The 63,058-nt window shown below is 37.8% G+C and overlaps 3 protein-coding genes across 3 annotated transcripts; all 3 read left to right on the plus strand.

Annotated features, from left to right (window-relative positions):
* Positions 1-44,254: 44,254 nt before the first annotated feature.
* Positions 44,255-45,334, plus strand: LOC145822095 (uncharacterized). Its single transcript, XM_082918684.1, has 2 exons — positions 44,255-44,960; positions 45,027-45,334. Exons 1-2 carry the CDS (start codon positions 44,255-44,257, stop codon positions 45,332-45,334), a joined length of 1,014 nt encoding a protein of 337 aa, XP_082774810.1.
* LOC145822096 (uncharacterized) lies at positions 45,335-46,070 on the plus strand. The gene is made up of 2 exons (XM_082918685.1): positions 45,335-45,743; positions 45,871-46,070. The coding sequence occupies exons 1-2, from the start codon at positions 45,335-45,337 to the stop codon at positions 46,068-46,070; spliced, it is 609 nt and encodes a 202-aa protein (XP_082774811.1).
* Positions 46,071-52,456: 6,386 nt separating this feature from the next.
* On the plus strand, positions 52,457-60,692 carry LOC114301489 (uncharacterized). The gene is made up of 8 exons (XM_082921636.1): positions 52,457-52,584; positions 52,701-52,841; positions 53,925-54,280; positions 54,421-54,474; positions 54,561-54,629; positions 58,933-58,997; positions 59,849-59,907; positions 60,045-60,692. The coding sequence occupies exons 2-8, from the start codon at positions 52,751-52,753 to the stop codon at positions 60,401-60,403; spliced, it is 1,053 nt and encodes a 350-aa protein (XP_082777762.1). The 5' UTR covers positions 52,457-52,584; positions 52,701-52,750; the 3' UTR covers positions 60,404-60,692.
* Positions 60,693-63,058: the final 2,366 nt, after the last annotated feature.

Raw genomic sequence — 63,058 nt, forward strand, 5'->3', positions numbered from 1 at the left:
GCATGCAACCTAAGCATGCAATATGAGCATGTGAACAAGCATGCAAACATGCAAGTATGTAACAAGTAAGCAAGCTAACAAGCATGCAAGATGCAATTTAAACAAGCAAACATGCAAGACATGTAGCAACATGTTAAGCAACTTAATCAAAGATGCATGCCAAATGCAATATCACTTAAACATGCAACAACATGTTAATAGTCCTATCATCTAGACGTACAAACATACGTAGCATGCAACAACATGCAAAGGGGCCAAGTATGTGACAACATGCAAGGCAAGCATGTAACAACATGCAAATGATGGTCTTAAACCAAAATGGAAAGCTCTCTAATAGGTCCAAAACAGTGGCCAATATGCTAAGGGATAAGGGACAAAGTCACCTACAAACATGCATGTATAATGGTCCAACACTTAAGCATAAAAGGGCAACTTTTAAGGACACTTAAAAGGGACAAACATGGACATATGGCAAGCATTTCAATGCTCTGAAAACATGCAAAAGATGATGCCAAATTAACCTAATAATACAAACAAGTCATGCACAAAAAGCTTGAAACTAGCCCCAAGGCTCAAACCATGATCATGTGACACATGAAGCAAATGACCAAAGTGGACCAAAACAGTTCCAAATCATGCCAAAGTAAGCCTAAAACATGCAATGGCCAAAGCTAAAACAAGCTAAAACAAAAGGGGCAAGGCATGAGGCATACAAGGCCACCAAAGAGGTGTTACACTACACCTAAGACAACCAAACATGGCATGATTTAGGTGACTAAAATCAGAGATATGACATGCTAAAATGAACCCCAAAACGCACTTAAATGGCATCCCAAATGCCTAGACATGATGGCATACACAATGACACATCCATGAGGCATACAACCCTAACTCTTTAAAGCATTAAAGGAGTTATAAATGCAAGCATACAAGCATAACATATGGACTGAAATAGCATTATAAGTGGTGCCAAACCACTGAAATGATCCAAATGGAGCATGCTAGAGGATTCAACACTCGAAGCTAACAAGCAAGATTACATGGTAGCTATACAAAGCAAGTCATGGACGACCAAAACAACCAAAATCAGATCTTTAGCATGTTAAAACAAAGCTAGAAGCTTCATGAGATTGAGCCAAAATCATGCTAAAAACACATGTTACAACATGATGCATGTTAAGGCTAAAACATGGGATTACAAGACAATTGTATGAACCATACATGGCATGTCTAAACCAACTTTAAACAGAGGTATAACATGGCAAAACAAAGCCTAATACCTATTGAAATGAAGCTAAAGCAAGCTAGGCATACAAGCTACAACACAAGCCATTTGTGCAAGCATCAAAGACAACAAGGAAAGGGGATGACCCTCTCCTATTTAGGACACCAAAACCACCTCTCCACCACTGAAAATTCTCTGGATTTCAATGGTAAAGAGGTCATGTAAAGCTAAGAACAATGGCCAAAAGGTATGGCCTAAAACAAGGCCTAACAAGGCCTTGGAGGGGGGGGACAACCCCAAACCTCAAAGTGACCTTAAGGAAAGTTCTAAAGCACACAAAATCAGAACTTTTATCAGTTATAGTCGAAGCTTAAAACAATAAGCAAGATAGGCTAAAAACTTGTGCAAAAATGGGGAAACTAAAGCAAGAACACTCACCCTTGTAGACCTTCTTCAAGAACAATGGTCCAGCAGGTTTTTTGAGTCCAAATCAACCCAAGAACACAAAAATCAACCTCCAAGGACCTCAGCTCCAAGAGGATGGTGTAATGCTAGGTGTTTGTGTGTAAAAGTATGAACAAAACAACCTTATACACACACAAATATGTAAAGAGAGAGAGATATAGAGATAGATAGATGGATAGATACAACTATTTCTAACCCTAATTTCAGACCCCTGGAACCTCTGAGGAGGGAGGAGGGCCTACCCTCTTATAGAGGTTCAATTCTAAAGCTTCTAAGAGAAGCTAACCCAAGAGGCAAATCCCTCCATACACATATGGAGGAGGTGAATTGTGCGTGCCAGCTATGGCCGGTAGTAGGAAAACTAGGTCGGTGGCCTCAAGCCAAGGCCGGTGAAGCGTGGGGATGGCCAACAAGCCATTCTCTGCCCTCAGAAGCAAAAACACAAGTGTTTGGTATACAACCAAGCACAAAACAAACAAGTCGAGAGGTCTTGAGGCAAGGCGCGCGACCGAAACCTCCGAGAACTTAAGACGAACACGAACATGGATGATCACCTAGTGTTTAAACGGTAACGTCCAAGTCTTGAGGACAGTCAAAAATGGGGTGTCTACAGTTGCCCCTCTTTGACAGAACTCGAAAGTCATAACATTGACGGGAGTGAATGTCAAAGCCCAGAGACGACCCATTTTTGACAAGGCCGAAGACTTAGACAAGCATGCAAGATAGCAAGATATGTGCCCGTAGGCAGGGGCTAGATGCAAGAACAATGCACAAAGCTGAATATAACTTATGATCATGCAAAAAAAGCTGTAACGAAGCAAATACATACAATAAAAGCAACAGTTTTAAGCAAGCCAAAAACCAAACTACATTACAATGTAGAAAGGATGTAAGAGAATTATGTAATTCTCGCTACGTTTGACGCGGAGAATACAATACCTGTGCGGTTCGTCTGATCGTGCCAGCTTCAAATGAACCGTACATACAATATCGTTCCTGTCCGGTTCGTCTAGTCGTGCCAGCCTCAAATGAATCGTACATACAATATCGTGCCTGAAAAAGAAAGAGAACTTAGCAGGTACAATATCGTTAGATACATGCATAGCAACGCAAGTGAAAAGTGTGTGACAACGCGAGTGAGAGGGCGCATGACAATGCGGGTAGAAGGGGTGCATAACAACGCAACCCGAGTATGTGCATAACAATGCGATTTGAAACATGCATAACAATGCTATGAAGGCACAAACACATATAAGTAAAGTACACGCGACGTGTACAATGTGTGAAGGTGAGGAAAAGTATACCCATGTAAGTAAAGCACATGCGACAACATGTACAATGTGTAAAGCGAAGAATAAAATGTACACATGTAAGTAAAGCACATGCGACAACATGTACAATGTGTGAGGCAATTGTGAAGATAAGTATGAACACATGTAAGTAAAGTATGCGCGACAACGCATGCAATGTGTAAAGTAAGGAATAAAATGTACACATGTAAGTAAAACACATGCGACAACATGTACAATGTGTAAAAATAAAGGAACTTGACCACATATAAGTAAAGTAATAGGCGACAAAGCAAGCAATGCGTAACCTCCTGAAAATATGCATGAACACATGTAAGTAAAGCACACGCGGAAACGTGTACAATGTGTAAAGCAAGCAAGGTATGAACACATGTAAATAAAGTACACGCGAAAACGTGTACAATGTGTAAAAATAAACGAACTTGAACACATATAAGTAAAGCAATACGCGACAATGCAAGCAATGCGTAACCTCCTGAAAATATGCATGAACACATGTAAGTAAAACACACGTAGAAACGTGTACAATGTGTAAAGCAAGCAAGGTATGAACACATGTAAGTAAAGTACACGTGAAAATGTGTACAATGTGTAACCACCTAGGGGGATGCATAAACACATATAAGTAAAGCACACGCGAAAACGCATGCAATGTGTAAAGCAAGCAAGGTATGAAAACATGTAAGTAAAGTACACGCGAAAACGCGTACAATGTGTAACCACCTGGGGGGATGCATAAACACAGATAAGTAAAGCACACGCGAAAACGCATGCAATGTGTAAAGCAAGCAAGGTATGAACACATGTAAGTAAAGTACAAGTGAAAACGTGTACAATGTGTAACCACCTGGGGGGATGCATAAACACATATCAGTAAAGCACACACGGAAACGCATGCAATGTGTAAAGCAAGCAAGGTATGAACACAAGTAAGTAAAGTATACGCAAAAACGTGTACAATATGTAACCACCTAGGGGGATGCATAAACACATATAAGTAAAGCACACGCAGAAACGCATGCAATGTGTAAAACAACCTAAATATACATATGTAAGTAAAGCACGCGTGAAAACGCATGCAATGTGTATAGCAGAAACAATGCAAATGAAACGTGTATGACAATACGAGGTAGGAAAATGCATGACAATGCATATACTGAAATGCATGACAATGCAAAATAGGGAAATGCATGACAATGCATGATATGGAAATGCATGAAAATGCAAATGCGGTGTGCATAACAATGCACGATAAGAGAAATGCATGACAATGCAAAGTAAGGAAATGTATGACAATGCAAAATGAGACACGCATGGCAATGCATGAACGAGAATGCATGACAATGCATGGAATTGAAATGCATGACAATGCATGTAATTGAAATGCATAACAATGCGCGATATGGAGATGCATGACAATGCAAATGAGGTGCACATGACAATGCGTGATAAGGAACATGCAGGACAATGCATGAGAGGTGCGCATGACGATGCGTGATAAGGAACATGCAGGACAATGCATGAGAGGTGCGCATGACGATGCGTAATAAGGAACATGCAGGACAATGCATGAGAGGAAATGCATGACAATGCATGTACGGAAACACATGACAATGCGCAATATGGAGATGTATGACAATGCGAAATGAGACACGCGTGACAATGCATGAACGAGAATGCATGATAATGCATGAACTGAAATGTAGATGAAAGATGCATGACAATGCGTGTAATTGAAGTGTATGACAATGCATGACTTATTGAAATGCATGACAATGCATACTATTGGGATGCACGACAATGCAAATGAATTCAAAATGCATGACGACGCACGTCTCTTGAAATGCATGACAATGCAAATGAACTCAAATGCGTGACAACGCACGTCTTTTTTTTGAAAGGCATGACAATGTAAATGAACAGTGCATAACAATGCAAGTTGTGCGTGTTGCAACGCGCGTAGATGTGCATAACAATGCAACCTATGAATGTTTATCATAAACGAGACAACACATGTAATGCAACGCATTTAAAGTGGTTATTGAACCTTACAAGATACCCAAGGATACGAAAATGATACACCTTGCGCGTATTGAGAATCGCATACGGGAAACACGGCTCGAGGTCAAAACGAAAGCCGATCAAGGTTCAAAAGTGCATTTCCTTGTATTGCCTTGATAAATGAAGGTTTCAAACCACATCAATGACCCAAACAAGGGTGTAGGGGGTTCACCGGCCACCGAGGAAGACCACAGGCCATCTATCGGCCACTAAATAAGGTCACCGGCCAAATAGTTGGCCGATTGGCTAACAATGTGGCCAACGGGGCAAAAATTGCTGTGTCGGGGCAGTTTTGTCAATTGGCCACGGGTCTTTAAATATAGGGCTTCAAGCCCTATATTTCCACTTCCTCCTTGGTCAAAAATCTCTCCCCTCTCTCTCTAAGCGAGTTTCCTTCCTTCGATCCGAGTTTTTGCCGTATTTTAGAGCCGTTTTCGTAATTCGATTCGCGAAAACCTCCTCGTTTCGCACGTTTTGAACCGAACAAATCTTAGTTTCGATGTACTTTTCTCGATTTCCACCACTTGGGATTTGTTTCCCCCGAGTTTACCTCAGTCTTTGTGCCTTTTTTGGACTTCGACCTTTTTGTCCATTTTTCATCCTCTCGGGGCTGACTTTTGGGTTGACTTTTCACATTCTTGCCCTGTTTTCGCACTTTCGGCCATTTTCACACTATTCTTGAGATGGCAGATGACATTCCAGGCGGTGGGGCTCCCCCAGAGTTGGACGTGGACTCTGAGGCTAAGCTCCTGCCTCTTCACATCCGACCGTTCGATCCAGCGGCCTACAGGCCGGCGATACACGTGCTTCCTCCTGACAGCCTCCATCACTTCAGGAGCTATGACCGACGCGTGCCATTATAGCTTCTGCTGCGCGAGCCAGAGTCACATCTGTCCTATAGCGCTTCTGAGGTACACTCTTCCCTATTTCATTTTCTGCAAAGTAGAATACATGACTGCAATAGTTGATTATGTTCTTTAAATGTTTGGCCCGGATACACCGATACATCGCATGCTGTAGTTCACTGCGAGCACACCCATACCTGATATCTGTTTGAATCTGAACACGTGTACACACGCTGTAGTTTCCACTAAACCACGCAAACACACTAATACATCACATGCTGTAGTTCACTGCGAGCACACCCGCACCCGATGTCTGTTTGAATCTGAACACGTGTACACACGCTGTACTTTCCACTGAACCACTTAAATGCACTGATACATCACATGCTGTAGTTCACTGCGAGCACACCCGCACCCGATATCTGTTTGAATCTGAACACGCACACACACGCTGTATTTTCATCAATTCTAAGTGCTTTCAACACTGTATTTGTAACACTGCTTCGCAAATGTTTGTTTTGACCACAGGGGGATTCCCATGCCTTCAGGGGGTATGGGAATGCCGCCGCCAGAGGTTGGTACATGGAGCTACCTGATGCGGTTCGTTGCCTTGTTGACAAAGCTAGATTTGGGACCTTCTGCATGGGACTCTCGTGCCTTACTGCGAACAGGCCCCTTCTTGCTGCTCTGGTGGAGAGGTGGTGGGACGCCACCAACTTTCTCCACCTTTCTGCCACCGGGGAGATGACAATGACTCCCTTCGACTTCTCTATGATCACAGGCATCAGAGTGTGGGGTGATTCGATCCCCTTTGATACAGACATGGACGAGTGGGACACCGCTCAGATGTACTTGCTCGGCGCTCAGCCACCTCTCGCTCGGGCAGGGTTTGTGCGATACTCATGGTTTGAGGATCATTTTCGGATCCAAGCACCTACTACCCAGGAGGAGGAGGAGCAGTACGCTCGCAATTTTATCATGTTTCTGCTAGGGACCACGCTTTTCGCCGACCGGGCGAACACTGTCGCCCTCTATTTGCTAAGCGCGCTTGTGGACGAGACACAGATCCGCCGCTATGACTGGGGTGGCGCCGGCTTGGCCACTCTCTACGGGTATATGAGCTCATCTTCCTGCCTCAGCGGTCAGTTACTCGGAGGCTACTGGCGAGCCTGGGAGGTACATGTTCTCTTTTCTGTCTTTTCAGTTCTGTTTTACATTATCTGCACTCTATACATACTACGCACACGCAATCTGTTCTACATTGATTGTACATTGCACACACTGCACAACACACCGCACACATTGCACAATACACTGTACACTGTTTTCTAATTTTCACTTTTATTTGTTTCCTGCTTTATCTGATAAGCTTGTTGGTGTTTGCTCTGTTTCGTTCTGTAGTTGTGGGTGTATGCCTACTTTCTGAGGCTTGCCCTAGTACCAGACGAGGAGATGCCCCCTATAGTCCCATTTTCTCACCGCTTCGACGTGAGGTGCGAGCGGAGGCTGTGGGACCCCTTCATATTCTTCCGCCGCTACTTTGACACTATCACCACAGCTGAGGTATGTCAAACATTTCAATTTATTGGCTTTTCTTTGCAATGTACCTTAAATATCAGATAACAAACTGTATTTACTGCTATTTGTAGATCACTTGGCAGCCATGGGCCTCATTGCCCGTTACAGTTCGGGAGCGGTATGCCGGCACTCAGGAGACCACCAGATTCAAAGTCTTGTTAAAGGGCCTGATTTGCCGTGCCTGGTACTTTGGGAAGCGCTTCTTGCGGCAGACCTTGGGCGTGCCAGAGCAGCCGGTCCCAGCACCTCCTCCTACCCATGCAAGGGACACTGAGAAGTATACCTTAGCGGAGATGATGAGTTACACCATTGGCTGGAGCCATGAGAGCTATGTAGACGAGGGCGACTACGCGGAGTTCATCCAGACCTATATCATGTGGCCTCTGGCCGGTACCGGCCGAGTTGAGAGAGAGAGACCAGCGGCGCCAACTGCGAAAGCAGGAGCATCGCGGGCACCTCGGACCCAAGGTAGGAGTGGGCCCTGGAGAGGGTAGGGAGGTGGGTGGCCCGAGCTGCCTACCATGATGACATGCCGATGGCAGGGTGGAGAGACTTACCAGATCCCCATCGCTCCTCCTCCGCTTGATCACGAGCTAGTCGGATTCTACAGCTTGCCTCTGGTATGTACTACTGTATTTTAGATCTTGTATAGCCATTTCATTTCATTTCTCTTGATTTTCCGCAGAATATTGATGTTTCTAACACTCTTGCAGGCTTCTGCCGAGTACACTCACCAGTCTTTGGATTTGACTTCTTCCATGATGGGGATGCTACAGCGGAGCCTCGACCTACTGGCTATCTACAGTATCCCGGTAAGCTCCTTCAACCACAATCTCAAACTGTGCATATTCTGTTTCACACATAATCTGATGCATCGCACTGTCAACACTGCACTTGATACGCAGCCCTCACGACATTTGATACACCGTAACCTACAGACTGCTCATAGCATTGCTCACGACATTCATACACTGCACTCAGTCACTGCATTTTGTTCTGACACACTATTCATAGCATTCATTCACGGCATTCTGCACTAATATACTGCTCATAACATTCATACACTGTACTCATACGTTGCATTCTGTATTCATACTCTGCTTTACGTAGCATAACTGATGTATTTACCATTTGTCCCCATTCCAGATACCGGCTGTAGAGGGTGCTCCAGCAGGACCATTCGTGTCTGCCCGAGGAGGAGGGAGAGTAGGACGAGGGATCACAGTACCCCCCCGCACCAAAGCGGGGTGCACTCATGTTGGGAGTAGCTCGCGGGCACCGATTCCAGATGATGATAAGTCCGAGACAGAGGCAGAGTCGTCTGAGGATGAGACTGGAGATGACTCGAGCTCAGGCTCAGATAGTGGGGACAGCGACGATGCTCCTGGACCTTCGTCCAGGAAGAGGACGAGGACAGACTCTCATACCTGAGACCAGTTGACATTGATCTAGACTTTTGCTGTTTTTCTTTCTTTTTGCTTTATTTTCTTTTTAGCTAATAGTTTGAGCACTTTGTACTGCTTGAGGCAGGTTTTATTTTCCCAAAACTATGTATTTGAAAGGATGATGGAATGAAACAAGCTTTTTTGCTGAAAAAGTGTTACATTTGTACATCGCATCGCATCGCATCGCATCGTATCATACCATATCAAATAACAATGTAATCGGATGGAATTTGAACATGCATGTACTGCCGGGTTAGGTAGACCAACGTAACAAATTAACTCAATAAGCAAAAATGAGACCTTAACAAGTTTACAACTCGATAAGCAGAGAGCAACAACTCGATAAGCAAAATTGTGACAACTTGGTAATCAAATGAGTAACCACTCAATAAGCAAATGAGTAACAACTTGATAAGTAAATGAGCGACAACTCGATAAGCAAAATGGGTAACAACTCAATAAGTAAATGAGCAACAACTCGATAAGCAAATGAGCAACAACTCGATAAACAAAATGAGTAACTACTCGATAAGCAAATGAGCAACAACTTGATAAGCAAATGAGCAACAACTTGATAAGCAAATTGAAGTAATACAGGTGTGACTTTGCAAAATCAACATCGGAAGGCACTGGAAATGGAACTAATCATAAGTTCTCAATATGTTTAACATATAGAGTGTTCGTTTTGAACACACCGCTCGCAACACAGTACTCTGTTCATTTTGGTCATACGGCTCATGCAGGACACTGCTGATTCTGAATACACAGCTCATTCTGAATATTGCTCATTCTGAACTCATAGCCCATAACACAGCATTCGGTTTATTCGGCATATAGCTAATTCTGAACAAACAGTTCGATCTGAACAGACGGGATGCAAAGATGGAATTGGCAGAAGTTGAAACATACTCAGATGCTCCAAATGTGGAAGAACAAACGTGGAGAATGGCACAGCACTCTGAGCACAAAGCGATTCATTTTGAAAATCGAGAAATGAGTTCTCAATCGGGTATTGAGCCTACGACTGAACACAGCGAAAAACGACTCAACAACAGAAAACAAAAGGTATACAACCTAAAGACAAACACAGACACCTAAAACGACTCAAGACAAGAATAGAGACAAACAAAAGACATAACATTCGGACGTGTTACAAAAGTGAGAGGCCAGTTTCTCCGGGTATTGTTTTCCACCATTTCTCATTTGTGATTCTCACATCACTCTGGCACTCAATCTCTATTTTTTTTTTCTGAAAAAGCCCTTTTTTCACTTTTCCTCTCAACGCACATCTCTCTATTCTTCCATCTCTCATTTTTTATCCCTCCCTTGGGTGGTTTGATGGATAAACAAAAGTTGTGGGTTCATGCCCAACATTATTAGCTCGCGGCTATCTCCTCCGGTGACATTTAGTCGAGGCCCTAGAAGAGGGAATGGAGTAACTTGATCCATTCGAGTTCGTGCTTCGCACTTGGCTTAATACCTCGTTGCTCGGAGGATGTTGAGAGCTTTCGGCCCTTTGTTGTTAGCTTCAGCTGTGTGCTTTTCTGGCAAATACGGTGCCTTCTCCGGTAAGTATGGTGCCCTTTTCTGGCAAATGCATGGATAATGGGAAAAAAACAGGAAGCCTGACTCAACTGCGCCCCTAGTGTATCATTTTGACCCTTTTTTTTTTGTTTTGGCTTTTCTAACTGAAACAATTTTGATCAATATGAAAGTTTGATTAACATGCTTGTTCAATTTTCTGATTTGAAATCATGCAAGTTAGTTTGTGAGTACTGAAAATTTCCCTTTTTAGGTCTAAGAAAATGGTCTGATTTTTGGAAAAATTGGAATAATCTTCGAGAAAATTAGTCAACCTCAGTAAAAATTCTCAAAAACTATTTTTGCAAACGGCCACTGCTCTACGAGCACAAAACCTACTCTTGAGATGTACGACCTCAGATCCAAAACAATGGAAAATTGCCCCTTGTCTGAACGGCATCGCAGCACACTGAATGGCAACGGAAAGTTGCCCCTTGTTTAAATGGTATTGCGGTGCATTGTATGGCAACGGAAAGTTGCCCCTTGCTTGGATAGCACTGCTGTGCATTGTAATCAGCCTTCAGAGTGACGATCACAACCAAACTCTCGGATACGGAGAAAATAAAGATGAGCAAAACCATTACATGGAGACAATCCATTTGGGAGTGTTTGTGGCTGGACTTCAGGATGAAGTTGCCTACGTATCCCAAACATGGGAATCAAGCCTTACGTAGTTCCAGTTAAGGGACACTCGGGTATTAACCTCTCCTTTCACGCTCTAACTTTTGCCAAGGCCGCCCTTCTGGGTTTTCAACCTTGTGAGCTTTGTTCTTCTTTTCTTTTCATTTCTTTTCATCTCTCTTTTTTTTTTCTTTTTCATTCTTTGCATTTTTTTTTTCTTTCTTTTTGTTCTTTTTCTTCTTCTTTTTTTTGCTCTAACTTTTGCCTGGGTCGCCCTTCCGGGTTTTTGGCCCAACGAGCCTCTCAAGGGTAAAAGTGTAGCTTTGTCCATGTCAAATGGTTTTGAGATCTCGAAGCCATCTGAATCCAGAAGAGTGGCTGTTATTTGCTGATGATGCAGGAGTCCATCCAATGGGGGCTAAATTTGCCCCTAGTGTTGTGGATAGGAACTCAGTTGTTCTCCGGTAGTACTTTCTTCTTTCCTCCTTTCTAGGATTTGGCATTCTTGCCGATCTTCGTCTTGGACTCTTCGAGTGCATTATCTGACGTCTTTTGCCCCTTGTTTGAGAGGTGCTTCTGATCTGGCCATACAAGCCTCACATCGTGGTTGACCGTTTGAACATTCTGAACGCAAGTTCAACTGTTTGAAAGCAAAAGGGGGTCAAGTCTCGAGGCTGAGAGCGATCCTAAGCTACACAATCTCAAGAGCGATTCCACACAGGTCTTCGCAGGACCGCGCAAAATATTTTTTGAAAAATTTTAAGAAAGCGACTAATCGCTCGCGCTGAAGACAGTGCAGAACCAATCTGGATCAAGCCAGGGTCCTTCTCAGTACTCATACCAACAAGCATGATTCCATTCATTAAGGACTTAGCATGCCTTTTTTTCTCTCAATTTGATCAAATTTTGTAAAACCCGAGGAATTCCTTCCTCTTCATTTTCATCACAATGTTCAAAAAGTTTTAAAAAACTTAGGTCAATGCAACGATTTGAAGGCACAGAAGAGCACGTGAAATGCACTGCCGTTTCATTCAAGATTCTGGCACAACTGGCACAAGGTAGAAGCAAACACGAGAGTGCAAAAATTACTACCGTTTCATTCAGATCTTCTGGTGTAACTGGCTTCAAGATAGAAACAGACTCAAAAGAAAGGACGAACACAAAACAAAATAGTGATATCCAAAGCAACAACCCCAGAATCACCCAACTTCTATACAACAGGACTGACTCGATACAACAAGACAGACCCTTAACAAAAAGACTGACTCAAAACAACGAGACAGACTCAAAACAAAATCCCAAAAACTGACTCAACATCCAAGTCAGAAACTACAAAAGCTAGCATTCGCAAACGCTTAAAACAGTGCGTGCCATACGCCACATCTGATTTAAACCGAGCACCGCTCGTAGGTGGGCCAACCCCTGATTACATACTTGTATTATCTTCGAAGTCCACAAAATCAGTAGTGACGGACTTTGTTAAGCTAGGTGGGAGGATGACCTCATCATCGATCAAGTCTTGCACTTCGTGGTGAAGACGAAAGCAATTGTCGATGGTGTGACCAGCCTGTTGATGGTACACACAGTACTGGGTGGCATCATGTGAGAGAGGGAGATTACTCGGGAGAGGCCGAGGCTCAAGAGGTTTGAGATAACCTTTTTCCGTGAGTATTCGAAGAGCCTTGGACAAAGGCATGTAGAGGGCATGAAAGCCCTGCGCCCTTAGGGCAGATACTTCAAAGTCTGTGGACCTTTGCTGGACGCACTAGCAAAAGGATCGGCAGGTGCTGCCTTGGCTCTCTGATCTTTTCCAGTTGCAGGATTAAAGTTGGGGGGAACGGTTCTGGTACAATGATCCCTATCTCGATTTTCCCCTTGGCTTGAACTGCTCTCGGTCTGAGTGGGGAAGATGTCATCCACAGTCTTAGCCAAAACCGTGAGTACTTGTTGCTTGTTCAACCCCCCGGCTTTTAGAGCCTCAACAGCTTGCTGGAGTTGTGCATAGGGATCTGTATCTGCCTTTATCTTGTTCTTTCCACTAGCATCAACTTGGTAGAAGGTTTGGGCTGCTACTTCAGTGCAAGGCCCCGTCGTCGTCGACATGTCATTGCCAAAGTTTGAGGCAGCTTTAGGCTGGCTGAGCTCAATTACAATTCGCCCCAGTAGCAGGGGCTCTTGCGGCATGAAGTTCCTAGCATACGATACAGTTGGTGGCGGGGCTGACATTCCATAGGCCAGATCAGCCATAGATCTCTGGAGGTCACCAATCATTCCTATTAACTCAAACGTGGTGGGTTAACGAGCTTGGAACAACTGGGGTTCCCAGATCTAGCACACAGCAGGCGACTTGGGTTTAATGCAATTGCCATAACCACAATTTTCTCTGAATTTTGTGCCATCATAAGTCCGCTGAACTGAACAGAGGTGATGTGACCGGTGATTGACGGATTAGATGTCTGCCTTGCTTCGGTGAAGAAGAACACTGGCTATTCTGAACTAAATCTCTGAAATTCCCCTCCCTGAAAGAGAAAACAGGCAGCATTTCAGCCCAATTTTACCCAAATAATCAGGAGCACAACTGAATAACTGTATTCGATCACTGATCACTGTTCCCAAATTACTTAGTGGAAAAATGAATCTGATACCCGTAGATATAACTGATTCTCAAAACACTAATGCCCGCAGGCCTGATACCCAGACTTGCAAACTGATATGTGCATTCCTGTAGAGGTCAACTCAAAAAGCACATAACAAGCAAGTAAGAGCCAAAACACCCCTATGTTGGGGTAGGGTTTCCCTGTCCTATTGTCAGGAGCTAAGGTTTTCACTACGCATACAGCGGTTTCAAACAACCTATAATCGGGTAAGCAACCTGTCCTAGTTTGGAATGGTCACCATGGATTCTGAATATGCACTAGGTCGAATAGTCAAAAGGGGTGCCCTGGTAAAAACCGGGGTTTGTATTCCCATCGTGGCAGAGCCCGTAACCGGTCAGCCTTATGGCACGCTTCTCGAAGCGAGCCTTCGGCAAACCGTTCAGGAATAGCAGACGGCAAACACTGTGACTTAGGCACACAACAATGCAAATGCAATGCAAAGAAACATATAAGTGTAGTCAAAACAAGATATCATGAGTTTGAGTCAAGTTCTCTAAATCCCCAGCAGAGTCGCCAGAAACTGTGGACGCGCCCTCGGGGCCTATGCTTTTCCACTGTTCGGACTCATTTGTCATAGTTCTTAATCTGATCCCACAATGTGCGATGTGAGATTGATAAATCACCAAAGAGTCCAAATCTGGAAAATCGTTTTGGAAAATAGATTTTTAAGAAAGAAGTGCCAAACATGGACTGCTTTGCCAGATACAGAGTCACCACCTAAATATTTTATTTTGGAAAATTTAGGAAATCCTGACTCATTGCCTAAGGCCACGTGTCCGTCATCACCAAAGTTGCCTCGGCTCGAGAACTTGGGTATGATTGGGGAAGGTCATCTATGAGCACCCCCGCTCGCCCGATCCGAAGATCGGCTTGTACTAAGCATGATATCGAGTTTTGAAAACATATGTGTTCTTATTCCGGTTAATTAGTTAGAATTTACTATGTGATGCGCACAACACACAAGTATAGACTAGATCACCTAATTTGGAACAAGGCATTGCATATCCGTTTTGTTTGGAAAATAGTTTGAGGTTTGCTACTCTCGAGTAGGCTAAAACACGGATTTCAATGAATTGATTCAATTCAAGTAATCCAACCTTCACCCACAGGCATTCAGGCAGTTATATCACATAAGCAAATGGCCTCATGGTAAGCATGATGTCATGTTAACACTTACGCACATGCAAGATGCTAAAGCATAAATACTCACAGTGTACTCCGAGCCAAAACAAGGAACATGTTAGTAATCAAATGTATGATCCAAGTCCATGTTAAGATGGCTAATGCATCGCATACAAAATGCAACTAGAATAGGCTCGGCTAATCTAAGGATGGCATGTGAAATGCAATAACTCGATGCGCGTATTCAACTTGGAATTTGAAATACTATGCAGTTAGTATGATGCGCCGAGCCCGGTGCATGCAATACTGATGAATGATGCAAACATGCATAGCATATGGATGCTAATTGAAACATGCCCTAGCACTAACCACCGTAAGCGATTAAGTAAAAGGGAGAAAGAAGTGGAGGTTGGAAGACATGCATCACGCACACGCACACGCACGCTTATTACACAATTGCGCCCTCTCGAGAGACCGAAAGAATAATACAAACCAAATAAATAATTAACTACTCTAGCTAATTAATTATTACAGACCACTTAACTAGTTAAGCAAATTAACTAAGCTAATAAAGCGGTAAAGAAACCTTTGGAAGAGGGATAAATGCACGCATGCTCGGCTCTGCCCGGAAATCCATCGTCATACTCATGCTGTCTTTGTTTACACTACTTTGCACTCCTGAAAACTGCACAAGTCTCCAGGATGTTTCTGAACCACTCCCTGATTACTGTGGGATGTCACGGCCAAAAGGAATGGTCACCGACCATGGAAAAGTGGCCATCGACCAGTTGTGTGGCTCTCGGCCAACAATTCACGGCCGGCCGGCACTGAATGTGGTCGGTCGGCCATCTCTTCCTGCAGAAACCTGTTTTGCTACAGCAGAGGGCGGACAAGGCATGGCAATGCATTTTCAAAGCAATATGTGCACAACCATCCTCCCTATCATGTTTAAGACTCAAGGGAGTATGGTACTCAACCCTCGGGCCATCAATCACGCGTTTCGATGCATGATGGCCAAGGAGGCCAAGTGTGCAATTTGATATCAAATGAAATGCACACAAAACATACAAAGGGTCCCTCCAATCTCTATCATTTTTTATCAAGAGGGATGGGATGCATGCACAATACTATGCAACCTAAGCATGCAAGCTAAGCATGCAATATGATGATGTGAACAAGCATGCAAACATGCAAGTATGTAACAAGTATGTAAGCTAACAAGCATGCAAGATGCAATTTAAACATGCAAACATGCAAGACATGTAGCAACATGTTAAGCAACTTAATCAAAGACGTATGCCAAATGCAATATCACTTAAACATGCAACAACATGTTAATAGTCCGATCATCTAGACGTACAAACATACATAGCATGCAACAACATGCAAAGGGGCCAAGTATGCGACAACATGCACGGCAAGCATGTAACAACATGCAAAGGATGGTCTTAAACCAAAATGGGCAGCTCTCTAATAGGTCCAAAACAGTGGCCAATATGCTAAGGGATAAGGGACAAAGTCACATACAAACATGGACATATGGCAAGCATTTTAATGCTCTGAAAACATGCAAAGGATGATGCCAAATCAACCTAATAATGCAACCAAGTCATGCACAAAAAGCTTGAAACTAGCCCAAAGGCTCAAACCATGATCATGTGACACATGAAGCAAATGACCAAAGTGGACCAAAACAGTTCCAAATCATGCCAAAGTAAGCCTAAAACATGCAATGGCCAAAGCTAAAACAAGCTAAAACAAAAGGGGCAAGGCATGAGGCATACAAGGCCACCGAAGAGGTGTTACACTACACCTAAGACAACTAAACATGGCATGATTTAGGCGACCAAAATCAGAGATATGACATGCTAAAATGAGCCCAAAAACCCACTTAGATGGCATCCCAAATGCCTAGACATGATGGCATACACAATGACACATCAATGAGGCATACAACCCTAACTCTTTAAAACATTAAAGGAGTTATAAATGCAAGCATACAAGCATAACATATGGACTGAAATAGCATTTTAAGTGGTGCCAAACCACTGAAATGATCCAAATTGAGCATGCTAGAGGATTCAACACTCGAAGCTAACAAGTAAGATTACATGGCAGCTATACAAAGCAAGTCATGGGTGACCAAAACAACCAAAATCAAAGCTTTAGCATGTTAAAAAAAATCTAGAAGCTTCATGAGATTGAGCCAAAATCATGCTAAAAACACATGTTACAACATGATGCATGTTAAGGCTAAAACATGGGATTACAAGACAAGTGTATGAAGCATACATGGCACGTCTAAACCAACTTGAAACAGAGGTATAACAAACAAAGCCTAATACCTACTGAAATGAAGCTAAAGCAAGCTAGGCATACAAGCTACAACACAAGCCATTTGTGCAAGCATCAAAGACAACAAGGAGAGGGGATGACCCTCTCCTATTTAGGACACCAAAACCACCTCTCCACCACTGAAAATCCTCTGGATTTCAGTGGTAGAGAGGTCATGCAAAGCTAAGAACAATGGTCAAAAGGTATGGCCTAAAACAAGGCCTAACAAGGCCTTGGAGGGGGGGGGGACAACCCCAAACCTCAAAGTGACCTTAAGCAAAGTTCTAAAGCACACAAAATCAGAACTTTTATCAGTTATAGTCGAAGCTTAAAACAATAAGAAAGATAGGCTAAAAGCTTGTGGAAAAATAGGGAAACTAAAGCAAGAACACTCACCCTTGTAGACCTTCTTCAAGAACAATGGTCCAGCAGGTTTTTTGAGTCCAAAGCAACCCAAGAACACCAAAATCAACCTCCAAGGACCTCAGCTCCAAGAGGATGGTGTAATGCTAGGTGTTTGTGTGCAAAAGTATGAACAAAACAACCTTATACACACACAAATATGTAAAGAGATGGAGATATAGAGATAGATAGATATAACTATTTCTAATCCTAATTTCAGACCCCTGGAACCTCTGAGGAGGGAGGAGGGCCTCCCCTCTTATAGAGGTTCAATTCTAAAGCTTCTAAGAGAAGCTAACCCAAGAGGCAAATCCCTCCATACACGTGTATGAAGGGGGTGAATTATGCGTGCCAGCATAAAATATCTGCCAAAAGCAGATGGAAAGGGGTTGGCTGGAAAATATGGCCGATTGACCAACAAAAATGGCCGGCCGACCAAAAACATTGCCGACTGACCAAAATATTTGGCCGGTAGCAAGAAACCTAGGCCGGTGGCCTCAAGCCAAGGCCGGTGAGGCGTGGGGATGGCCAACAAGCCATTCTCTGCCCTCAGAAGCAAAAACACAAGTGTTTAGTATACAACCAAGCACAAAACAAACAAGTCGAGAGGTCTTGAGGCAAGGCGCGCAACCGAAACCTCCGAGAACTCAAGACGAACACGAACATGGTTGATCACCTAGTGTTCAAACGGTGATGTCCAAGTCTTGAGGACGGTCAAAAATGGGGTGTCTACACCAGCTTTCATTTTTTTTTGTGGTTATAGCTATGTCGGGTTTTGATGTGATTTTGGGTATGGACTGGTTATCGTCATACCGGGCTGTTATTGATTGCTACCGCCAGAGGGTTACCGTGTGTACCTTGAGCGGGGACTGTTTTCATTTCTTGGGGGATCGGGTCGGTAGTGTTTTGCCACCAGTGTATGATCTGCGAGGGCGGAGTGAGCATAGTGGTCTTCTCGCTAGCTTTATGAGTAGTGAGTATGATGAGATTCAGATTGAGTTACCCAGAGTAGTTTATGAGTACTCGGACGTCTTTCTTGAGGATTTTGTTAGTTTACCACCTCATTGAGAGATCGAGTTTTTTATTGACTTAGTGCCTGGCATGACACCGATTTCCATGGCACCGTACCGTTTGCCCCAGCCGAGTTGAGTGAGTTGAAGATTCAACTCCAAGAGTTTCTAGATAAGCGCTTCATTCGCCCTAGTACTTCACCGTGGGGAGCACCGGCCCTCTTTGCTAAAAAGAAAGATGGGGCCTTAAGACTTTGTATTGATTACAAGAAATTGAATCGGGCTACGGTTAAGAATAAGTACCTTATGCCTCGTATTGATGATTTGTTAGACCAGTTGAAAGGGTTCCGTCGTTTCTCTAAGATAGACTTGAGATTGGGTTACCACCAGTTGAGGGTCAAGGAGGGAAAAATCTCGAAGACGGCATTTCGTACGCGGTATGGCCATTACGAGTTTCTGGTGATGCCTTTTGGGCTCACCAATGCACCGGCAGTGTTTATGGACTTGATGAACCGGATATTTCGGGAGTTCTTAGATCGTTTTGTGGTTGTCTTCGTAGAAAACATTCTGATTTATTCACCTTCCGAAGAGGAGCACGGGGAACACTTGAGAGTGGTGCTGGAGTTGCTTAAAGCCCATATGCTATATGCTAAGTTCGGGAAGTGTGAGTTTTGGCTAAGAGAGGTTAAATTCTTAGGCCATGTGGTCTCCGGGGAAGAGGCGTCTGTTGATACATCCAAGATAGAGGCAGTGCAGGATTGGGCACAGCCTAAGAGTATTTTTGAGATTCGCAGTTTTTTGAGATTAGCTGGGTATTATCGTCGGTTTGTGAAAATTTCTCCAAGCTAGCTTCGCCGTTGACTAGATTGACGTGGAAAGGAGTCAAGTTTGTTTGGAGTGAGACTTGTGAAAAGTCGTTCCAAGAGTTGAAAGTTAGACTTTCCACCACTCCGATTTTGATTATTCCGGAGAGAGGCTTAGGTTATGCAGTTTATTGTGATGCTTCACGAGAGGGTTTGGGTCGTGTGTTGATGCAAGAAGAGAAAGTGGTAGCCTATGGCTCGCGGTAATTGAAAATACACGAGAGGAATTACCCTACATATGACCTAGAGTTAGTAGCTGTGATTTTTGCCGTAAAGATTTGGAGGCACTACCTTTATGGTGAGAGATTCAAGGTGTTCTCGGATCATAAGAGTCTGAAATATCTGTTTACACAGAAAGACTTGAATTTGAGGCAGAAGAGGTGGATCGAGTTTATTGAGGATTACGACTTCGAGTTGCATTATCATCCAGGGAAGGCCAATGTTGTGGCCGATGCCCTTAGCAGGAAATCCATTAGCGATGTAGCTTGTATAGCCATCCGGGAGTAGGAGATGTTGGGTGCACTTGGCGAGTTTGATTTACTTTTGAGTGAATCCGTTGAGGCTGCGGCCTTATTTTTTGTAGTTGCGCAGCCCACACTTGTGAATCGAGTGTTAGAGGCACAGGGAGGTGACCTTGAGGTAGAATCCCTCCGGGAGAAGATCTCCAATGGGAAGGCTGAGAAAGGTTTGACTGTGTATTCTGACCTCAGTGTGAGGTACCGAGACCGTTTGTTTGTGCCGGAGTCTTGCCGAGAGGAGGTACTCCGAGAGTTTCACCATTCACGCCTTACGGTGCATCTGGAGACACTAAGATGTATCGTGATTTGGATCGCCAGTTTTGGTGGCGGGGTATGAAGAGAGATGTGGCAGTTTTTGTATCGAAGTGTCTTACTTGTCAGCAAGTGAAGGCTGAACATCAGAGGCCAGCAGGTTTGTTACAACCCTTGCCTATTGCTGAGTGGAAGTGGGAGCATGTCACGATGGACTTCGTTGTAGGTCTTCCGAGGACTCAGCGGGTTAGTGATGCTATTTGGGTGGTTGTAGACCGATTGACTAAGTCAATGCACTTTATCCCTATGCGCGTGAGAGATTCGGTAGATCATCTTGCCGACTTGTATGTTCGGGACATAGTGAGGTTGCACGGGTCCTAGTGTCGATCATCTCAGATAGAGATCCATGTTTTACTGCTAGGTTGTGGCAGAGTTTGCAGAATGCCTTGGGTACTAGATTGACCTTTAGCACGGCTTATCATCCTCAGACTGACGGGCAGTCTGAGCGTACTATTCAGATCCTTAAGGATATGTTTCGAGGTTGTGTCCTTGACTTTAGTGGGTCATAGGAGAGGCACTTGCCCCTGGTGGAGTTTGCCTACAACAACAGTTTCCAGTCGAGTATCGGTATGGCACCGTTCGAGGCCTTGTATGGCCGACCGTGTAGGTCTCCAGTTTGTTAGGCCGAGATGGGTGATGCACCTTTATTGGGCCCGAAGTTGGTTCAGGAAACGACGGAGAAGGTTGAACTTATCCGTAGGAGGCTTGTTACAGCCCAGAGTCGCCAAAAGAGTTATGCCGACCGTAAGAGGAGGCCTTTAGCATTTGAAGTGGGTGATCATGTTTTTCTAAAAATATCACCTAGGCGGAGTTTTATGAGGTTTGGAAAGAGTGGGAAGTTGTCCCCTCGGTTTATTAGCCCTTTTGAGATCCTTGAGAGGATTGGCGAAGTTGCCTACTGTTTAGCTTTGCCGCCGCAATTGTCCGAGGTTCATGATGTGTTTCATGTTAGTATGCTTCGGAAGTACGAGCCAGATCCATCGCATGTATTGGATTGGACTGACTTAGAGATAGATGAGGATGCCTCATATGAGGAGAGACCGCTTCGGGTCTTGGATAGATGGGATCCAGTCTTGTGAGGCAAGACGATACCCTTGGTAAAGGTTTTGTGGAAACATCACGGGGTTGAGGAAACCACTTAGGAGCATGAATTGGAGGTCCGAAAGAAGTATCCGGATCTATTTATTGATGTTTAAGCATATGTTGAATATTTTGTTGTAATAATGAACTTTAAGAACATTGAATATGTCTTAAATTGTAAAACATTGAGTATGTTTTGGTTAATGGAATATTGTGAAGGTTGAGTATGCCTTGAGAATAGAAGTTTATTTTAACATTTTATATGTTAATTCTGTTTTAGAAATGCAAATATATTGTTGGGATTGAATATGTAATTGAATTATGGAATATGTGTTGAAATTGGTAAATTTCATAGAAAATCATGTTGTTAATACATATTGAATCATATTATAAGTTGCCTCTTGAATAGAGATCGAATGACCGGTAATGGGTCAGGATGTGGAATATTGAATTGTAATGTTGTTGAGAATTCAGAAGTCATACTTTTGAAAAACTTGTAACTGATTTCGGGGACGAAATTCTTTAAGGGGAGGAGGTTGTAGCGATCCCGGGGCTTTCCCTTTATGTATAGTATTCCATACTTAGGTTCCGTGGTGTTGGTTGTTGTATATATATTGTTTCCGTCCTTCAATTCCTTGTATATGAGTTTTAGGATGTTTTGGGCAGATTTGTTACAGGTTGGGTGTGATTGGAAGCAAATGGTTGCTGTCTAGTTTTTAATCTCTTCGCTCGAGCCAGGACTTTGTCGCTCGAGCGAGCCTTATGTTGTTACTTCTTCGCTCGAGCGAGAGTTTGTATGCTCGAGCGAGTTTTGTGTGTCTTCAGGTTTTGTTCAGATGCAGCCTTGGCTCGAGCAAGCTTCTCTTCGCTTGAGCGAGCGAGGACTATGTTTTGGGTTTCTTCGCTCGAGCGAGCTTTTCTTCGCTCGAGCGTGCTTCTAGGTTACAGACCTGAAGCTTTGAATTGTTGGCTCGAGCAAGGCTTTCTACGCTTGAGCGAGGTTTCTTTGCGTCTGGTCGCTCGAGCGACCAATCCTTCGCTTGAGCGAGCCTAGGATATATCAGTTGGCAGCAGCGGGATTACACTCGACATTTTCATCTCCTTCTTTATACAAACCCTAGCCGCGGCAGTCTCTCTCTCTACACACGCTCTCTCTCTCTAAGATTTCATCTACTTCTAGTGGTCTCCAATCCTAGTTCCTTTGTATAAAGTGTAGGGCTTGGTTTGGGCAACATTTTGATCCGAAAATCTCTTGGTTTGGAGCATCTTGAGTTCTCTCTATCTTCTCCTTTGAGCTCCGAAAATTAAGGTAGGGATAACCTACTCTAATATATGAGTTTTAACATAAGTTTTAGTCATTTTGATTATATGGTGTTGTTGGGTAATTTTGGAAAAAGTTAGGGTTTGATTCGTAATTATAAAAGAGGGGTTTTGTGTTTTGAAGCTCCATGTGTATATAGGGCTTGGGGAATATGAGTTTGTGAGTCAAATTGGTGGAATTTGGTCTTAGGATCAATATTTGAGAAAGAGGAAAAATGTCCTAACTGTGTTGGATAAATTAATTTGAATAATTAATTTGTGGAAATATGAAATTAAGTTGGAAAATTTGAAATTGGAGAATTATAAAGTTGAATGGTGGAGTTGGATAAATTAATCACTCACCTATAAAAATGTTGAGATTATATCTGTTTGATGCATTTATTATCTGTTTAAAAATAACTGCTTTAGGCTATCGGTGGAGGATAGTCTTGATTGTTGTAGACACTGTATGTTGATTAGAGAAAACTGAAACTAATCAAACGTGTTATGTCATTGAATATGATGGTTGGAATAATACATCAAATATGTGTATTGAATGATCCTTGTATATGATGAGTGTTTATATACCTGGAATATGTGTATTGTGTGGGAGGAGATAGGGGATGTACTCCATGGTTTGAGGGAAGATAGGGGATGGAATCTCAAACTTGTTTGGGAGGAGATAGGGGATGAACTCCATTAATACAGCAAATATGTGTATTAAATTGAAGTATTGATGCAGCAAATGTGTGTATCATTTGAAATATGGAAGTGTTTTTAATGTGAATTATAGTCTCATTGAACTGTTTGGCCAGGTTTTGAGCCATGTTTATGAAATGATTTGAATAAGTAAAGGAAAGTGGAATGTAACATGGACATAATTGCCATGGAACTGTATTGTGATTTAAATCGGTTTATAAGTGTTAACCATCTATCAAATGCTATTGTTTTAGTCATTACTCATATTTGGTTTAGTATATTTCTACTGGGCTGTGGCTCACCCTTTATGGGACATCATTTTCAGGTTCAGGTGATATGCCACCTCCAAGGACTTAGCTTGGGAGGCTAGTAGGCTGAAGGATCTTTTGTTGTTATTTTGTTGTATTACATGTAAAACAAGCCAAGGGCTTATTTTGTATAAAGAGTTAGAACTCTTCTTTTGTTGAACCCAAGTGTTGACTTGGAAAGTTGTAAGCCTATAGGGCATTTACTTTTGATGTCAACATGTAATACTTTTGTAATGAATACTCTGAATTATAAAAATATGTTTTATTCTCTTATGTCTATGCAACTCAAGAATGTGGGGTTTTATGTATTATTTTGAGGGCATTACAATGACTGAGTGTAACATGCCTGGGGGGTACTCATCCGCGTTAAATAGTTCAGACCCTCAATTTCTTCAATATAGTTTCACGAATGCAATGTGAAACATAAATGAGAGTCCAGATTTGACAATTTTATAAAAATTCCATTTTATTACAAAATTATTTGCCAGAAATGGACTGCGTCGTTAGATCTCAGAATCGCCACCTAATATTTTGAAAAATTAGGAAACCCATGACTCGTACCAAGGCCACTGTTCATCGTAACCAAAGTGGTCTCGATTCGGAATCTTAGGTATGAGAGAGAAATGTCATCAATTGAGTACCCCTGCTCACCCAATCAAAAGATCAGCCTTTACTAAACCATGATTTGAATTTTATTTATTTTATATGTTCATATTTCGATTATTTAATAAATCCTAAAAATTACTGTGTGAAGCATATAAGTATAGACTATGTCATTTATTTTAGAATAATTTAATTTTATGTATTTTGGAAGAATTTTGAAGATGTACAACCCAAATAAATTGAGTTTACAAACATAAAAAATCAACATTATTCCAAATTAAGGGACATAACCTCCATCCATTGGCATTCATACAGTTATATCAAGTAAGTAAGTAGTCACATGGTAGGATGCTTAAACATAATAAGAAAAACACACATAAACAAGATATTAAAGTATCAAAACTTACATATTTACCGACGTCTCGCGAACAATTACAAAACAAAGTTAGTAAAACATACATGATCTTATATACAAAATCCTAATGCAATTCACTCATGAGATGCAACTAAAGATTCGGCTTCTAATATATGACATGTGAATCATCTCAAGAACATGAGGTAGCGCACATAATCACATAGGAATTGATTAAATCTACAAATGCAAACTTAGCAGAATCAAGATACATAAAACATGAATACAAAACATAGATACAACGAAATAAAATAAAATAAACATGATGCATATCCACAAATAAGGAAAGCAAGTGAAAGAACGGGATAGAAAGAAGTGGGGTGGAAAATTATTACAACACTTTGAATAAACTATTACAAACCAAATGAGAAAGAAATGAGGGAATTTTACAATAAAATAAAACATAACCTCACAAAACATTCAAAATAAAAAGAAACAAAATAAAAGCTTCATGTTCCTTAGAACCATCGACGAAGATTGGTCAACATTGGGAGATTATGCTATCTTGTCCAAAAGAAGCTAACTGGCCGGCCAACTAGGCCGAGCAAAACCTGTCTTGTTGCAAAATCAAGAAAAGGAACAAATAAGAAATATGTAAGTGGCTCAACTAACCACTACCAGTTAGCTTACAACACAACTAATATGAAACAAGAGCAAGGAAATAAGTAATAATAATAATAATAATAATAATAATAATAATAATAATAATAATAATAATAATAATAATAATAATGGGAAAAACAAACCACTTAAATTATAACAACACACTATGAAATATAAAGCAAGAAAATAAATATGAGATAAACAAACCACTTGAATTATAACAAAACACTATGAAATAAGAAATAAGAAAATAAATATGAGTTGGATTATGACAAAATACTATGAAATATAAAGTAAGAAAATAAATATAATAAAAACAAACCACTTGGATTATAACAAAACACTATGAAATATAAAGTAAGAAAATAAGTATGAGATAAACAAACCACTTGGATTATAACAAAACACTATAAAATAAAAAACAAGAAAATAAATATGAGATAAGCAAACCACTTAGATTATAACAAAACACTATGAAATAAGAAACAAGAAAATAAATATGAAATAGAAAATATAAGAAAATGAAAGACTAAAAATTCACCTTCCAAAGAAAGATTGAACTTCTTGATTTCCAAATTTCTTTTTGATCACCCTCAAGTTTAGGAAGTGTGTTCTCAATCCTCAATTCGAAACTATAATGGAGCTCTGGGTATGTGTGGTAGAAAAGTAGCTAACTCTCTTATTTTTCCTCACTTTTAATTACACTCACTCTTTCCTTTGATCAATCACTATTGAAATTTAGCTATTTCAAAATTTTTGGAGTTGTTTTGGATGTATAAAAGGTGGAATTTTAGTGTGTATAAGCCACGGAAGGTGTATATGGAAGATGGAAGTGTTTTTGGCTCAAAACTTGAATTTTCTCTCTTTTTCTCACTCTTTTCTCTTCAATTTCATGGTCCTCTTTTTCTCTTACCATCTGATCATTCTATATAGGCAATGAGGGAGAGTTGAGGTCAAAAATAAGGTGGGAGACAAGAATGTGACCTATGAATTTTCAAGGTGGTTGCATGGGATACTCCTTTATGGATGCAAACAAAACCTCTTTTTAACAATGGGGGATGATTAGGTATGTATTTGGTGATATATGGGTCGGCTAATGGGGTAGGGGAGTGTCCCATACACACATAAAAAATGTAAAAGAAAACCTTCTCAGCTTGCTGGTTTAGAATGGTCAAATATTATTTGAGGGGAAATATAACACAAGGCAAAGCTTTGGTAGAGTGGTTAAGGTGTTGGGTGCTGAGTAGTAAGTTCGGTGTTCAAACTCCCTTCCAACTATTCCTTAAATTCATTTTTTTGGGCAAAGACATGTTAGCGCCACATCATCAACAAGGACCAATCCAGTCATGCCACGTTAGCAAAACTACCATGTCAGCATTAACGGAATATTCTGCATATGGACAAAATTTTCTCCGACCTTAACAGAATATTCCTTCACATAACAGAATATTCCCTGAGTTTTGAAAATTACAATTTGGCCCAAAAGTTTCAAATATTTGTGCTGCAACCCGAATTTCGGGAGAATTTTTCAGTGAAGCCTCCGGAAGTGCAGCGGAGGTTGATCCTAACTAAACAAACCATTCTAGACACAACCGTGAGGTTAGAATATTCCCTTGGAAAGGTAATTTGTGACTATGTAGGGTTAGAAACAGGGCTCAAATTCTAAGTTTTCTTATTAAGGATTCTATGAGAAACACCTCTTATTTTGTCATCATAGGGTAATCAAAAGATAGCGCCCAAGTTTTAGGGCTGGTCAAAATGGGTTGTCTACAGTTGCCCCTCTTTGACAGAGCTCGAAGTCATTTCATGATATGAGTGAATGTCAAAGCTCGAAGACGACCCTTTTGACAAGGCCGTAAGACTTAGGCAAACAAACAAGATGCAGATGCAGATGCAATTGGTTGAACCCCAAAGGTTGCCTACGTATCCCTTTGCAAGGAATCAAACCAGCGTAGTTCAAAGGCAGAATGCAAATGATATGCTCGAAATGCCACTTGAAAGTTGGACTTACACGTTTCACGTAGCGGATTTTTTTGAAAATTCATGATTATGTAATGGGATGCATTGTCATGGAGTGATGATAAAGGTATGAAGATAGTAACATATAAGACAAGCCTCGTGCGAATGATATAAAGCATAATAGAGGGTATAACGCATATAAATGTGCCACAATACAAATAATAAAGAGAGTGCATCGCATACAAATATGTCATATCATTGCATTAAATGTGCCATAACTCAGTTGATAGAAGAAAGGTGAACTCAAAATCCAAACACGTCTCACATGAGAGGAAAAATAGTGAACCTGAGATCCAAATGCATTTCATGTGAGAACAGAAAATAAAGAACTCAAAATCCAAACACGTTTCACGCGGGAAAAGGTATAGTGGTGCAGCCAACAGGCGTTCCTACCCATATTTCATACGAAGAGGGGGAAGGTTTTAGCCGGATAAACATTAAATCCTAATACGTTTCACATGAAAGAAAAAATATGGTGTAACCAACAAGAAAATCTAACCGTATCTCATACAGAAAACAGGAAGGTTTTAACTAGGTAAATATCTAATCCTAACACGTTTCACGTGAAAGGAGCAAAGGTTGTATAACCAACATGCATACTTAACCATATCTCATACGGAGAGGAAGAAGGTTTTAACCGGTAAACTTCTAATCCTAACACGTTTTACGTGAAATGAGCAAAAGTGATGTAACCCACAAGCATACCTAACTGTATCTCATATAGAAAGGAGGAAGGTTTTCACCAAGTACACTTGAAAATCCTAACGCATTTCACGCGAAAGGAGGAAAGGTAGTATAACCAACAGGCATACCTAACTGTATTTTATACGGAGATGTAGAAAGTTTTAACTGGGTAAACTTGAAAATCCTAATGCGTTTCACGCAAAAGGAGGAAATATGGCATAACCAATAGGCGTACCTAACCATATCTCATGCAGAGAGGAAAAAGGTTACATATACACATGAATGATATACAAAATACGTATACATATATACACAGGCAAACTATATACGTATACGGATACACACATATACATATACGGACAAAATATCCATAATAACATGTACACAGACATATATGTACATGAATATACACATACATACATACATATATATATACATATACAGATACAAATACAGATACATATCTCTCTCTCTTCTCATGTTTTTGTCTCTCTCTCTCTTCATTCATCTTCTTCAAACGTCGTGTCTGGCGCGCGATTTCAACAATCGCAACGCCTGATCGACAGGCTACCCCGATCTTTAACGATGCCTCGAGCCTTCTCTCCCACCTTGTCTTTTTCTTCTTCATTCTTTTCTTAAGCCGAAGCCTGTGAGAGAGGCAGGGCAAAAGCTTGCAAACCTTCTCTATCACCACTCTACAACCCCTTTCTTTTGCACTACTCTCCTCTGCCATGGCCTCTTCGACAGTTCTCTCACTCTTTTTCCAAACCTTGACAAGTCCACGATAGAGATGACCGATTCCGACTACCCTGAACCTCAACCGCGTGCTCCTCCTCATTTCCCTATTTTAAACTTTCCAGTGATGTCAGTTCAGCAAATAATGGTAGCACAGTCTAACATCGAAGCTAACTCGTATACACTGAGGTCATATGTAAAGACCGTTACTGTGGTCTCCAACTTGTCTCGTCAACTGCAGAACAGGACTTTTGATGTACATCAGTTAAATGCACAACTCTCCCTGCTCCAACGTATGTACAAAGACTCTCGAGTAGAAATTAGTGCACTGAAAAAGCAGAACAAAGAACTGAAACGACAGGCCACTTCTGCGGCCTAATTCGGAGTTCCTTCACACAACCAATTTGATAGCCGGCGAGGAGTAATTTCTTTTGGAAGCTCTACCAAGGCCGAGGCAAAGTCTTCAAGAGCTTTGAAGGAGTGAAGATGAAGAAAGGCAACTGACGGTGGAGTCAAGTGACGAAGTTGTCTTTGTAATCTCTACTGCCGGATTGCTGTCAGAAAGTATATAAAAAAATTTTTAAAAAAAAGTTACCTCATATGTTTTTCCTTTTTCGTTTTCTCTTTTTGTTTTTGTTTTTGTTTTTGTTTTTGTTTTTGTTTTTGTTTTTGTTTTTGTTTTTGTTTTGTTATTTTTTTTACCCTTTTTTGTACAACTTTGATCAGGGCTGATCCTTGGTATTAATAAAACGAGTTTGTTTTGCAAATTCGGATGGCATAAATGGCACAACACTTAGCATAAAAATCACTTTGTTTTGAATTTTGAACTTGAAAATGGCTGCATTTTAGTGAATTCTGAACTAAATATTGAGCCTATCACTGACCAAGACACCAAACACAACTTAATGAAATAAAAATGAAGCAAAAACCATCGCAAAACACACCCCTTTGCGCTTGTCGGAGCAAAAGGAACGCAAAACAGAGAAACACTGGTCGACTGCCCAATGGAAAAGCATCGTTGGCGACAACTACTGCGCATTTTCCAGCGATTGCAAAGTTAGTTGATCTTATTTAACAAAATTGTGAACTCATCACACTATGTAGCCACGAAGGAGGTAAAATTTTTTGGTGAAATATTTAGTTAATATATAACTACCCTCATAAAGCATTATTGAACTAATTCACTTCATTTATTTGTTAGTTTTTTTTTTTTTTTTTTTTTTTGGGTAAACTAGAACTAATAAATAGATTAAATAGAACAGTGCAAAGTTTTGAAATAACTAATTCAACGAGCATCATTATTAGCAATACATGATGGAGCAAAGTCAAAAATATGTAAGCTATCGACCATAATTTGCTAGAATATTCATGCAGTTATTCCCTTCGCAATAGATATAGTTAATCACTTGGACTCCCAGCTACTCTAACATGAACTTGCAATCATGAATTAAATTACTCAAGTGATGGTTAGCGTTTTCCCTACCCATGATGGGTTATTTGACAAGTAAAGAGTCGATTTTCAATTCAAAGTTTCTGTAACCTTTATTAAGACCCAAATTTATGCCATCTTAGAGTGCCCAGGACAGCCCTTGACTGAACCATTCATTTATTAGTTTTTAGTTTTAGAAAATTCTATTCAAAGAATTGTTATTATTAGCCATGGTTGCGTATAACGAGTTTCCCTCGAGAAAATTTACAGTCTTTCTCAAAAAAGGGCATTGTATTTTCAAATGAGAGGTGCTTAAACTCCAAAGATGGTTATTTTTAATAATCAATAAATCTATTCCAATTTATGAAACCATTTGCATTACAAGAAGCCCAAGATTCCTAATCATGCTTTTTCTACTTTGGTTAAACCAGGACATTTAGCGTAATGATAGTGTAGCACCTTTTGTGGTGTGAGATCTCAAGTTCAACTCTTATGGATGAGAGTTTGATACTCATTATGGTAGATGGTTTGTACCCATTATAGGAATTGCATGTAATTTGTAGTAGGTTGTTATGCTTGGCTTGATAGATTGGTTGTTAGATTTGTTAACTTTCTAGTTATTATCTATTTGATGATATATATATATATATATATATTTTATAATAATGTAATTACTCTCCTTAAATAAATAAACAATTAAAAGTTTAAATTCAATTTTATTTATTTTTTTAAGGAAACTTTTTTTGTTCCTAGAATGCATTCCATCAATGTCCGCTCAATATCACAATGTTTTGAGATTTTGAAATAGCAATACTACAAACTCTAGAAAAAAAAAATATTCATAAAATTATCCAAAAAAAGTAATAAATGTTCTACATTGTTGTAGATATAGCTCATATTTTACAAATTTTAAATCTACATCCACATATATATTTGAAAGAAATTTTCATGGTCAAAAATATTTTTGTTTTGAAATACATTTTGAGATATGCAACTAGAGTGCAATGGAAAAAAAGGATCTCTTGTGCAAGTTTATCTATTATGTAAGGAAAATTATGTTTTTAGTGAAGAATCTTGTGAAAGTTTCAACATTCCATACTAATTTTCTTAATTTTTTTAATTTTAAATAATTAAAAAAATCTCCATTGACTAGTTTTTATTTGATAATCCCACATCGGAAAAAGAAAAAAAAAATGAGTTGTTTTACTGGGAATCTTATACTCCTATCCTATTTAGTAAGGAACCTTGTGAGAGTTTTAATATCTCATATAAATTTTCTTAATTTTTTTAATTTTAAACAATTAAGAAAATCTCTATTAGTTGGCTTTTATTTGGTAATCCACAAGGAAAAAAGAAGGGAAACAATGAGTTATTTTACTCATATAAATTGAATCTTATACTCTCATCCTATTTAATATTGTAGTATTGTGTATGTTTCAATTCAATATAATTTAAATATTAAAAATTTAATTAATTAATTATGACCTAGCCGATTAGGCTAAATCATTTTTGATTTGATTGATTTGTTGGTCTAACCGCGATTTTAGCGATTTTATCAAAAGTTGATTGATCTATTTGATTTGAAATAAACTAAAGATTGATCTAATTAAATATTAAAAGACTGAGATTACTTGATTAGAAATAAATTTTCCATCCAAATAATTATTAACTTTTATTTTATAATCCCACATCGGAAAAAGAAAAAAAAAAGTTGTTTCACTTATCTAAAATGAATCTTAATAGTGTATTATTGTGTATACTTCAATTCAAGACAGTTTAAATTTTAAAATTAAACTAATATTTAAAAATTTTAATTAATTAATTTTCGTATAAGTTGGTTGGTCATTTGACCTAACTGATTAGGCTGAATCATTTTGAGTTTGACTGATTTGCTGGTTTAATCACGATTTCTCGTACTTATTTTATTAATTTTAAACAATTAAAAAAAAATCTTGGCTAACTTCTATTTAACCATATAAAAATAAAACTGTAATTAGTTTATGATTTATTTTATTATCTCACCTCGGGAGAAGAAGAAAAAGCAAAGCTTGTTTCATTATCTATCTATATCTATACTATATATTAAGCAAAAGGAGGTTTTTAACCCCAAGCCTTGTGGGAGCACCAATCTCCCATTCTAAATTTCTTAATTTTTTGATTTAAAAAAAAAATCTTAGCATTTATTAACTTCTCATAACTCTCAAGTCTTACCTTCATAATAACACTTTAATATATTAAGAACAAGCATAAAAAAATTCTATGAAATCCAATACATATGAATTCCTTGAAAAGTCCCAACACATATGATTATTATCCCTTATAATAACACTTTAATGCATTAAGAATAAGCATAAAAAAAATTTCTTGAAAAATCCAACACATATGATTATTATGAAAATATTAAACTTTAATATAATATAATAAAAAAGGAGACATTTAATTCATTGAAAAGTCAAACACATATGATTATTATCAAAATATTAAAATATAATATAATATAAAAAAGAAAAAAAGAATACATTTAAAAAACACATATAGATAATTGTAAATATATTAAGGAAAATGAGGTTTCTAAACCCCAAGCCTTATGAGAGCTCAAATAATTTTCTAAATTTTTTATTAAAAAAAAAACCTCAGCATTTATTGATTTGGTCAAAATCCCCTGATCAACATTTATTAACTTTTTCCAATCTACATGACTGCATTTATTGATTTGGTCAAAATCTCTTAATAGCATTTAAAATCCCCTCATACAAATAATTATAGGTACAGCTTGTGCATAGTTATTGCAGTAGTCTTTTTAATTTTTTCTGTACACTATAGTTAGTGATAAGATTATTAAATTATTTTTATAAAAAAATCTAAAAAAACATAATTTATATATTAAAAAAATTAAAATAACTATAAATATCTATAATTATCCTGTGCATAGCACGGGTGATAGGCTAGTATTATATAAAGAAAATGAGATTTTTAGGGAGAAAACCTTTTAGGAGCTCCAAACCTTTATTCTAAAATTATTTAATTTTCTTAATTTAAACAATTAAGAAAATTCTCATTGGCTACCTTCTATTTATCTTTTATTTTACAATCTCACATCAGAAAAAGAAAGAAAAAGTGAATTATTTCACTTACATAAAATGAATCTTATGCTCCTGTTTATATAACCAAAATGAGATTTTTGGTGAGAAGTCCCATGATCAATATCTCATACTCATTTTTTTGATTTTCTTAATTTTAAATAATTAAAAAAATTTCTATTAGTTGGCTTCCATTTAACTTTTATTTTACAATCCCACATAAACGTTTTGCTTTTGAAAATAATTTTGTATGAGATTTTGAAACTCTTATAATATTTAACTTTAAAATAATTACAATCCCACATCGAGAAATAAAGATAAAGTGAGTTGTTTCACTTATATAAAGTGTTACAATCCCACATCGGGAAAAGAAAGAAAAAGTGAATTGTTTTACCTATATAAAATGAATCTTATAAAGGTGGTTTGAAGGGAGAAGCCATCTAGTAATTTCAAAACCTCATTCTAAAATTATTGAATTTTCTTAATTTTAAACAATTAAGAAATTTATCATTGGCTACCTTCCATTTACATTTTATTTTACAATTCCAAATCGGGAAAAGAAAGAAGGAAAAAATGAATTATTTCATTTATATAAAGTAAATCTTATGCTCCAATTTATATAAATTATTGAAATTTCTTAGTTTTAAACGATTAAGAAAATTTCTATTGGTTAGCATCTATTTAACTTTTATTTTACAATTTCACATCGGGAAAAAAAGGAAAAAGTGAATTATTTCACTTATATAAAGTGAATCTTATGCTCTCATTCATATAAGTAAAAGAAGGTTTTTAGAGAGAAGCCCTATAGTCAATATCAATTTTTTTTTTTTAATTTTCTTAATTTTAAACAATTAAGAAAATCTCCATTGGTTAGCTTCCATTGAACTTTTATTTTACAATTCCACATAAACGTTTTGATTTTAAAAATAATTTTGTATGAAATTTTGAAACTCTCATAATATTTAACTTTAAAATAATTACAATCCTACATTAAGAAGAAAAAAAATTAAAAAAAAAAAAGAGTTGTTTCGCTATAGCGATCCCGGGTTTACCCTTGTTGTACAGTGATCCGGACTTGTGTCCGTGGATGTTAGTAGTTGATCATTACCTTGTGTACATCCTTTCTTACTTTGTATTTGAGTTATAGGATGTGTAGGGCAGGTTTGTTACAGGTTGGTTGAGATTGGAAACTAAAACTAATTGCCCAGATTTTTGACCTGTCCGCTCGAGCGGGGGTTTTGGCGCTCGAGCGGGGGTTTCACCCATCCAGTATTTCCTGTGCAGTGTTCGACGCTCGAGCGTGGGATTGGCCGCTCGAGCGGGTTTGTGTGAGTGACGCTCAAGCGGGGAGTTGGGAGCTCGAGCGGGAGACCTGCCTGCAAAAGTTCTAGGAGTGTGTATCCAGAGCTCGAGCGGGGGATTGGCCGCTCGAGCGGGAGTCTGTGAGTGACGCTCGAGCGGGGCGTTGGACGCTCGAGCGGGGCGACTGGGTTAAAGCTCCGTGTTTTGACTTTTCAAATCACTTTTTCACTTTCTCTTCTCTCTCCTACTTTTCCAAAAACACCATTGTTGAGCCTCTCACTCTAGAACTCTACCTTCTCTCTAGGTTTTGGTCTAGTAGGAGTGATTTGCTCATCTTTGGCCTTTACAAAAAGGTTGTTGATCGTCGAGGGCTACTTTTTAATCTGAAAATTTCGGGATTTGGAGCACGTTGGGTTTTGGCATCTTCTCCCTTGGGGCTCCGGATTTGAGGTAGGGATATCCTACTCCTCTCTATGGATTTTGTCTTTAAATTTTAGTATTTTGAGATGTTGGGGTTGGTTTGGTAATTTTGTGAAAGTTTGGGGCTTTTGTGTGATTTTACAAAAAGGTTGGGGTTTTATTTATAATAAACCTAAATGCATGTTTGACATAGAGAAATGGAACAGATGTTGAATCATTGATGAAAATGGGACCTTAAGGGTTGTAATGTTAATTATGGAGAAGGCCCTAATTACATTGCTTGATTAATTGGGTTAATTAATCGTGAGAAATGAGGTTATGAAATAGAAATGTTGAGATTGGGAATACATGGGATTAAAGGGTGTAGTTGGATCTCATGTCACTCACCTAGTTGGAAATGTCGATTTTATATCCATTTGTTGCATTTATTTACTGTATAGAAATAACTGCTTTGGGCTATCGGTGGAGGATAGTCGTGATTGTTGTAGACAATGCATGATGATTAGGCAAACGGAAACTAATCACTGGAATGAGTCATTGGTTATGATTGATTGAAAGAACACGTTAAATTTATGTGTTGCGTGATGATATGTATAATTATTGTTTATATGCATTGTGTTGTGTTGGAGGAGATAGGGGATGTACTCTACGGTTTAGGAGAAGATAAGGGATGGACCTCTAAACCGAATGTTGATTGGGAGGAGATAGGGGATGGACTCCGTAGATAGAGCTCATATGCTTATCTAGTATTGTGTTGACAGAGCTCATATGCTTGTCATTGGAAGTGTGATAGTGCTCATATGCATGTCTGTGGAAGTAATGATATAGCTTGTATGCTTATCTGTTGTTGTGTGATATAGCTAGTATGCTTATCTATTATGAAATGGGGAATGTTTGATATGAGTTACTGTCTCACATGAGTTAATTGGCCAGGTTCTGAGCCATGGTTGTAAATTGAGAATTGAAAGGAATTGGAAAATGGACTGTAATATGGACTTGTATGTCATGAAACCGTAAAATGTGATAAGGGAAAATATCTGTATTGGCCATCTATCAACTGCTAATCTTTTAGTCATTGTTCATAGTTGGTTTAGTGTATTTCTACTGGGCTGTGGCTCACCCTATATGGGAATATCATTTTCAGGTACAGGTAGCATGCCACCTCCAAGGTCATAGCTTGGGAGGCTAGAGGCGGACAGATTTTTGTTGTTTAAGTTCCTTTTTGATGTATTACATGTATATTCAAGCTGAGGGCTTAATGTGTAGACGAGTTAGTACTCTTTTGTTGTAACCAAGTGTTAACTTGGAAAGCTGTAAGCCCGTAGGGTATTTTGCTTTTGTTGTTAACATGTAATACTCTTGTAATGAAACTCTGATGAATAGAAGATTGTGGATATTTCATATGTCAATGAATGTTATTATTTTGAGGGCGTTACATTCACTCATATGAAATGAATCTTATATTCTCATTTAATATTATAGTATTGTGCATATTTCAGTTCAAGATGATTTAAATTTTCAAATAAAATTTAAAGGTTTAAATTAATTAATTTTGTTGTAAATTGGTTGATCTTATGATTTAGCCGATTAGGCTGAATCTTTTTCGATTTTACTAGTTTAACCACGGCTTTAACTGTTTTATCAAAATATATTACTCAGATTTGTTTGATTTGAAATAAACTAAGATTGACTTTATTAAAAATTGAACAACTGAGATTGCTTGATTAGAAATGGACTTTCCGTTCAAACAACTATTAACTTTTATTTTACAATCCTACATTAGGAAAATAAGGAAAAAAAATGAGTTGTTTCACTATATAAACCTTATACTCTCATTTAATATTATAATATTGTGTATGTTTCAGTTCAAAATAGTTTAAATTTTGAAATTAAAATAAAATTTAAAAGTTTTAATTAATTAATTTTTGTATAAGTTGGTTGGTCTTTCGACCTAGTCGATAGGGTGAACCATTTTTGGTTTGACTGGTTCACTGATTTAACTGCGATTTTAACGGTTTTATCAAAATATATTTGTTAAATTTATTTGATTCAAAATAAATTAAAAATTGACCCAATTAAATATTAAACAGCTAAAATTGTTTGATTCGAAATAAATATCCCGCCCAAACAATTATTAACTTTTAAACAATTAAGAAAATTGTCATTGGCTAGTTTTAAAGGAAAAAGCGAATTGTTTCATTTAAATAAAATAAATCTTATATTCACATTTATATAAGCAAAATGAAATTTTTACTAAGAAGCCTTATTATCATTATCTCATACTAATTTTTTGATTTTTTAAATTTTAAACAATTAAAAAAAATTCTAATTGATTAACTTTCATTTAATTTTTATTTTACAAAATATAAAAAATTAAATATGATTATCATATTTTATTAAATAATATATTATTTTATCTCGTGTATAGCACTAAGAGTGAGCAGCGGATATACCGATCCGCTAAAACCGACCGAACCGAACCGATCCGTCGCATTTTGGACGGATGGGTAATGATGAGCGGACGGTTGCGGATTGATTTTCTCCAATCCGCCAATCTGGCGGACGAATGACGGATTTGAGATTCCTTTGGCCGCAACAAAACCGCCGAACCGCCGAACCGCCAAACCTCGAGCACCCCTAGTAATTTATAAGATTTTGTGTTTTCAGTTTGTTTAAATATTCTGTTTGTGTTTTCAATCAAAAAAGAGTTTAAATATTCTGTTGAAAAAAAGTTTTCAACTTGAATATTTTTTTTGAATTAAAAAAAATAAACGTATTATTTATCTATATTTTTTGGTTTTGAATCTATCTCTAAAAATAATAAATAGAAAATATGATAAATGTTGGTTGGTTTCTTTTTTCAAAAACAAATATAGATGGAACAATACAGAGACATACAATCTCTACTATGGCTTTGTTCATAGTTTTGGTGGTTTGAATTGTTTTTATATTTTAAGAACCACAGATTGTAATACTTTATGTGGATGAGACATGCTGTGAATGTAGTATGTGGATGAGGCATGCAGTGATTGTGATATTCTAAAGTTTCAAACTTTCTTACTTTGGATGAGACATGCAGTGATGGTAATATTTTTTTAAGTCATTGACTGTAATACTTTCTTCTTCTTTTTCTTGAGGAAGTGCACAAGTTGAATTATATTGAAAATTTATAAAATTTGAAACCACCAAACTGATTCTCATCCATCTGCCAATCCGCTCAATCCACAGCCGCCAGATTGGCGGACGAATGCGGATTGATTTTCTCCAATCCACCAATCTGACGGACAGATAGCGGATTAGAGGTTCTATAGCCGCAACCAAACCACGCCCACCCCTATATAGCCCCTATATAGCACGGGTAATATACTAATACCATTATAAAACAAAAATCAACCCGATGACAATTTTATGAGCTTGCTCGTGTATTACACCCACTTAAGCCCAAAACCCAAGGACAACAAGAACAGGCAGAAAACTATTAATTGGTTTCATTTCCTTGTCAAAATTCCAGGCTCGGCCTATAAAATCTAAAAAATTAATTTCGGCCCAATGGTGCCTGGAATGACCTTTCAGCTCTTCTCCGAAAGTGCGACGGTTTGTGTGTCTCCCCTTTTTTCTATTTTGCTAAGAAGCTATTTTACTTTGTTATTGCTTAAACTTCCTCTTTTTTTTTTCCTTTTTTTTTTTTTTTTCCCGGGGGGGGGGGATTTTAGTTGTAACTTGGCATGATAATAAGTATTTTCTATGTCAGCCCTATACAAGTTTGAATAGCGGAAATTAACCTCATTTAGGTAAATTTTTGTTTTTGTTTTCTACCTCTTATTTGCATTATATTTTGATAATATATTTTTATTATCATTAAATTTTATTTGCTAATTCTTCATGGTATCAGTAAATATATATATTATATAAGGAAAAGAGTCTTTTTAACCCACAAGTTTTATGGGAGCTCTAATATCTTAATCTTAATTTCTTAATTTTTTAATTTAAAAAAAAAAAAAACTTTCCCTACTTTGCGCACGGCTACCTATTAACCTAAACCCTATCACAGCAGCCTAAAGACTATTAACAAAAGGGTCTTTTAACCCACAAATTTTGTGAGAGTTCAAATATCTTTATCTTAATTTCTTAATTTTTTAATTTAAAAAAAAAAAAAAAAAACCTTTCTCGCCCTTGCCCACTACTACCTATTAACCTAAGCCCTATCATAGCAGCCTAAAGATTATTAACCTAAACCCTATCACAGTAGCCTAAAGTTTGGGAAATGTTTAAGATTTCTTGAAACAAAAATTATTTTTCAAAAATTTTCTCTCTTTTTTTCTCCCTTCCAAAACAACAAAATGAAGGGGTATTTATAGAATTCTCAGACACTAAAAACACATGGATAGCCATGTGGTATTTCCAAAAAACACGTGACTTGCCATGTGATATCTCAAAACCATGTGGCTTGCCTTGTGGTGTGAGAACTAATTTTCCAAAACTGCTACATTTTTCAAAAAAGAAAACATTCAGAAAAATATTTTTGAATAAGTCTAAAATAATTTGGCCAAAATGGGTGTAAGGTTAGAATTAAAGTTTAAATTTGATTTTTCTGCTAAGAAATTCGTAAAATAGCATATTATAATTTTCATCATCAGGTGTTCGGAAGAAAGTGCTCAAATCTTAAGGCCGGTCAAAATGGAGTGTTTACAGGTCAGGAGGACGCTCCAACGGTCAAGTCAAAATGATGACCAGTCATATAGTATTTTGTTAAGAAGTAAGACTTGTTTTTGTTACCCCTTTGCTTTTTCTTACTCCTCTTTTTATAGTGCTATTGTCTTGGGCCTCGGCCGGTGGATTAACATCTTAATCTAAGGGCTCTGCTGCTACTAGACTTTGGTCGGGCAAATGGCCAAGTTGTTTTGAAACTTTATCGTTGGACCACCTTGCTGTGGGCGGCTTAGATTTAGTTCAGATGTCTGTAGCCAACTTGCCAAATGCTTCATCCGTTGGATTTAGATCATCGGATGGTTGCATTGTTTGGATAGGCTGGGCCTACGTCCTTATCTCTGGTAACTGTTGTCCTTACTGTCAATTAAAGATGGATTTAAGGGTTTCCATACATTCTGCAGATCTCCTTCTAAAAGGCAATTCTACTCAAGCTATGGTCATGTGATATTGTCCCCTTATCTGACGGATCTTTTGATGGTCTAGACTTTTCCCTTGGGCCAAGCAGGGCTTGGGTTTTGGGCCTATGCTTTATCCCTCCACAATATATATGTAGATATATATTTTGTTTAAAACACTACTGAATTGTAATTCTCCTAATGCTTATAACAATAGGGTGGTGCTAATGAAGGCAATGGTAGGAGATGGAGTGACAATGATGGTGGTAGAAAAGTGGTGTGGTGGTGATAATGGTGTGGTGTTGGTTATAAGTGAAAAATATTTTTCGCTTAAATTAACTCATATTTAATTAATCATAAAAAAATATTTCTCATTTGACTTTTATTTTTATGTCCAGGCCCGGCCCTGGCCATAGGCCCACAAGGCCATGGCTTAGGGCCCCTCAAAATAGGCCCAAAATGGAGAGCCTCTCCTATTATAAGTTAGTATAATATGTTAGGTGTGTTTTGAGTCCCAAAAAAAAATAAAAATAATAAAAAAAGGCCCAAACCAACTTAATTTTTTTGACCCATTAAAAGGCCAACAGTTTAAGGCCCAACCTAACAGTCTAAAAGGCCCAAATTTTTTTCTAATTCCTATCCCTATCATCTCTTAATCCAACCTTCCCTTTGATAGCACACACTAGCAAGGAGAAGAAGCTGTGCAGCCCAGACGAAGCAGCGACCAGCACAGGTAATTTTTTTTTTTTTCTATTCAATTAATTAAATATGTATTCACTTTTAAGACCCTAATGTTTGAATTATTTTTCTTAAAGCCCCTCGATTACTTGAATTAATTCGAATCTTGTCGGTTAGCATTACTATTTTATTTTTATCAAAATAGGAATTTCCCTAGCCGAATTAGGTTACCTAACCTAATTTAATTCTACATAAGTTACATGTATTTAACTCCAAGCCCCCACCCTTTAATTAAATTCAAAACTTACCCCAAACTAGTACTTGTACCTTGTACCTTGAAGTACCATCAATCTTGTATATATATATATATATGTATACACCTTGGAGAGTGTGTCCTAGAGCCAAAAATTGATAAAATAATAACCCCATCACCCTTCCCAAGGGCCGGCCACCATAGGGAGAAGTGAGGAACCATTTTCAAAGTCTTTGATCATGATATTCTAGGAAATCCAAGACCTAGTACCCTAGACCTAGGATGATGTTTCCAACACTAGTTTCCTTTCAACTAGGAACCAACCAAATGTTGCCTAATCCTATGATTTAACTCCCAAATCACTCCTATCCCATTGGATTCCAAGCAAGATCCTAACCTTTCCATCCTTTTCCAACTAGAGGGCTTTTAGGACATTTTACATCAAAATTTGCCTATAAATACCAACCTCCCCTAAGCTTGGCAAGCACAAACACCACACCCACACACACATTCGGCTAGAGAGAGGGAGGAGAGCAAGAAAGAGAAGTCTAGAGGAGAAGAAAGAAGAAAAAGAGAGCTTCTTGTGCAAAGCTTCGTAGGTAAGCCACAAACACAACCTTCTCTTTCATTTTTCCTTTTTTCAACACATGTTTCTAAGGGTTCTAAATAATGCTTTCAGATCTTTTATTACTGAGTTCTCATGTTAAAAATGCTAAAAGTTGAGTATTGATATCATCTCTCTTGTATTTTTCCCATTTTTGCACAAAACCATCTTCTTTTGTACCAATCTCTCAACTTTTCAACAGCACTCTTTCAAACAAATTTTATGAGTTAAACATGTGATAGTTAGCATATTTTCTTCACAAAAGAAATGAAACTTTCCCTTGGTGGAACCCCTTTTTCATAAATCTTCTTGTTTTGGGAAAAGCACCTTAGAATCTGTTTTTGCAGCCCACTTCCAGAAATTCTAGAAAAATGTAAAAAATTATTCTGGACCTCTATTTTATAACAAAACCTTCCTTAAGGTGTTAGCTTTCAACTAAAATTTGTTTCATCAAAAAACATTATGCGGTTTGCAAGAAAATCAATTTTTCGTAACGGTCGACGGATCTGGACAGAATCTGGACAACGCTGGTATATTTTCTAAATAGCTTAGAATCTGGAAAAGCAACCCCATTTCCGAAAAATTTTCTAGAAACTAGATCAAATTTCCTACGAACCACAGGAAGACCAAGTCCGGTGGAGGATCTAAAATAGACCTTTCATTTTAATCTTTATGCGATACTAAATCTAGAAATTTTGTTATGTGTGGATGTTACCCTTGAGTTCATGAGATTGCTTATTAGCTTATGATCATATCTTGGCATGATATTATATGTGTTGTGGTTATGTTATTTACCCTTCTTATCTTACGAATGCATGCTTACATGGATATTATTGTCTTATAAGTTGGACTAACCTTGATTTAAAACATTTAATTCAACGGGAAACCTAATTGGGAGGGTATTGGGTTTTCGAGCACTTGAGTAGTGAAAAGATGAGAATATGTGATATATGGATTGTTGGGATGTGTTTCCTATTTGAAAGTTAAAGTCTTGCGCAAGTGGTTTTCGGAACCCTTGAATGGAGCGGTTGTATTCGGACCCTAGGTGGTTTGGTGTAAGAAGGGATTCGGACAAGGCCCTATTTTACCGTCTCTTTTGAGGCCCTGCGGTTAGCGCTACGTGGTATATAACCGTTGGTAGGCATCCGAGGTTAGTTCTGCAACAAAGCAACAAAAGAGGGGGCATACCGAATAATCCGCGTCCGATTCTCGTGGTTGGGAGGACGAAATCTCTTTGGGGGATTTCTAGTTGCTAACAACCTAACTTAACCCTTTATTTATTTAATTGAGTATTATGCTTTATTACTTGATGTTATAATGGTGATTGTGTATTGGACTGGGAAAAATGGGTACGGTGTGTATGTGTTTACTGGGCATTCAAAGCTCACGGCGTATCATACCAGGTGACGAAGCGGAACTCATAGCTAGAGACGACGAGCCTGAAACTTTCGAAGACTTTTGGCTATCCTAGAAAAATTAGAAGTTTCTTTTTGGATGTTTTGTAAAGACTCATTTGGAGACTTAAGCTTTCTTCTGGAATGTAATGTAATGGAACCATCTTTTGAGTTATATATTGTGATTGTTATGTATTTATATTCTATGTAAGAACCTTATCGTTGCTTATGAGACCTTGTGTCAATACCTTTTAAGATCTGTCAAAAGGGCAGTGTGCTGTCTAAGAAAGCTGGACTTAGAAGGGAGGCTAATTTGACTCCTTCGGCGATCTAGGATCTTACTTGGTTATTGACCATAGGACTCATTAGTGACTCTCCCTAGACTGCAACCAATAGTGTAGAACCGGGGCGTCACCGTCTAAAAGGCCTAATTTTTTTCTAATTCCTAACCCTATCATCTCTTAATCCAACCTTCCCTTTAATAGCACACACCAGCAAGGAGAAGAAGCTGTGCAGCCCAGACGAAGCAGCGACCAGCACAGGTAAATTTTTTTTTTTTTTCTATTCAATGAATTAAATAGTTATCTTGTCTTTTGCACAATTAATTACTATTATAATATTGGTATTTACATCAACAAGAAAAATTTATTTAAGTTTAATAGTTCACATCACATAATTTAAAAATTTTGTGTTTTGTTAAGTGGTGGTGCTCTTGTTTTGAATTTTGATTTAAAAAAATATTTTGATCTCAGCACAGCAAGCCTAGGTAAATATTTTTTTTCCTATTCAATTAATTAAATATTTATCTTGTCTTTTGCACAGTTAATTGCTATTATAATATTGGTATTTACATCATCAAGAAAAATTTATTTAAGTATAATAGTTCACATCACATAATTTAAAAGTTTTGTGTTTTGTTAAGTAGTGGTGCTTTTGTTCTGAATTTTGATTTAAAAAAATATTTTGATCTCAACAAAGTAAGCACAGGTAAATATTTTTTTTTCTATTCAATTAATTAAATATGTCTTGTCTTTTGCCCAATTAATTGCTATTATAATATTAGTATTTACATCATCAAGAAGGATTCATTTAAGTTTAATAGTTCACATAACATAATTTAAAAGTTTTGTGTTTTGTTAAGTGGTGGTGCTCTTGTTTTGAATTTTGATCTAAAAAAATATTTTGATCTCAGCTCATTATGACTCTTAAAAGAAATTATCCGTCTGGATTCGCAAAAAGGAAAAAGAAGCAAAGAGTTGAAAAATTAGTCGAGTGTCAAAGAGGAGCTATTGATAAATTCTTTACGAGTGACAAACAAATAGAACAATCAGTTAAAGACTTGAATAGTGAAGAATTTGAAACTTTGGTGAATAATGAGAATAAAAATTTGGTGGATAATGAGAATGAAAATTTGGTGGATGAAGAAAGAAATGGGAAATTTGGGAGTGCAGAAGCCAATCAAGATAATGAGATGAATACGGAATGTGAGCATTCAAATATAGATGATCTAGGGACTTGGAAAATAATTGACCAGAATTTACGAGATTTTTTAGTCGAAAGAGGTCCCGTGAGAAGAAATTGTGAGTTCAACTTCCCTAAGGATGATTCTTCTACGCATAGGCATTTCTCACTTGTTCATTACATTCGGCATTTACCAAATGGAGAAAATTTTGATAGGACATGGCTGATATACTCGGAACTTTTGGATAGAGTATTTTGCTTTTGTTGTAAGTTGTTTAAGCAAGAGGGAAATAAGACTCAATTGGCTATCGAAGGATTTAAAGACTGGAGAAATATTGGTGAGAGACTTAAAGGCCATAAAAGTGGTAACGAGCACATTACTTATATGAGCAAATGGATTGAGTTGGAGGAAAGATTGGGAAAGCATCAAACAATAGATAAAAGTATACAAGAATAAGTTAACAAAGAAAAAGAGCACTTGAGACGGGTTTTATTGATGATAATTGCAGTTATGAAAACACTTGCCAAGAATAATTTGCCTTTTCGTGGAAGCCATGAGAAGATTTATGAAGAGAGCAATGGACTTTTTTTAAGCATAATTGAAATGATTGGCGAGTTTGATCCAACGATGGAACAACACTTGCGGCGGATAGAAAAGGGTGAGATTCATTACCATTATCTGAGTCATAAAATTCAAAATGAGGTGATACAAATGTGGGCTGGGGAAGTTAAAAGTGCAATTTTGTCGATAATCAAACTAGCAAAATACTTTTCGGTCATACTTGATTATACACCGGATATAAGCAATCAAGAATAAATGTCTCTTGTCATACGATGCGTGGATGTTTCAACAAGTCCAATTATAGTGAAAGAGTTTTTCTTGGAATTCTTGAATGTGGATGATACATCGGGGATGGGACTTTTTGATAAACTTCAAGAAGCATTAGTTAACCTTCAACTTGATATTGGTGACTTAAGAGGGCAAGGATATGACAATGGCTCTAACATGAAAGGCAAAAACAAAGGTGTTCAAACAAAAGTACTTCAAGTAAATCCTAGAGCATTCTATACACCGTGTGGTTGTCATAGTCTTAACCTTGTGCTTTGTGGTATGGCCAACTCTTGCTCTAAAGCAAAAACTTTTTTTGGTGTGGTACAACGCATATATGTATTGTTTTCATCTTTCGTTCAACGTTGGGCAATTTTAAAAGATAATCTAAAGGAAGGTCTCACGGTTAAGTCGTTGTCGCAAACGCATTGGGAAAGTCGCATTGAAAGTATTAAACCACTAAGATACCATGCTTCAAAAAATAAGAGATGCTTTAGTTGACTTGTACAACAATCCTACCACAGATTCGATTGCAAAAAGTGAAGCTAAATCCTTGGTAACTCATGAACTTGAGACTTTTGAGTTCTTGTTTAGTATTGTAATTTGGTACAATTTGTTGTTTCATGTGAACTATGTTAGTAAGCTTCTTCAAAGTGAAGATATGGATATAGCAGTTGCTGTAAATAGGGCTGCAAACGAATCGAGCCGAGTCGAGCTTTGCTGAGCTCGAGCTCGGCTCGTTTACTTATCGAGCCCGTTTATTGAGCTCGAGCTTGGCACGATAAGGAACTGGGCTCGAGCTCGGCTCGGCTCGTTAATTTTAATGAAACTCGAGCTCGGCTCGGCTCGGCTCGGCTCGATTCGATAAAATTTTTTTAGTATTATTTATATTATTTAAATATAAATATTTAAATAAAAAATGTTATTTATATTATTTAATATATATAAAATGTATTTATATTATTATTTTTATATATATTTATATATTTTTAATATATAAATAATGTATTTATATATGTTTGTATATTATTTATATTATGTAATATATAAATAATATATTTATTATATAATTTAAATAAAGATAAACGATCCGAGCTTAACGAGCCGAGCTTATGCGAGCTCGAGCTCGGCTCGTTTATTAAACGAGCCTAATATTCGAGTTCGTAAATGAGCCGAGCCCTTAACAAGCCGAGCCGAGCTTGTTCATGAACAGCTCGGTTCATTTGCAGCCCTAGCTGTAAAGTAGCTAGATGGGCTTGTTAAGTATATTACAATGTATAGAGAACTTGGTGTTAAAAATTGGGTGCCCATGTGGCATGACCCTTTGAACCTTTTGAACCTGAACTTTTTGAACCTTATCCATGTAAGTTTGAATTTTAATTCAAAACTTATTTGGATAACCATTCAAGATATCTATATCTATCATATCAATAGATATGGATAGATGGATAGATAGATATTGGTGGTTATATATCTGATTATATATTTTAGATAATATATTGATATATCAGATACGTATGTCAGATACGTTATGTGGTTTTTACCTATAATCTTTTTTCCCAGACTCTCTTTCTGACTCTCTCTCATTAAACAATGATCAAGCCATTTTGCACTGTGACTAGTGTGGATGATACTCATTTTGTAATATCACTCCACTGCTGGGTTCGTTGTTCAGATTCTAGAAGCACGTGATTTACCCACGAGGTTCTATCACCTAAAGGTATGATCTAAATATTTTTCCCACTGCGTTATAATACTTTACAATTCACATTGGTATCAAAGTCGATATGGGTATTTTCGTGCTTTTTTTTATGCATTAAAATATGTGTATATTTTTATATAAATATATATATATATGATATATGCATGAATATTAATGAAGGAGGAAGATGAAGTGCATGGTTTCTGCACTTCCACTCTCATTAGATTGAGAGTGTAAAAAATAAATCATTTTTATGTTCATTAAATGTCATTTTTAAGACCATAAATGTTTTTATTTTGAAAAATAGAGTCCGGCAGTACCAAAATCGAACCAGAAAACACCCTGGAAGGCGGCGCGTGAGTCGCACGTGCCTGGTGATGCCGTCAGAGGCGGCCACACGCTGTCACGCGCTACGCGCGCTTCCTACGCACTGCCACGCACCAGGCGCGCTTACCACGCGCTGCCACGCGCGCGCTGTCTGCGCCCTTCCACACGCGTGCGTTAAACCGCGCCGCTTCGAGCCGTGCCGCGTTAAGCCACCTCGCGCTGTGCACTGAGTCGCGTGCTGAGCCGCTCTGAGCCGCCTTCTGAGCAGTGCCGTTTTTCCTCCGCAGCTTAGCTAGCTTGGCTGCTGGTATTAAGGCGTTGTTTGTTTTGTTTTAAATTTTAAATTACGTTAAATGGTCATAATTAATTCGTTATAGCTTTGTTTTAAGCATGGTTGGTACCGTTAGACTCAGAATTAAATTTTTTATCTTCTGTAAAATTTTCAGAATTTTATGAAAATAAAAAATATTTTTCCTGAAATAATAATTCATTATTTCTGCTTTAAAATGCATCTGGTGTTGCGTGATTAAGTTTCTGGGGCTGAATTCTTTATTGTAGACTACTGTTATGGTCTACTATTCACTGGTATGATTGTTGCATTTTTCCAGATTCTAGAATATTTATTTATGATTTCATGTGTGTTTATTAATTATTTAAAATTTCAGAAAATACCAGAAAAATTTCAAAAGTGATATACTTACTGTTATGGCATAATCTGAATATTAAATACAGCATATTGTTGTTTTTTACCTAGAGTTTCTAATATGTTGTAATTAGAATAGCATGATTAATTGTTATTTGTTTAAATTCCATTATTAATTGTGACATAGCATGAGTTGGTTGTGAATCTACATTATGATGCTATTGTATAGAATTATAATTTTTTATCATGCTTTTAGACATGCCATAGTCAGTAGGAGGTTATTCGGTTGAGAGAAATCTTTGTAGATTTACTCCCGAAAACCAATATTTTGCGCATAAATTAAATTAAATTTTGGATAATTGTCACATGTGGGGCAAGAGATGATTACGAGCATAGCGGATTTTCGATCTTGCGACTTGTGTAATATTGTCACTATTTAATTTAGATTTTTGTGGCAAAATTATATTATGCTAATCAAATTAATCCCAATGCGAATTTCTCTCTAAATTGACTTAATCTCAATGCGAATTTCTCTCAAAATTGACTTAGCTTATGGAAGTTAATTGGTTGACCTAGACTTAGTAGAGATGTTTAAATGTGAACAATGTAATCCTATTCTTTAGATGAGCAAAAGTCTTGGAGACTTTAGGTCATACCTTAATTGAGCCAAAGTAAGGAAACATGACTCAAAGTCGCCGTGGTTTTGTTGCCTTGTTTGGCACAATAAAAACTAATGTGTACGCTATGGTTAGCGACACGCTACGTAGTTTTGGTTGGCGAGTTTTGGAGTTGTGAAATTAGTAAGCCCTCAATAGATCTGTATTTGATCTTGACTATTGAGCTGCGCGGATTGACTTTGTATTTTGACTTGTAATGATATTGCATCATTGGATATAGTAACATTCAAGAGTCACGTCATCCAAAAAATGCGAGCTTAAATGAATTAGTCGTTAAGTGTAAGATGAGTAGCCAGTATGAGCAGTGTTTTGCTCTCTATCCAACTATTGGGAGTGGATGGAGCAAAGTTTCATGCACTATAATAGTGTGCATTGAAGTATCACTTGAAGTTAAAAGATTAGCGCTTAGTAGCAGCAAAATCTATTAACATTAAGTGAAAAGATTAGCGCCAAGTGGCTGCAGAATCTATTAGCATTGCTAACTTGTCTAAGTCTGGACACTTACTGTTTCCATACTTGAGTGTGAGACATGATGAGGTGCTTCTTTGTATGATTCATTTACTAGGCTAACGTTTTGTTTTGAATAACGTTTACCACTAAGCGCAAACGTTGTAGCATAGTAATGAAAAAGGTCAGGCCAACAAGGTTGTTATGACTCTAAGAATTTGACGCATCGCTTGTAAGAGCATTGTATTAAATTAGACTCTTTAGCCTAATTCGCGCTTAAGTTACTTTAGGAGCTGTCATAGATTGATAGTTTATTCTCTCCTTCTTATGGATAGTAGAATTAATTGCAAGTAACTATGAAGCGAGAAATAAAAATGGCAAAACACTACAGGAAATTAGGGATTTAACGGCGTTCATTTAACGGCGTTTAAGTAAACGTCACTTTTTCTAGCAATTAACGGCGTTTTTCAAACGTCACATTTGTTATAAATTAAAACGGTACCGTTTTGGGAGTGGAAGACGTTTGAAAAGCGCCTTCAAATCCGGTCTCTCTTCACAGCCACTTCTGTCTCTCCAAACCTTTATTTTGAAAACCCTATTTTTAGCACCGCCGTCTAGACGATTGAATCCTGTCTCACTCACTCTCTTGCTCTCTCTTTCTCGCAGAGAATCGAATCTGTTTCTCCAAATCTGGATCGATTCTTCTTTAGTCTCTTACTCAGTGATTCTTCTTCGATTCTTCTTCAGTTCGGTGATTCATCTCGGGATTGCAATTTCGAAGTTCGATTTTGAGCACAGCTCCGTGATTTGTCTCCATGGATTTGGAACTCTTCGTCTTCTTCAATCAGAGGTTAGTTGTTCTGTTTGTGATTTATCTCTGTTTTGGATCAATGTTTTGCTTAGTGAATACTTTTGTTTAGGGCTCTATATAGGTCTTAGGGCTCTCGATTCTTCTTCACTCTTTTACTCAGTGATTCTTCTTCGATTCTTCTACAGGTCAGTGATTCATCTCGGGATTGTGATTTCGAAGTTCGATTTTGTAGTATTTCCTAATGAGTAGTTCGTTGATTGATTCTTTTCGTACTGACATAAATTTTTTTATGGATTTTTTTTTGTTGGAATAGCTTGTTGATATTGTGATTCTTATTGTACCATTTTCCTTGCGTGTTAAATGTTCGATAAAATGTGTCAATGGAAAACTTTTGTTATTTTTATTTTACCTTTTAATGTTTAGCCAAACACCAAAAAATAAAAATGATGATGGGATCTTCCAAGCAATGTATTAAAAAAACCAAACTAACCTGACCAGACCCTTTGGTTCTCGGGTTTTCTGGGTATTTTGTGCACCCTTACTGATAATAATGTGAAAAAACTGTTGGAAACTGCAACTTCTGATCTACTACTAGAACATGATAAGTTTTTGTTGGAAATATATGTTTTACATTAATCTTTGAGTTGCATAAGATTAATTTTTTTTCTCTCTCTGTTTTTCTCATAGTTTAAAATTTTTAATGATATATATGTATTTGTTTATTATTGAGTGTAATCCTAAAATTCTGATAATTTTTTAAATTTCTAGATCACATCATCTTTGGATTATCCTTTAACAGCTTTGAGCCAATCAAATGGAAAAGGTAGAGGATCTATGTTGTGCTTGTGTAGTTCAATATCATAATCATCATGAATCAATTTATATATGTTGTGTGTTGTCAATAAACTAAAGCTGTTGAATTGGCAGTATAAGCTGGGTAAGGTTAGGGTTCTCTTCTGGAATTAACTTTGTTTTGTAATTAATATTTTCAATATGTTTTTGACCATTTTGATTTTCTGTTTAGCTTCTCAGAAAATCACACATTGATTGAAAATGGATTTTTATTTATTTATTTCTGAATGTGCAAGGCTTGTAGTTCTATATACACAGTGGTTCTCATTTATAGACATGGTCTGAATTTAGAATGAAACCTGATCGTAATTGGTTTTACATTCAAGTTGGTTGAAAAGTTTAGTTTCTTGATATTGATAATGCCACACTATCAATATTTGAATAACTAACCAGGCCACCTCAGCCTTTATGTAGTCCAAAAGTAGATGGGTACGGCATCAATTACAACTTATTTTGTGCATTGTAATAGCTCAACTAGATGCATAAAAATGACGTGGAAAACAGGCAGGGAAAACGACAAAGGAAATTTGTTGAGAAGTTCATTTTTAAGGGGTGTGTAGCATTCAGTCAAAAACTTCTCTTAAGGTTTTTGTTGATGATGTTAACTTTTTTTTTTTCCTTACAATAAAGTAACAGGAGTGAATTAATAAAAACCTAAACTTCAGGGAGGTTTCTGTCATTTCAAAAATCTCAAGGGAGGTTTTTCTACCATTTCATTAAAATTCAAGGGAAATTAGTGTAATTGGAAACTAAACCTTAAAAGAGAAGTTTCTGTCATTTTAATAATTTCATAAACTTTAGGGGATGTTGGTGTGATTGAAAATAAAACCTCAAAGAGGTTTAAGTCATTTCAGAAACTTCGGGGAAGGTTGTTACAAATTTACGACCTCAGAAGATACTTGGAATTTCCTTCAAAAAATAGTTTATTAAATAAATAATTTCTATGTTTCAGCCTTCCACATAAAGTAGCAGCAGGGTTTCATGAGCCTTAGTAATAGGCTGAATTGAATTAATTGAAGATGGAAATAATTTGAAGAATGAATGTTGCTTGCATGTTCTAAGATTTAACTGTTGAGATAAAAATATTCTGCAACTAGATTTTCTTATGAAATGAGGCCAATTTTCCCAAACAGATTTGTTTGAGATTCTTTTTTAGTTTCCTGGAAAGAGCATTGATAAAGAAGTAGAGAAATAACGGTTCAAATCATCCATAGGCTAATGCAACTGTAGAACTTCATATCAGCATCGCTTGTTGCTTCCATTGGCTCTGTAACCATGCATATATCATTTCTTAACCACAACAATGTTCCCTGCTCTGCTTCATTACTTAGATTAGCAAGTATGTCATGAAATATTTGTGTTAAGGAATTTTTTTCCCCTTGCGCTTGGATTTTTCATTGGAATGATCAGAAAATGGTAGTAACATTACAATATAACTATTCCCTTCACTTTTCAGAAAATGGTCCATGCTGTATATTGTTCATCAATCCCTCTGAAAAAAATAACAATGAAACTAGACAGAAGTGAACATCTTGATTGTTCTTGGAGGTTTATTTTATTCATAATTCTTACCCCTAGGAGTTGATGATAGTGTTTTTCAATCAATATCTGGTCACAAGAAACTCACACTGCTTTCACTGTTTCCTTGCAGGTTTGTCCCATATGCTCCATAAAAGTTGTGAGTGACATGTTAAGTCATATCACTCTGCAACATGGACATTTATTCAAGATATCCTTTGAAATGTTTTATTGTGTATTTATTGTCTCCTTAGCATTAAACAACATTCATAATTGCTGTACGGTTAACCTTAGAACCATGTTCAGTACCAATTGAGGTTTTCTTTAACTGAATATTACATGCAGAGACGTCGCAGATTACGTAGAGTTGTGATTCCCAACAGTAAGTTGATATAGAATAGCTATAAAATTGAGTAATTAAGTGATCATGATAAGGGGCAATTTGGGTATGGTCTCGCATTGTTCAACAACAACCCAACGTCTAGCCCAATCAAATGTTTTATTGAATAATTTCGGAGGTAATTATTCTTTCTCCTTCCTGTATCTTTCTATAATTTTTTTTTGACTTTAACAATGAAGCAAAATTTGAAATGGCAAGTTTTCTAAAAAATTTGGACCAATTTGATTTCATCAAGGTATGCCGAAATAAGTATTTAGTATCTGTGACCCATAAAAAATTTCGTTATGTATCAGTATCTGTTAATCTGTTTTTCTGCTGCTGTGTGGCTGGTCTGCTACTCTGTATCTGATGCTAATCTGCTGTGTATCTGCTACTGTTTTTGGCTTCTGCTAGCACTAGGTTTGAAAAGTCATGATTTTGAATTTGGGTTTCCACTTAAATTGTTTCTACTGCAAATATTTGTCTTTAGTTGAATTAAGGTTCTCTTTATTTATATATATATATATATGGTTACCCTTTATTCTTTGTGACAAAGTGAGAGGAAGCAATTTTGTGTTTTTCGTGTGGAAAAGATATTCTGCCTGGTAATGAGAAGACAATTTATCTGTTAAAAAAATTTGCATCTAGGAAAAACAAGAACATCTACATAATTGTAATCGTTCGATTATTTGACCTTTGAGTTCTTTTTGGAAACCAAATGGCCAAGTGAATCAAAATTCTGGCTATGTTTGGTAGAGTTATTTAAAAAAAAAATAAAATGTTTTTTGTTCTCAAAGTAGCATAAAATAGAAAAAGAAATTGAAAATGGTTGGGTTTGTTGTTGTTGGAAACTTTTCTATAAACCTGAGTTAAAAAGAACCAGTTTTAACTCAAGCTATTTGGGAATTATCTAAATGTTGTTTCCCGACTCTATTTTTTTAAACTACTTCAAACAGGTTATTACTTATTTTCATTCCGTTAGTTTTGTTGATAACATCATGGGGATGGAGTTTTCAAAAGCATAGATCATACATCTACTTGCTCTTCAACTGCAACTTGATTCTTTTGGAATGTGAATTTTATTAACTGTTTATGGTTTCTAAGTTTTGGTTCCTCCTCGTTTGTCTACACTCTCCCCTATATTTGTGAAATGGATGTGTTTGTTGGGTACTAAAATTATCTGTGTTGGCTCTGATGTTTCAATTTTGTGTTTTTGGAGCAGATTGTTGTTCGCTAAATGAATTACCTGCAGAACCTTCAGAAATCATGGGGAGTAGTGGCACACCAAACGAGCAACAACTGCCTGGAGCATGTAATGTTGCTTTTAATTCATTGCCGACAATACATATAAATGAACAAATAGCACCACAAGAGGTTAGAAGTATGCAAAATCAGCTACTGTTTTCATCTGATTCTGGTGGAAGAATGCTTTTAAAATCATATCCCAAGACAATTGCTTGTGAGGAGTCAATGGGGTTATATGCAAGTAAGGATTTTCTTATGTCGCAACAAACCTGTCACCAGAGAAAATATTTTGCTCCTCACTGGTCCGTTGAATCTGTTAATGAGGCATTAGAGGTCAGTCTGCCAATGTATTTCAATCAGTATTTGTTTTGATACTGTTTATTATTGCACCGAATTATTGATCTTTTTAGACCATGTAAATACATCATGGAGAAGAAGAAGGTTGTTATCATATTTAGTGTTTAATTCTGCAGAAAGGCAATGTCTTTAAAGCGCTGTTTCGTGTGAATGCTCACAAAAGACTTGAGGTGCGTTATAATTTTTTCCCTGTATTTCTGTTGCATCTCCTTATTCTATTATGATGCAAATATTATGCACTGTTCTGTGTTGTTAGGCCTATTGCAAAATCAATGGAGTTCAAACAGATGTTCTCATCAGTGGAATTGCTGCTCAGAATAGAGCTGTAAGTCTGGGGTTGCTTTTTCTAGTGATGTTCTAAATGAAGTGCTGTTGACTTCAATTGTCTACGTACTTTTTGTACATTGTGCATTTGATGGATATAAAGTGATAGGAAGTAAACTCACTAATCTTGATTTGTTTGCTTTCTGTTCCTTCATCAGCTGTATACTGTTAATCATTGGCAGTTCCATTTTTTCTTTAATTCATTGCCAAAGAATGACATCTTAGTATATGATAGTCAATGATTCAAATTTGTACTTCATTGTTTTACTTAATCGGTCATGTGACTAATTTTGGACATTTTACCTGGCAATACTTTACATTTACATTGTTACCAGATGTTTAAAAGGAAGATTACTATTGTTATTCACCCAAAAAAAAGATTACTATTGTTATTATGGTGGTTCATTGTAACAGCGCCCGCGTGGGAGGCCTCGTGCTACAGTTCGGACTCAATTTGTGTCACGGTTCTTAATCTGAACCAAAGAGTCCAAATCTGGCAAATCGTTTTGAGAAACAGATTTTTGAAAAAGTAGTGCCAAACATGGACTGCTTTGCCAGATACAGAGTCGCCACCTAAATATTTTTAAAATGGGGAAATTTAGGAAACCCTGACTCGGTGCCGAAGGCCACATGTCCGTCATCACCGGAGTTGTCTCGGCTCGGGAGCTTGGGTACGATCGGGGAAGGTCAGCTATGAGCACCCCCTCTCGCCTGGTCCGAAGACCAGCCTCTACTAACCGTGATATCCAGTTTTGAAAACGTTATGTGTTCTTATTCCAATTATTAGCCTAGAATTACTATGTTATGCGCGCAGCAAACAAGTATAGACCGAATCGCCCAAATTGGAAATAAAACATTTTATGTTCGTTTTGAAAATGGTTTGCTACTCGTAAGTAGGCTAAAATGCAGGTTTTGCCACCTTCAAGTGGGCTTTTGGAAAAGATGGTTTTGCCACTATCTAGTGGGCTTAAAAAATCGCAGTTTTAACGCATTATCCCAATTTAAGCAATTTGACCTCCACCCACAGGCATTCAAGCAGTTTATCTCATGTAAGCACTTAGCCACATGTTAAGCATGCTGTCATGGTAACATTCACACTCATGCGATATGCTAAAGCGGAAATACTTACATAGTACTCCGTGCCAAAACGAAGAACTTGTTAGCAAACATGCATGATCCAAGTCCATGTGAAGTGCCTAATGCATCGCATACAAAATGTCGCTAAGATAGGCTCGGCTAATCCTAGACATGTCATGTGAAAATGCACAATTATCACATAGTCAATTTTTGAATTGAAGTACAAATGCAGTTAGCGTGATGTACCGAGCCTAATGCATGTAATACAAATGCATGGATGCACACATGCATAGTATGAGGTATGCTAAATTAAACGTGCCCTAATACTAACCATTAAAGCGGGTAAGTAAAAGGGAAGAAAGAAGTGAGGTTGGAAGACATACACACCACCCACACACACTTATTACAGACTTGCCCTCGCTCGGAGGGACCGAATAAATATTACAAATTAATTAACTACGCAAGCTAATTAAATATTACAAATTAATTAATTAACAAATTAACTAATTTAGGAAAACAGTAAAACGTCTCGAGAAGCGCGCCGCCATGCGCAAGCTGCCTCTGTTTTCCTCCCTTTCCTCCTCTGGAGGTTGTCAAAACCTCAGGACTACATCCTTGGACAGAGGGGATCATCACCGGCTAGATGAAATTTCCACCGGCAGTGTTGTATGGCCATCGGCACAAGGTTGAAGCTGTCGGCAGAGAAAATAGTGCCGGTCGGCACATTACACTGCCGGTCGGCAGAGTATTCCTGCAGAACCTGCAACTCACAGCAACAGAGGGCAAAACAAGGCATGGCAGCATATTTCAAGGCATGTATGCATCAACCATGTCTCTCATCATTGTAATGACTCAAAGGGACATGTGCCTCGGTTCTCGGACCACCAATCACGCATTTCCATGCATGATGGTCCAAGGAACCAAGCATGCAACTTTGGTTTCAAATGCATGCAAACCAATCAAACAAATCAGGCCCAATTCCTATCACCAATTCAAGGAACAAGGCATGCATGCAAAATGCAATGCAACCTAGGCATACAAGCTAGGGATGCAACATGACATGGCAAGGCACTTATGCAATCATGCAAGCATACATAGAGCAATGCAAATGGATGGCAAAGATGGACTTAAACATGAATTAGGCAACTCTAATAAGGCCTAAAACAGTGGCCAAAGTGTTATGAAATGAAGGCTAGATGGCATGCACACACACATGCACATGAGGGCCAACACTTAAGCACAAATCAAACAACATTCAAGCACACTTGAAAGGAGGAAACATGGACAATTAGCATGCAACATGAGCCCTAAGATCATGCTATAAAATGATGCCAAATCAAGTTATAAATCAAGTCAAGCATGTGACAAATGGCCTAAGTGTTCAAAGTAAACCAAAGTGGCATTGAGCATACTTAACAAGACCAAACAAGGCATGCATTAAGCAACCAAAAACAGGGGTTTAGCATGTTAAAACAAAGCTAAAGGATTACTTAGATGGCATCTAAGTGGCCCAAATACAAAGGCATACACCATGGCCAAAACATGGAGCATTGCAACACATGCTTTCAAAGCATTAAAGAGGCATGCGAGGCAATCAAAACAAGCATGGAAATGGGACTGAAATAGCATGTAGGATGATTCCAAATCACCAAAACAATGCAAAGATGGCATGCTACACATGCACATACACAAGGCCAACAAGCCCAAATACAAAGGAGCTATATAATGCATGCAAAGATCGACCCAAACGATTATGGACAGAGCTAAAACATGGCAAAATAAGCACATAATCTTCACAAATGTAAGCCTAAAACATGCTCCAACAAAGGCTAACAACCTAGAACATGTTAAGGCACAAATAAGGCATTACATGGCAACTATGCTAAACATGCATGGAGTTCCAAAACCAACTTTAAATCATGTTATATCATGGATATATAAGCATGAAAAACAAATCAAACATGCTCAACACACACTCAAGCATAGGCTTCCTTAGGAGGCCAAAATGTGTCCTTTTCAAGGACAACAAGGAGAGGGGGTGGCCCTCTCCTTCTTGGGACTTCAAAGCATCATCTTCACCACTGAAATCCCTCAAGATTTCAGTGGTGAAGAGACCTCAACACCAAAATCCCGGAGCTAACACAAAATGGCTCAAAATGAGGCCTTTTGAGGCCTAAGGGTGGTCAACAACCCTCAAACAACAAAACACTCTTAATAAACAATAAAGAGGGCTTAAAAATAGAACTTTTTTATGTTATACAATAATCACAAAAACAGCTCTAAGACTAGTAGAAAATCAATGCAAAAAAGGGGGAAAAAAGGACTAGTTTCTCACCCTTGATGCCTTCTTCAACAAAGATGCTCCAATGGCCTCCTTGAGCTTGAATCCAAGACAAAAACTTCAAAACACACTCTTTGGAACCTCAGCTCCAAGAGGAAGGTGAAACACTAGGTGTTTGTGTGCAATAATGAGACACAAAACACCTAGTATGCAAAATGAGAGGAAAAGAGAGATAGGTTGTGTATGTCTAACCCTAACCCTAGAAAACCAGAGCTCTCCTCTGTCTTCTCTCCTCAAAAATGTCTAAAGCTTACCTCCTTTCCTTAGAGAGAGCTTCTCTCTATATGCCTCTTGTAAAGCTTCCAAGACAAGCTTTGCAAGAGGGAGATCCCTCCATACACGTGTATGGAGGGGAGCAAAAGCTATACAGCTGTCCAAAAATATCTGCAAAAGCAGATGAACAGCAATCGGCCGGCAAAAAATTCCATCTTGGCCAAACAAAGTGCCGACCGGCACAAAAAAGTGCTGACCAGCAACAAAGAGTGCCGGCCGGCAAACTATATTGCCGGTGGCAGCAAAAACCAGCCGGTGGCATCTAGCCAATGCCGGTGGTGGGTGGGGATGGTCTACAAGCCTCACCCTGCCTTTCCAAGGCAAAACACAAGTGTTTGGTGCAAAACCAGACACTAAACGGTCGAGTTCGGGGATCCTGAGGCAAGGCGCGTGAGCCGAGACCTCCGGGAACTCCAAACGAACACAAACATGGAAGATCACCGTGTGTTCAAACGGTGACGTCCAAGTCTTGAGGACGGTCAAAAATGGGGTGTCTACATTCATATTGTTATTTATTGAAATAAATGAAAAAACCAATTTGAACCTAGACAGAGTAATCTGATTATCACATTGTCTGAGCTTGAGGGATCATTTATCAATTCACTTTTTGCAGGTGGTTCATGTTGTAAAATCAGATTCCAGACTTGCAAATAATGATCTACCTGTTGATATCCAAAGGTTGAGATGTCGTGCTCTGTATTATGCTCTCCACTTCTCTCCTTTCTATTGACAATCTTGGGAAGGTTAGAACTTTTGTCTCTCCAGCATTCATCTGCCAAATAAATTTGGAATCTAGTTCCAGTTACAATTGAATTGATCTTACCAAAATTCTGAATGCTCCTTAGAATTTTATTACAAATTTTGGGACTTCCTGTGTTGAATTGATAATGATTATAATCAATGAAACATTTGCCACCATGCATGGTTTTGGATCTATTACTCCATTTGAAATGGAATCACAAAATTTTTGAAATCTCATTAGCATTTAAAACCTTACGAGGTTTGTACAGAATGTTGCTCCGAGTATGATGTAGGTGGTAATTTACTTTTGAGAGGTCTCATATGGGGATATTCCTGTTAAATTAGGTTCTGAGAATACATGACAGTGAGACCGCAGAAGCTGGTGGAGCGGCTGAGATCCCGTGAGGGAAGATACATTGCTCTTCATCTGAGATATGAGAAAGACATGTTATCTTTCACTGGCTGTATTATAATGTACATTCTGGGTAAATGCAATTTAATTGTCTTGGCTATGTATCTTATTCTTATAGTTAAGTTATCAACTTGGCTTTTTTCAGTGATGGTTTTTTTTTTTTTTTTGGTGATGTCTTTGTACTCTTCAAGTTATGTAATTTTGTATTCTTTCCATATGACTTGAGTTGTACAATTTTGATGGTATAGAAGACAAAAAAGAAAGTATGGGCCTTGCTTAAATTTGATATTGTCTGATATAGGTCTCTCTTTGTATCTCCATAAAAGTAAAGAGTATACTCAGTAATTTTAGTCCTCACTGTCCTCATTGGATGCAGGTCTGGGAGAAGTAGCTCAGCTACGGACCAAGTGTGTGTGTGTGTGTGTGTACGTCTATGTAGGTTTTTTGTTCATAAATATATATACAACTCGGATAACAAGTTGAGTTGTGACTAGTTCTCATAATTTTCACATTCATTGTTATTGACCTCGCCAAGGGAATTTCTGATATCTATAAGTTTCCATTTGTCGCAGATTGTTACTTCACCTTGAAGGCATGGAATGCACAGAATGCTGGAGCAACAGCTCTTCTAGTTGTGAACGACAGAGTTGAACCTTTGATCACCATGGACACCCCAGAAGAAGAGGACACAGCACCAGATTATCTGCAAAAAATAACTATCCCTGCAACACTAATTAGCAAATCTTTTGGTGAAAATATCAAGAAAGCTTTATCTAATGGTGAGATGGTTAACATAAATCTTGATTGGAGAGAGTTTCTTCCACATCCTGATGATCGGGTTGAGTATGAGTTCTGGACAAATAGCAACGACGAGTGTGGGCCCAAATGTGATAGTCAGATCGAGTTCGTCAAGAGTTTCAAAGGATTATAATGTTTGATCTTGTTTAATTGGATTATAATGTACTGTATGGTTCCAAATGTACTGTATGGTTCCAAATGTATCATCTGTTGCATATAGTTTAGGCTCATCTTTGGATATAGTTGGAAGACAAGTTGTATTTTTAATATTATAAGCCATATTAGTGTGCTTTCTATTCCTTTTTAATTTTTTTGGGCAAATTACACTTCTTGACCATTTTGATTTTAATTGATGTATTTAAAGTCTGAACACAAATTGTTTCTATTTTTAGGTGTGCAATGCATTGTTTCTTATATTTTAATTTTGTTTTCAAGCTTAGTTTATTTATTATTTTAATAAACATCAATTATTAGTTCTTAATAATTGTTTGATAGGTATTTTTTTGGTCAACCGTATACAATTAGCACAATTTAAAAATAAAAAAAAGGTTATGGTGGCGTTTAAAAAACGTCACTATATCTCACCCCAACGGTTAGATTTTTAAAAGTTATAAATGTCTATGACGGCGTTTTCAAAAACGTCGCTAAATGTTACTGTAGGTAGGACATTTGGCGGCGTTTTTAAAAACGCCGCCTATACTAATATAACGACGTTTTCCAAACGCCATAAAGCTATAGCGACGGCCGCGTCATCGGCGTTTGGTACTAAACGTCACAAAAAGAATTAGTGACGTTTCTAATACTTTTAGCGGCGTTTTTTAAACGCCGCTAAAAATGAATTTTCCAGCAGTGAAAGGAGTATCGTCATCTTTCAAGTAGATGCAGTAAAGTGTATGGAGAATAAAATTGACTTGAAGGTGCAGAGGATTAGCACTTACTAGTTAAATTTGCGACTTAGGCGCACTTGATATCTCCATGACATCCTTTTATGATCTAGTGAATATGAATTAGTCGTGAGTCATTACCTAGTTGGGCCTAAACCTTTAAAACTTGTCTTCGAGAACTCACACATTAAGATGATTGGAATTAGTTTATGACATTGGTCATGAACCGGTGGCTTATTATACTTAATCACATTAATGAGAAGATGCATGGATGTTTTGAGTAGGCCCTCTTGGGCCCACTTGCTTGTGATATCCTGCACTCATATGAATGTGTAACCTTGTTCACAATGGTTGCACACAAGTAAGTAGGAAAGCCGTAGAAGGTCATTTGTATTGGCGCATTTAGTCCACTATGATATTTGTGACTAGATATGTGTAAGGGTATGATAGCTAAGCCTCAATCTCGACACATTTATAGATTACGATACGCATCTGAGTCAAGACTATTTGATCTCCCATAAGTCAAAAGTTTTGAGATGATTTTTGACATTGCACATATGAGGTTGAGATCAATTAGATAATAGCTTTCGTGCTTTTAGTTTTGACCAAGGTGGCGAGTATCTATTTGAGTTATTTTAGAAAACTCTGTGAAGAGAAATGGATGCTTAGAAAATTGATTATTCCTAATACTCAACAACACAATGGTGTAGTGGAGATAAGGAATTAAGTATTGTTAATGTTAGGTGGATGATGGCGCAAAATGTTTCCCAATTGGGAATTGCACTTTAGTTTGTTGCCTATATCCCTAACTAAATGCCCTCCATATCAAATTTTACACTCCATTTATGTAATGGGTTAGTGGAGAGCCATCTATGGGCGATCTGTAACCGTTAAGCAGCTTATCTTTATTTTTACTTCTCATAAGGTTGCGAAATTAAGACCTAGAGTTCTATGGCGCATTATTGTATACTGTCATGTAACCCTTCGGGTCATGTGCATATAGGTAAGCAGCTTTGTGGGAGTGTAACTAAGTCACATAAAATTTTCTTAGTAAAGGTGATGTGAATAGAGTTTTTGAAACTCTATAAGATAGAGAATTCTAAGCATAGCGCTTTTATGTAGCCTAGTTGAGAATGGAAAGAAATTTCCAATATCCTAGGGACAGTGGGAGCGATGTGCCGACTAATGGATTACTCCATTAGAGAAGAATACTCTACATTCTTAGTTGCGTGGTAGCGAATGTAAAAATTTTCCACGTCATCACTGGGTGATTGAGAAGGAAACATTCATGATTGCTCCGCAAGATGATAAAGAGCCTAAGGTAATGCCAAAGGCTCTAGTCCCCTGTTTTTAGAAAGTGGATCAATGTTGCGCAGTTTAAAACAAAGTCTTTGAGGATTAACCATTTCTATAATTTGGTTGACTTTCCATTATGACGCAAAACTGTTCTAAAGTTATGCGTAATTTGGGTAGTCATTGTTGAGGCATAAGGCTCGCTAGATACCGAAAAGTCGCACTATTGAGGAAAGTGTAGACCATGAGAAAACTTCCTTCTGGGAAGTGTGGTTATTTTGACTTAGGCTATGATTGACATAAGTTCGGAACATTGATTTGTGGACATTCTGACCCAACTTTCTCATTAGAGAATTGGATAAGTAGATCCGTAGGGATTTACCTTCTGTTTTTATAGGGAAAAGTTAGGAGCGCAAAAAAGGTTGCTAGTTCCAATAAATCTTTTACAGCCTAAAACAGTTATCCAAAAAGTGGTTCTTAGATTTCGTCAAGCCATGGTAGGCCAACGATGATCGATGAAGACCACTAAGGCGTGATCAATGGTCCAAAAGAAGTTTTTCCTTACTTAGTCATTATGAGCCAGGAATTTATAAGGTTGTCGCCACCTGTAG

Source organism: Camellia sinensis, chromosome 3 (assembly GCF_055761805.1).
Source record: "Camellia sinensis isolate YWXY chromosome 3, ASM5576180v1, whole genome shotgun sequence".
In the NCBI taxonomy this organism is placed as follows: Eukaryota; Viridiplantae; Streptophyta; class Magnoliopsida; order Ericales; family Theaceae; genus Camellia; species Camellia sinensis.

Coding starts and splice junctions, on each gene's coding strand:
- LOC145822095 (XM_082918684.1), top strand. CDS start 44,255: ATGACTCTTAAAAGAAATTATCCGTCTGGATTCGCAAAAAGGAAAAAG. Junction 44,961..45,026: donor GCATCAAACAATAGATAAAA/GTATACAAGAAT, acceptor TGATAATTGCAG/TTATGAAAACACTTGCCAAG.
- LOC145822096 (XM_082918685.1), top strand. CDS start 45,335: ATGTCTCTTGTCATACGATGCGTGGATGTTTCAACAAGTCCAATTATA. Junction 45,744..45,870: donor AAAAGATAATCTAAAGGAAG/GTCTCACGGTTA, acceptor ATCCTACCACAG/ATTCGATTGCAAAAAGTGAA.
- LOC114301489 (XM_082921636.1), top strand. CDS start 52,751: ATGATAAGGGGCAATTTGGGTATGGTCTCGCATTGTTCAACAACAACC. Junction 54,281..54,420: donor CTGTTAATGAGGCATTAGAG/GTCAGTCTGCCA, acceptor TTAATTCTGCAG/AAAGGCAATGTCTTTAAAGC. Junction 59,908..60,044: donor GTGTGTGTGTGTACGTCTAT/GTAGGTTTTTTG, acceptor CATTTGTCGCAG/ATTGTTACTTCACCTTGAAG.